This window comes from Lepisosteus platostomus, chromosome 7, assembly GCF_059453375.1.
Source record: "Lepisosteus platostomus isolate fLepPlt1 chromosome 7, fLepPlt1.hap1, whole genome shotgun sequence".
NCBI lineage: Eukaryota > Metazoa > Chordata > Actinopteri > Semionotiformes > Lepisosteidae > Lepisosteus > Lepisosteus platostomus.
Genome location: NC_142617.1, coordinates 50143 through 111090, shown reverse-complemented (window position 1 = coordinate 111090; position 60948 = coordinate 50143). Strand labels below are relative to the sequence as shown.

The 60948-nt window shown below is 35.2% G+C and overlaps 1 long non-coding RNA gene across 3 annotated transcripts; it reads left to right on the top strand.

Moving 5' to 3' along the window:
* Positions 1–458: 458 nt before the first annotated feature.
* On the top strand, positions 459–50339 carry LOC148657695 (uncharacterized). 3 transcript variants are annotated; one of them, XR_015939962.1, is made up of 5 exons: positions 459–1562; positions 3097–3162; positions 3885–3925; positions 32316–38677; positions 39164–50339. It is a non-coding gene; the product is annotated as an uncharacterized LOC148657695 (long non-coding RNA). The 3 variants fall into 3 exon arrangements; XR_015939963.1 differs by having other exon boundaries at positions 32316–40324; positions 40447–50339; XR_015939961.1 differs by having other exon boundaries at positions 32316–50339.
* Positions 50340–60948: the final 10609 nt, after the last annotated feature.

Below are 60948 nucleotides of genomic sequence, written 5' to 3'. Positions count from 1 at the left end.
ACAAAGTTATTAAGTGTTGTCTTGTGGAGAGAAAGCAGGCAAGAGAAACTTTTCCTTCTTACGTAGATCCCTGGCTAGCACTGTGAGCTGAAGAATTGGGTGTGTTTTCAACTAAAGATGCAGACTAGGCAGTTTAAAACATTTGCTGCTGGAGCTGGAAAAAGGAGAAGTTTTCTGTTTTTCTTTTCATCATGAAAAGAAGCCAGTGTTTGCAGTGAAAACTAAGCGTGCAATATAAGCATCAGATTTACTTTGGACGACTCTACACATTCCTATTCATCATTACATTAGGCAACGCAATTCCATTTCTTCTTGATGGGTAGGAAAAGTGGGCAGCCTGCCAGGTGTATGTTGCCATGACTCCCAACAACCCTCCCCCCCTGAAGGTGATGTATTTTTGAGCAGGCTGAGCTTAGGTTCTGAACTAGACAATAGATGCCTTCGCAATGTCAGCAGAATGGTTTATGGGAATACACTCCGCTTGTTGGCAGGGAATCATGTGACCGTACTGCTGAGATTTTGTAATGGTGCCAAGAGAGAGAGAGAAAGAGAGAGAGACTTGGAAAGCAATGCTTGTGAAAGACTTTAATTTTTTTCCTTGCATTGCTTAGAAAATGGCGGATCATACAGCGCTGACTTTACCCCGACTCAGCAAGCAACTGAGCTCTGAAACACCACTTCGCCTTTTATTCTGGCTTTTTTGGCAAGGCACCAGGATTCTGCCCCTTTTCACGCCTGACAAGTCCTGCTGCTTATCTACAAGTAAAAGAGGAAGGTTAGAAAGAATATTGTCTAAGACAAAAAAGTAAATAAAAACAGCAATCTGGGTATTCTTGCTCTTGTTAATCTATAACTTGATTCCATACAGTCTTCTGCCGAGCTGAAGAACAAAAGTTTGCAAGTGTCTCATGGCACAGGCATTCCTGTTGGGCAACTAGGGCGACTGAAGTGAACATGAGCTCATCGCAGCAAACTGAAGTAAACTGGCACCCTGCCTTGCTCACCCCCTTGCTTCAGCAGAGTTGCTGCTCCTCACATATGACAAAATCAGAGAAGTCTTGGTAAAGTTCGCCCGCTTCTCCCAACACCTCTACGGTGCATGCAGTTGTGATGAGGACTGGTGCAGCTTTGCGCAGTGATTTGTGCTCAGAATTTTGACTAGATATTTTTTTGCTAAGAAAAAAAGGGGTAATCAAACTGGTTCCATCCTGGGATTCACTGGAGCCTACAGCAAAGCAAATCAAAGTGGCTGTGAGCGACTATAACCTTGAAACTGAAGTTTTTCAATATATGTTAATATATGTTTTAAATAACCAAAAACAAATAACAAAGAACCATAGCAAAAAATACTGTGTGGGCCAAAAACACAGTCGGGGGCAACTGAAACAGCGCAGAAATCGACATGAGCCTGACTTTTCGCATTTTTCTCCCTCCCAACACAGTTTTTTTTCATTTGAGCTTCAAGCAGAACTTTTTTAAAAAAAAAAACACCTTTTTGTTGGCATTGATTATAACTTTCAAAATATGTCTCACAAGGGCTGAAAATGTTTCAGTGATTCCAGGTATATATCCTGCTTTATTTTTATTATCCTTAAATAGTAATAATTAATTACATTACATAATAACTGTTCACGTCTTTATAAATTATGTTCCTTAAGTTTCTTGTCTAAACATTTGCTGCAGTATTGATAATAACCTTGCCATGTTTGCTAAATGGAGAAAATTAACTTGTTGCTTCTGTAAGTGAAGAGATTTTTATTTGTCTTGTGTGGAGTAACAAATCCTTTCTTATGCAATCGTGTCAAATTTTTAACTTATGTGACTCTAGAGTTTTATTACAGTTTTCTTCAATCACATTACATAGAAAACTAAAGTTTGTTGTATATATATTTTTATTAATGTGTATATTTTATGGTTCAAACATATTAGTCTGGTATCTAATCCTTTTCCTTATAAGCAATTGAATGAAAGACAAAACAGTAATTTTGCATCTAATACAATCAAACGTACATTGTTAAATCATGGTTAATCGGTTCCCTTTGGAAATAATATTAGTTCCTAGTTCTTGATTAAATTAAAATGAGGCTGAAATAAGTTACTCTATGATCTGCATTTAAACATGATCTTTATAAATCTCCAATTTGGTTATTTTTTTTCTCTTTTAAGAGGTAATATTTTAAATCAAACTGATTGATTTAATTTTATTTTTTTCTTATTTAAACTTTTAGGCCATACCAGGTCAATGTCTTTATTGTTGAAATGAGCTTTATGTCTCTCATAACTTTCATATGATGTTGCATTGCAATTTCTTTGCATTCTTCCTTTATTACTTTGGAAGTATAAGGGACAGAAGATAAGACCTCTGACCTAATTTTCTTTTATTTTAATAGAATAATTAGAGTTTATCAGTGCTTCATAAATTAAGTTTTTCTCTTTTCTGCCATTTAGGAACAGAGATTAAAATCAAATTATGTGTTACTTTATTTTAATTTAATAAATATGATTTTCCAACATGAAGTAATAATTCTTGTCACACTTTAGTTCAATAATGATGTTCCTACAGCTGATACGGTGTTGTAAAAGTGTTTTACAGAAAATATCTTCCCGAAAATATCTTTTACTAGTTGAGTTGATATTTTATGTAGCAAGTTTACCTCTCCAAAGAACTGTATTAGTAACTATGAAATGAGATGTTAAAACATTGAAATATCACAGTAAAAAAGTTAGTTTCGAAATCATGTATCTTAGAACCACTGAAAAACAAATATTACTGTATGTAAAACTAAATAATAAAACTTTTCTGTAAAGTGTATGCAAGTCTATTAATAGCATAGTGAAATAATGTAGAAATGTAACTAAAGAAATAACTTTTTTTATTGTGTGCAAGTGGATTATGTACATGTAGCTTTATTTAGCAAACCTGAAAACCTACTGTACAGTATTTTTTGTAGTTTTAAACCAAAAGCAAGAAGACATTTTTTCTTAGATAGAATTGACCATAATTATGCAATTTTGTACACATTTTATAGAATTCAAAAGTAAATGATCATTGTTTGAAGTGTTATTTCCTCAAAGATTTAAATTTTATTGTTTCAGTAAGAATAAAAAAAACAGTATGAAACACAGATGGCCCAACAATACCAAGGAAACTCAGGAATAAAGGTAAATCTCCTCACAGTCTGAGAACATTTTGTAACACTTCATGTCATGTTTTGTGAAAAGAGAATGTCTTAGTTGCAATATTCCGTGACTTCCTATATTGTTCTGAAAATGTACAGTACATCATGACCAATTTGGGTCAAATCACATTAATCTCAAAATACTACAACATTAAGAGACAAGTGGATAAGCATCAAAGAAAGTGATTTTTTAAAGAGAGTTAGTCATAGGTTTTTTTTCATTTGAAAGGAAATACTTTCCATATGTAACAACAAAAAAATGCATGTGAACCAAATGAATTAATTTGAAATGTTTATTGTTGTAGAATGCAGTGAAGAATGATACTGTATATAGTTATTTTAATTTCCTTAAAACTGAGAAAAGACTTCCTGTCTAAAGTTTTTCTTTGTGTATTTTACATACATTTTAATATATAATTTAAGTTAATTTTTTTTAATTGCAATGTTACTTTTTGATATAGATTCAGTAGATGGTGAGAAAAAACAGGACAGAAAAATATTTCAAGGTATCAGAGCTATAACAGTAAAACTAACCATTAAAAATGTGCTGAAACATTCACTGTTTTAAATTTCATACAAATAAAGAAAATGATAGAAACAGTCATTAAGTTTAGAAGGTCTCTTTAGTATTTAAATGAGATGCCTGTTAGCTTTTAAAGTGTCATTTAAACTATTTTAAATGATTCTTCCTGTGTTTCTTTTTAGTTAAGGGCTTGGAAAGCTGCATATAAAAAATGCATCACAAAGTAAGTGTATATTAATTTATATTCCAAGATTTTACATTTCCAGAAAGTTAGGCCACAGCAGTTCATAAGCAACATGCTCTTTTCAACAGTTACATTGTTATTTACACAGAATAAAAATATATTATTTCACTGTGAAAAGATGGCTCCTAAGAAAAGTGTATTCTTCTGTTGCTCTTTCAAATTGCTTCATAAAAGTTGCTTGTCGAAGAGTTTTAAACACCTTGTGCGGAAAACGCATGCTGTTTACAGAGACTCTTTTAAGTTACCTTTTTAGACTGCTGTATTTAAGTTAGTATAAAATGTTTTGTCCTTAAATATTTAAAAAACTATTTTTTCTGTTAGCAGTAGGACATGCCTTAAGTAACTAGATTGACAAATCATTGGTTAAGAAAGATATGCATATTGTAAAAATATAAATATATTGGACGTTTTTACACTGTAGTACACTGTCATTTATCATATGGTGAGAGAAGAAGGATGTTTCTACTTCTCCTAGTTATGATCAATTTCAAATGGTTAAGGCACACTGTAACTGGTAAGACCTTTACAAACAAGTTTGAAAGTGGTTGGCAGGTACGGTATATAAATCGACTGTGATTTTAAATTATTTACTTTTGTCTTTTATGTCTTTAGTAAATGAAAATAGATTTTATACAAGAAATATACGGTATGATGCTACAGATAATTTATGTAGTTTTAATGCATCCTTTAAAGAGTTTTACATTTGAAGAAACATCAACATTTTCACAGAAACATAATGAAGCCAAACGGATAGTCTTTTTCTGACTGCTTAATTACTTTTTATTCTTATTCCTTAATGTGAGGTTTATCTTAAGAGTGCTCTCCTGTTCTCACAATTATGTATTTTTTCCAAAATTAGTCACACCTTTTTTCCTTTGTTTTTGTTCATTCTGTCTTTAAGATGAGCCACTTGTCATAAACCCGTAGATCCGATCTTGTGGTGATTTGAGCTGCACAAGCTCGCTTCTATGGGTCTTTGTCAAGTGGCATGGCAAAACCCATTACTACAAAAGTTGAATACATGAATTTACTATTGCTCTCTGATTTGTTTAGTTATTTCCTTGCTATTGTTCTTGAATTTTTTTGTCCATCCTATAGTATTGCTTGCTCTGTGTAAATTTCAATACACAAAAGCATGTTTTCTCTGGTAATGGCAAATGTTACCAATGGATATCCATGCAACTTAGAAAGAACTAAGGAAACTAAGGAAAAAGTATGTGTTGGTGCACATTAAGCTGCATACAGTACGTTGATTCTACAGCAGGAGCAAAGGCAGAAACAAAGAAACTTCATAGATCATTTTTCATAGCAGTGTTTTTATGTGTTAGAATTAATGTTTTCAGAATTACTCTTGCTGTGTCATAATTATAATGTACTTTGACAGGGAGACTTAAATAGAACTCTGTTGAAGTCTGACCTCTTGTGCTCAGTCATTCTCCCACTAACTCACACTTTGGGTTTAATAAATGTTCTTGTTTTTTTATGTAAATAAAAACTATTTAAAGACTCTTTGCCAAGCTACAGTAAATAAGAACAAATATTAGTACAGTAACTCAGCACTTATGCTATATTTTTCTCATTCCCGAACAAATAAACTAAAGTATTTTTTATAAAAAACCTTTGGAAGTCACTACTACAACTACTAACAACAGTACAGTTATTGAAACCCACACATCTCTAGATTCATTTCTTTCTAATAACATATTAAAGAAAAACATTGGGTTTCTTGATAAAAGCCAAACTATTAAGATATTGCACCAATAATTTTATGTGAATGTGTTCCAACCCATCTTAATTTGGATTCTGCGATTCTGAAGCTGTGAAATTAATATTCTGCTTAAAACTTTTTAAACTAAAAACCTAACTCATCTGTTCATCACTATTTACTTGCTTATTATTCAAAAGTAATAACAAACCAGTTTTGCAACAGTTGGATTATTGTGTGTAATGCTACTGTACTGTATGTGAAGTACTGTAGAGCTATCATAATGTTGATAACATTAGAGATTGAACATATGATAACTGTTTTGCAGTGCCACATACTGTATGATCGCTTTAATCTCCTTGGATATGCTTCTACTTATAATGTTATTTTCATTTTATTTTAGGATTTATTTTTATTCCAGTCAATAAATTGTTATGTAGTAATACATTTTTTATATATCTATAAAAGCTGACATTTAATATAAATGTCATAATTCCTATTAAAAAACATGTTTGGAAAATACTGGCTCTAACTAGTGTGTATGAAATAAAATTAACCAGGTTAACAATATCTTGTTGTTCTGATTTTATTATCATTTTGCATATAATTTGCAATCTTAGTTCTTTGTTTTAATCTAAAACTGTACTAGTAAAGGTCTACAGACTTAATACAGAATTACCACAATCTAAGACATCTAAGAACAGAAGAAAGTAAATATATAGATAAACAAAATATAACTGCCACAGTAAAATGTCATGTTGGAAATAATCTTAAATTTGGCAGAATAAACTCAACTGTTATGAAAAGATAAATAGATGTACTATATGTTATTGTTATTTTGTCATCTAAAACAAACATAGTCCATCCATTTATTGCCTGGCTGATTCTATAAACAGTACTTTTTAGATCTTTATATATTTTATCGAAAATGCTTAAAATGTTAATGCATATTGATGCTCCTTTGTTCATTATTCTACACCTCAAAGTAAATAGACATATTGCAAAGATTTTTATTTGCTTAGTATTTATTTGCTGTTATTTCTGCAATCTCTGTGTTTTCTGTGTCCAAGTAAAATAATGTACATTTTTTAAAAATAAAAACAGGAAAAGAAGGGTAGTCTTAAACCTCATTTTAAGACTAAACAGTAATGTGTAGTTTTTTCATTTTTCAGTTATTCTGGCATTTCTTTTCTCATTTTTGGTGCATATCAATGTTTATGAACGAACATTTGGATTTGTTTTTTCATTTTGCATAGATTTCATTTGGATGTGTTAGAACCTTAAATCACTAGTTCAAGAATAAATCAAATTCTTGTTGAATAAATCTTGACATTTAATATTAATCACAACACTGATTAACATGATTATATATCATAATTTATTTCAGTGTTTAGATATTTTTATGCTATTTTCAATGTTCAGTGTATTATCAAATGCTACAGGATCCACATTTTTGCATATATTCTGAAATATTAGACCTGAGAAGAGCTCAGATCTCAAAGAAGACCATGTTTTCAGTTACTGGAAAGCATATAAAGTTAGATTCAGTAAAACCTATTACAGTATATTCTACTTTGTCTCTGTTTCTTTGGTTGCTTTTTTTTCCTCAGTAAATATTCTAATTTTTTTAGGACTCACACTCCTATTAAGAGATGAAAACAGAAAATGCGGTCAATATGAAATGCCCACTGATTTAGAAGCATTTCAGGCAAGAGAGACAGTTGTTGCTTTGCCAATGGAAGACTTGAAGATATTGTCTCACTTCAGAAAACTGTGTGCATCCGAGTTGAGGTAGTAGGTTGTATGGTTTAGAATTACATCGTGGGAGTTAACTATACAACCTTCTAGCTTTCCTTGGAGTACACTCAAGCCATCGAGGAACACATCTCTGTTTTATATTAGATGTTATTTTATATGTGTATGTTTCTGTATTTATGCATGCATGTTTAGTTTATTTTTTTAAATTATACAGAATAGGAGTTCACAATCTTGGTTGTTAGAAAAAGCAAATTTTTGGACAAACTGTAGAAGATAAAGAAAACGTATATGACCAGATGTTCAAAATGGTCCCTAGATGGGAGTTTTAGTTTCCTTGGATTTAATAGGAGAACAAGAACCACAAACACTTATCCTGAAGGACTCCAGTGTCTCAGCTGCGGTTAGATGCAATTGATTCTTCAAGCTTTTTCTGATTTTCTGATTTGGAGAGTGAATTTTAATTATTTATTAACAAAGTAATAACTGAAACCTTTGTCCACTTTTGTCAGGTAACAAGTCTAAATAAAGCATAAATGAAACAGTTTTGCAAAATATATACATACTTTTAAAGTAAAAATTGGAAAGTAACATTTAAACAAACAGAAAGCCATCTCACTGGAGACTTGTTGATTATATGAGCAAACAGACGTTTTGGCAAATGTATTACTCAGACCAGGTTTACTACTCAATATTACTGGATTTCTGATTAAATGTTTGATGCAATGAATGATTTTAGAACTTACTCTCTTAGGTGAAAGATTTTATTCGGCAGCACATTTCTGCAAAAAGGCAATATTTTCTGATATGAATAATTCCCCAAATTATATACTGTGATAGGATTACACTGATTTATTTCATTCACATTGGAAATCAGGTCATTCTCTTGCTTATTTTATTAGTAAGAAATAGATTGTTTTCAACAAATTCAAAATTGGATAGAAAGGTTATGCAACTACATTCCCCCCCTGTTAACCACCATTATCTTTCTTTAATCCAGAGGAAATGACTTCGGTCTTCAACATTGATTTTCTCCTTGCACATTCCAGTTCAAGACTTCTGTAGGGAATGCCAAAAGGGACAGCATATTGTTAGAATTGGGGGGTTATGAATATGGTGAATAACTGTAATTGACTGAGCAGATCAATCAATAAGTAAAATGAATAATCATAACCCCCACTTGCAAGATTTCTCCAAGAATAAACCCAACCTATTGCTATAGTTAGAAGCACCAGAATTCTTTGTTCTCTTGCACAGCTTTGGTGAAAAGAGTAATAATTCAGGCACAATTGGTTAAACTAATGTTTATTAACACTGACAATACACACACTACACACAAATGTTACAATGTACATGTTTATCTATGTACAGCATGTACAGACAAGGCATCCCTGAGGCCTGACGCCCTAACCACCTAAAACATCCCAGACTCTTACCAAGTATTCAACTCTTAATGCCTACCAAAGCCAGAATAAGAGAAATACTGCCTTTTAACCTAAATAGAATACAACCTATAGTTAAATCTCTCGCTGCAAATCCAAACGCCACAAAGGAAATGGAAACCTATCTCTCTATTTGAAAAACATACCCACTCAGCATGAAATGCTGTCCTAACCAAGATATTCTTCACTCAGGAAATCCAAGTTCCCTAAAAACACAGAATGGCAAGCTCTTAGCAAGGTTCTTTTGTGTGATCTCAAACATGGACCTCTTACTTCACACACTTTTTAATTTCTTTCCTATTGTCTCCTTCTCTCTTGTGGTCTTTTTTACCCCTTTCTCCCTCTTGATCTAATCTTATATTGTGTCTTTCTTGAATGTTGATTAACACTTAATCATTTACCCAGAACTTTATTAATTAAGGTAAACTTTATGATTGTTTTGATCACAGAACTTGGAGACCCCAACATCTCAGCAAACATCCCCTCTGCTTAGAAGCTGGAAATGTTTAGACTGGCAGGTGTAACACACTTGATCTAGACTCTCAGAAATAGTTACTATTCATCTATAATTGTAACACAGTATTAATCACAATTTTATGCAACATTTAGAAAATGTATAAATATTAACAGAGTAACATCTGACATGAAGAATACAAATATTTATCTTGACAAACTGTACAGGACACAAGTATAATAAAATAATACAGAAAGCATAGAAGACTTCTTTTAAAGAGTTTAATGCTTTTATAATTTTCAGAAGGATATTTTTTAAGGAGTTTATCATTTAAAGAATGAAGATAGAAAAGATTATTTTCAGTACTTAAAATCTGGATATTTTCTTCTTAAATGTTACAGAATACTATGAAATGTGTTTTTTTATTCATAGCTATCATTGTATTTTGGGGTTCAAACCATTTGGTTGGGAGTGTTTGTCCTGAGTGTTCCACACTTAAATCACCAATGAAAGGTCAGTCGTCTGTTAGTTTTCTCACTGATGCTAAAATGTACATATATTTTACTCTATTTGTAGTAATAACATGGTATTCTTAAATTTTAATGCTGAAATTGTCATGATTATTTCACTTTCACGCTGCTCATTAAACTTCCTTTTCATTGACATTCACAATTTCCCTGCTGACAGTCTGTAAGCACTGAAGCTGCTTACAGATAAATACTGTTGCTTTCCTTTTGGATAGTGGGATGGTCCTCATATAATGGGCTCAACTATTACTTCTGAGCTCACTCGCTGTGGAGCTTGACGATGGTTGATAAAGAGAACTACTCTTTCAGAGACCCCTGGCAAAGCTCACCTTTGCTATTTCCTTAGCTGTGCTATACGTTGAATTAAGATTTATCTGAGCAGTTTTGGAACATATTTGGGAAGCTGGTGGGAAATGGTCTTGTCTCTATGCCTAAGCAATAAAAGCAAGATTCAGTGTTTACAATAATTGTATTGCTATGCTGCATTTGTATTGATTTTTGGTTTATAATATGCACAATCTTGTTCTGTTGCTTTATCATCTTAAAATCCTAAAGCTGTTTGAATAGAAAATCCTAGACAAAAGCTATTGAGATTGCAGGTCATAATTTGTTTTTGTGGCCTTAGCCATCACACTGCAAGGAGTGCGTACATTTCATTTCAATGGCCTTTTATCTCAGTTTCTTTTTTAGTCACACAATTAGTCAAGTTCTTTTCATACAATTACTGATCTATGGTTTATGGGGAGTTTCACTTTCGGAATACCCTTCATTAATTACAATTTATTTTTGATTGACATACTGTATCAACTGTATTTGGCAATTTATGAACCTTAAAATAAAAGATCAATATAGAGCAATATAGTATATTGCTTTTAACAATAAGATGTGTGAGACTTTTTCCTTTGCAATGCTTACTGATTATGTCTGTGGAGATTTTCGGTCTTGAAATTCATATTTTAAATGTAAAATGTCTGTCATAAAAGTGTTATTTAAACAGAAAAAATGAAGTTTGTCAGTTTTTGTGCCTGATTTTTAAAACCATAGAAAATGTTTTAGTCAGTCTAAACACTTCTAATCTCCTAGATTTAAAACACTTCATACTTTTAATTTTAGCAGTCAGAACTTCTGGGTTTGATGATATGCGCGCGAGAAAGGAATTTAGTATTCTGAGATATGCCTTACAGCTGGTTTTTAATAGGAAGATGATGTGTAAGCTTACACTCATCTTGGCTTCACTTTAGATCTTGTTCTTTAACAAGCTGATTCTATAGCTCTGATATAAACAAGAGGTGGCAGTGGCAACTCCCAGTGGTGCTCAAAACCCTATCAAAGAAGAACACTGTCAGGCTTCAGCAATCATGTCAGCTGCAATCTGGACTTTTAAAGAAGTTTTCAATGTTTTTATGGTTTAAAATCTTCGAAGCAGATAGTTGTAATTGCCTTTTCCTGCCGACATGGTAATAGGCTGTTCATAATGTGTACAGTATACTTCATTCAGGACTCAAGTTGTAAATTTAAAATAATGCATATTTCTGGAGCTCTTTGAAAGCACCTTAATCCCCTCCAATTGTTTTAACATGATATACTGTACAGATAAATATTGACCTCTCTAGACAGTTAAAAGGTTATAATTTATGTTTAAGCCAATGTTTACCTACAGTATGTAAACACAACTATAAATACCATTGTACAACAAATTGTTTTAAATGGAGAAAGCATCTCTTTTACTTATACATTAGTATATCTTAAATGTTAGTATCAACTGTTTTTTTGTGTAAGTTGTGTTTGCACTGGGATTGCCGAGCATACCAGAAAATACTTGTATTCACAACTTTACTAGGCCTGACAAAAATGTATCATATGCACCACTAGTTGCAATGTACCTGATAAACTTAAGTCATATAAACCGTCCTGCAAGAACTATTATGCAGTTTATATGTTTAGTGTGAACCCTTAAGGAGGACACAGAATAAGCATTTTTGGATCACTGTGGCATTCAGTAAAGTAGATGATATAGTAGAGATCATTATTAAAATGTAAGTCTTCTATATCAGTGGTTTTCAAATGTTTTGGACCAAGTACCACCCCTAATCCAAACAAAGCATCCAAGTACCACCTACAAGTCATCATCTCATAGGAACCCCAGAAATTCTCAATGACTAACATGAGTGTGCGTGCACACACACTCACACATATAATAAATATTATAATATAAACTTTGATATAGCGCCTTTAAATGTGGCTTCTCAAACCGTTTTACAGAAAAAAACAGTAACAACAACAAATAAAAATAATAAAAAAGCACCATTTCAGTGAGAGGGGTGAGCCTGTTTAGTAGAGCAAAGCAGATGTGAATTAATTTTTCGAGCCTTGATACAATTCACAACAGAGTCTAACAGATTTTAAATCGTCAGGCATTTTCTTGATTGCAAAGCTCTCGCGGTGAATGTTGCAATGCGTCCATTAATTTCTGGAGCAACCTCTTTAATTCGTGCAACTACACCGCTGTCGGCTTGTCATCGCTCTAGCACCGTCTGTACAAACTCCGACACATTTAATCCAGTCGATGCCATTCTCTTCGAAAAATTAATTCAGAAGCTGAAATATGTGCTCTCCTGTAGTTGCTGTTGGTAGCGGCTTACATAACAGAAAGTCCTCATGGGACATACCCTCAAACTCGTATCTAACGTAAACAAGTGAATTGGCCAAATTGACTACAGACTCAGCTAATTGCAGTGAAAAACATCTGCTCATCTTAACGCGCTCTATCAGCGTACTTTTGATAGAATTTCAATAATTCTACGAGTGACTGTCTTTCAGGGGGGCAGCAGGTCGAGCTGTTTAGCAGCTTTTTCTCCACACATAATACGTGTCAGCTCTTTTGCCAACGGTAAATAAGGTTCTTCAAAAATAGTGTGGAGCTTACCTGCTTTAGCAATCCGCAAGCTTGCATTTTTCCCCGTTTCCGTTTTTATTTCCGTATTTATTTTAAGTTTTTATTTCATGCGCATGGGAGCGAAACGCAGAGACACTCTGTGTATTTTTCTCAAATTAACTTAGAACTGTTCTTAAATATTTTTTGTTATCTATCATGCTTTCCTGTGCTCACAAGATTACAAGCGTTAGTAGCACGTATTTCTATGCATTCCTGTGTTTACAACATTGGCATTGTTCCAAAATCACGCACATTCTCCTACCTCCCTATTTGCTGGAGAAAGTTTTTTTTAAATACAATTGGTCACTTCGTCCATAGCGCGCATTCCTATAGAGAGGTATAAAATTACAGAGTATCTCTTGTGTCCACTGACGTATTAGCGCGCACTGTATCGCAGTACATAGGCTGCGTATTCGACGCGTATTAAAATCGAAAATATGAAAACCGTCCCGATTTTTCAGCACACACAACACAGTTCTATGGATCATATGGCGTACCAGCTGGCGGCGCTCCGCGTACCACTGCTGGTACGCGTACCACAGTTTGAGAACCACTGTTCTATATCTTTTATAAACAATGTTCAGAATTCATTATGTACTACTGCTTTCAATGTTATATTCTAATAATGCACAAAATAGCTCAGTGGAAAAGCTTTCTTTATATCTGTATTCTATGGTTATACTTGATGACACTTGTTGTCTGCAATTCATCATATTTTCGTCATGATCTTATTCATTCTCTCTTCACTTGCCTAGAATCCAATCAGCCTACTCGGAATCTAGTTTGGACAATTAACCTCCTACCCCTGGGAAATAATTTCACAATGTAACTACTGTATGTTTCAGTAATTTTATTATTCAATCATCCTTGGTTTGGCCTTTACCAAGAGACGTCTTCACCTGTGTTTTTTGCCAAATTAATGTCAATCCTTATATATAAGGGGCCTTCTATTGGGTAGTTCATTTTTTGAGTAAAGTATAGTAGTTGACGCCACTTTCAGGTATAGTCACGTGTCCCCTCTCAGGGAACCTCTTCAGTGTATCTTGGAAACAATTAAGCACACAATTAAAACAAAACTGCTTTTGTTTTAACACACAGGGTTCTCTGGAGTTCAAAATGACCAAAGGTAGATAAAAAAGCCATAAATATTGAAATCCATTCACAGAACAATTAAACACAGAGCAATTAAATTATATTGAAACAATATAGGCAGTGGTTAATAAGGGCATTCTGTCACAGAAGTGCTTGCTCTGAATTGGAGCCAGCCTTATATTGTTGAAACTCCTCCCACCTTTTTAATAAAACCACAGTCGGCATGTCTGTTATGTTTTGTGGAAATAAAATATTTAAGACTTTAAAATAACCATTTAGTCTCGAATTAACCTTTTAGGTGAGTGTAGGAAATCAAAACAGCCATCAAAAACAAAATGAAAGCCATACGTTCCTTTTTAAGCTACTAGTTAGACTTCTTAAAGGGCCTCTCTATCAAAACATGTAAAATAAGCTTCTCACCGGTTTTTCAAAATGGGTCCCTGAGACTCTTGTCAAACATATGTCTCTCTGAGACTTCAAAACTAAGGGTTTCTACTTCTCCCTCTGGTGAAGTTGCACCCACAAGATCTGGTGTCTGGGGAGCAACAAACAATTTGAAACCTTTACTTCCTGCTTTTTGGACTATCGCCTGACCAATTGTAATTCAACAGCTTGTCAGGTGACTGAGGACAGCAGGTCACTTCCCACAGCTTTCTGGGATATGCAATTCAGAAAAGTGCTTCTGCCCTGTCTGAATCTGGTGTACTACCACATTATATAGAGAAGATTTCAAAATAGTTTAAAGAAAAAAATGAAATATATGTTTTAACAAAAAGTGTCTGTATTAAGAATTTTAATATTACCAGTTATAATGTTAAAATAAATACATTTTATCCTCAATATACACAGACGTTCTGGCCATATGCTCTGAAACTTTTGTACTGTTGTACAGTACATCCTTGATTATTTTTTCTTTGATGTAATTTGTCAGATTTTCTCCCTTTATGTCCATGTTCAAATTCTTCTGTACATACTTCCTTACCTCCAATTGGTTTGTCTTCAACTCATTACATTTGTTAATGTGGTCTCTGCCAAACATTTATGGTCGCACCAGGTCCTCTTCCACATTTGGCTTCGGATGAAAATGTATGCATTTACTTCAATCAGTGGTATCCTACAAATCGGCAGTGTAATTCTTATTCTTCTAGGCCTGATAATTTTTTTGGAGTGAATTTCAGCTGTATCCTTGAATATCATGTTCCAGTGAGAATCACCAAGTCCACAGTGACCATAACCCTTCCTCTTCGTCATCGACTCTTGGTGCTTTGGGCTTCAGTGTGTTCAGTGTTATTTCTATTTCTTTGATCACCGTACTATCTTGGTCCCATAATGGAAAATTCGTGTTTGAAGCTAATGGGTCATGTGGTGGTTTAGTGCTTAATTCCTCCTTTAACAACCTGGTTCAATATATGTCTTGATCAGAGTAATAAGAGTAATAAGTCTTCGTCACTCTTATATATGAAACAGAGATTGGCAAGCTCCAAAAATTTGGTTTTTCTTAACGCTCTTAATGATACCAACTATAAGGCAATGCATTTTTGGTAATTGTTTAATTGGATATTTATTTAATTATAAAACATTTGTAATGTGTCCTTCAGATGAATGGTGCTGATTAAGTGTGATACTGGGCTGAAATGCAAATTCTAAATATTTAATGTACTCTAATTACAGTCCCTTTAGGATCTTTGCTAAGATAGTCTGAGTACGTACTATTGCTTCTTTGTACATATTTGTCTTTATAAAGATAAATAAAATAGGTATTGCTTTTTCATAATCTATTCCTTATAAAAATGTAGTGTTTGTAGTCGTGCTTCAGTGTTCATTTAAACGTTATTGTCTTTAAATTTCCCTTTCATTAAATTCATTGTGCATCACTGTGAATCACACGTGGAGGTCCTGGTCAGCACGTTGGGTGTGGATTAAAGCAGAGTGACTGTTGTGATAAACAAACCTAATAGCACTTGACTACATACAGAGAAACCTGCACTTATAGAATAGATAGATAGAATAGCAATATTGTGGTAGGGTGCATTGCAATGACTGGAAAAAAAAACATAGTCGCATGCTTTAATATCATTTAAACATCTGATATTTATTGCAAAAAAACCTATTATTAACCTTACTGTCAATCGAAATATCAAATGACCTGATAAAGACATTTGTTTGTTTGAATTACTACTATTTGTACAGTACATAACCCATCCTTAAATGTAACCAAAGCAACCTGTTACATTCTAGGACTGATTCTAGGAATGATATACAGTATACCGACAGGCTAAAAATACGGAATCTTTTTAATATAACACTTAGAATAGTCAATATACTATTTAGAATAGTCAATCTAACTTGACCTGGCAGATACTTCCAGAACTGCAGAGCCTGAACATAAACAGCAAATGTCCTTTCATTTTAAGTAAGAACACAGAGAAAGTGGGGAAAAAAACTCTACAAAGCCAGCGACAGGATACAAGTAACCAGCCAACCTCACTAACGGGCTGCAGCTGCACGGGAGGAGTGGTGAAATACATACAGCAGACCATCTAGAGGCTGACTGGGCTATGCATCAACACTGCTAAGATTATATTAATGCTTATCTTGAATGAGGGAGTTTAAACTCACTACGCAATACTTTGGAAGGTACAGTATGTCATTTTTCATGCTTAAACATATTTTGATCTACTTTTCATGTTTTCTACCATATTGTTCATCTGTGTGTAAATATTTAATCAAATTAATTAGACCTGAGTTGCATTTTTTTAGTGTATCAGTAATATACTTTGTTTTCTAAAACTTTTTGAATCTTGCAGTATTTTCAAAATCTTACAGGTTTTTACTTTACTTACAACCGAATGGATAATAACATAAAAGGGTTAGCTTGAATTTCACAGTCTTGCTATTATATGTAACTGACAGCTTAATGTCTAATTAATTAAATTAAATAATGCACGTTTCAATTGTATGTGTAATTGACTGTCTCAAAATCCAAACTTATCAATTTCCTTTAAAAAAGCCTAAATTCATAGAGAAGCTACAGTACCTTCCAATTTCTATCAGTAATATAGTGACCTATAAAAGTATTGAGAGATTAATATGAATCATAAATACAATATAATATACATTCTAATTTTGGGTAATTCCATACTACATACTGTTCATATCATCATATCAAAACAAAACATACTTTTTAACCCAGAGCATAAGTGTTGGGACAATTTAGTAAATTTAGGTTTGTGAAAGCTAGTATTTGTTTAAATAATGTACTGTATCTATTTGAGGCAATGTCTGCAAAGTCTATGATCCACTGACTTTCCCAAACTCTTTGGGTAATCATGTTTCTGAGCCTTTACTATTGCCAGTTGGAATTACTGGTGAGTTTTTAGGTGTTCTGACATTTTTTTTTACGCTTGTGCAGTATAATGCAAATGTGATTGGGTTTAAATCTGGAGCTTGACTAGGCCATTCTTCAAGATTTTTCACTGTATCTTTTAGAATTCATGCTGTTGTTTCCATTATTAGACAATTTACATTGTTAATACAGGAGAGTGAGCCAGTTCAAGAAAAAACAATGAATGAGTCAATACATTACTTCCACTGTTCTTCACAAATCAGGTGGTACTCTTCCTTATTATACAGTATGCACTTTCTTTTTTTTTCTCCACCCTTTAAGCTTTCTTTGAGTTTAGTGGAATTTGTCTCTGGTGTAGAACTCTACTAGTTGATCTTTGTACTTTTGAGATCATTCTAATCTTGCATTTCTTTTTTGGTGCTGATGAGGGATTTTCATCTTGCAATTGCAGCGTCTATAATTCTGTTGTCTTAGTCTTCTGAGAAATGGATTTTGATACCTTCATCCCTGTGCTCAGGAGGTGCTGTAGTTGATCATTTAACTGACAGTTTAAGGGTTAGGGTTTTTCTGGGTTTTCTTTGACAGCTCTGATAATGTTTCTTTCATGAAGTGAATATGTTTCTCTTCATAATCCCAGCCTTAAATTATTGCTAACGATACAGTACCTGTTTTTTTCTTTTTCTGTATATCCCAAAGTGGTGATTTTTATTTGCTTAATTTCTTTGCTATGGTTCTCCTTGATGTTTTTTTTTCCTTCAGCGTATTTTCTCTTTGACTTTTTACTAAAGATCACAAACACTAAAATCAAAACAAGACAGGGTGATAGAATGTTTTATGAGTGCCTAATCATCCCGAAACAAACACCTGGCCAACAAGACACACCTGTGAGACAATTGTTCCAATAACTTTTTTCATTCAAAATTAAAAAGGTTCCACACAAGAACTGAATGGACTTTATTAAAAGTAAAATACTTGAGTCATACTTATAGGTCATGTTTTTCAAATGAAAAATTACTCCTAGAGCTCATAGTAAAATTCAAAGTTTAGACTTCACTGTCCCAATACTTTTAGAGAGCATTGTATCTCTATATAGTCCAACTTTATAGGAAATTAAAGGATATGGGTCTATAGAGTAAAAGCTTCATTACTTATAATGGCACTCACTTGAACTGTATTTTCATGATAAATAAATCAAAAACGTATTGTACAAGATGGGCCAATCTCAGCAAGTGAGTGATATTGGGAGTTCCCTGGCTACAAGCCACAGTTTACAAAAACCTTAAATATACAGTATAAATATTATAGACCAAAGGGGATCAGAGATTTTCCCTATATACCTGGGTCATGCTGACTAGATGTCTGTGCTGGTTTTGTTGTGCTTCATTTTTAAATCAGTTCATTACTGATAAACACTTGGACTACCACATTGAGGGACACAGGAGGATTCAGCTGCATCAATATAGAATCATTCTGCATTTTTTAGCAACATTAAACATTTGAAGAAAAGGAACCATGAATTCTTCTCCATGACAGCCAAAGAGTCAGAGAGCAAATGTGACCTTTTCATTTCCCCAAAATGGAGTTTCAAATTGTATCAAAGTATATCAAATTAAGAGCTCTTATGTGGTAATCTGTGTCAATGGAACAGTTTCTTTAGTTTCAGAACCGTAAATCTTTGTGTTGTTTCAAAGAGGTAGCTGTTCATGTACACAATTATCTCCTGCTGCCCATTAGGCCTAGTAAATCCCCAAAGCAATTCAAGGTATATCTCACTAATGATGGAGTGGCCCAGTGAGAACCCAGGTTAGTCCCCTTATTACCTTTCAGTACTTTACAGTGTTGCTGGCCAGTCAAAGTGAAAAATGTGCCCTTTATGTGTGAAAAAATTTAACAAATGAACAAAAGCCCCATCTTGTAAAACAGCAAAGGATTTATTTCTACAGCAGTACACCACGTATGAAATACTTGACCTTACTTGTTGTTACTCCTTCATTTCACTAATGTGAAAATGGTTGTCAGTACAAATATCAACACAAAATCAAAACCTTGCAAAAATATATAAAACCAAATGCCTTACCTTATTTCTTTCAGACAAGCCTTACTATTTCCAAAGAAGTAGACATACTGGAGAATCAGTGGAAAAAAATATGGGTCTTGTCTTGTGCTGGTTTTTGAAAAATTGACTTTTGAAGAAAGAAAATTAAGACCAAAAACTGTTTCAGACTTGAAACCCAAGGTGTTAACACCAGTTTAAGTGTTGAAGTGGACCTCTTCCCAAGATAGATAGATACTTTATTGATCTATCTATATTGCAGTGCAACAGCAGCTTAACACAGACAACACAGCCACAGTGTAATGAATGAGATGCAGGATATTTAAGGGCACAACCATTCAAAGTAGAAATGGCCCCTGGAGACCTGGATACATTTCAAGCAGCAAGGCTTAAGGAGATTATGGATATCTATGAAACAATAAACAAAAACAATAATATTTATACTTTGCACCATTTGTTTTAGGAACAAGTAAAGGCTTATTCCATGCTAAAAAGAGAAGAAAAGAAACATGTTTCAGCTGTGGAGCGTTCTTCGGGTGTGAAGACTTCTTCACAACAACATTCTTAATGTTGATAACTTAATGTTGATAATTCTTAATTTAGTAACTTATTTGATTTAAGTTTGTGTTAATCATTTGGAGGTCTTCACAAAAATCCTTGAGAAAATAAAAGCTCTTAATTGCACTTGATGATTTGCTCACTTATCCTAGCAGTCTTTGCTGTGTATTTCCAAAATATGTACTGTGCCCATGTTGGCAACATGCTAGCCAAACTCCAGAAAATCATGTTGGTTTTGGTGCTCTTTTTTTCAAATGTTCACTATGCTTCATTAAACAGAACCTTTTCTTTACTCTTTCTTTATTTGTGAATCTTGTTTCTGATTATGCTAACAGCAAACCCGACCATCTCCCTTTATTCCCCCCCTCCCCTTCTTGTTGCTCCTGTCTTCAGTACGGAAACCCCAATGAGTAACCCACTTGTTGTTGGGTCACCAGCACTCTTGCTTGTTTGTAGTTGTTACCTGATGTTTTCATTTCTGCTTTCTTATTTCATGGTGTAACATCAGCCATATCACAATTAGTTCACAGCATCAACCATCATGGCTTGTGCTCTAGTTGCTGCCATCTGGAGGTCACATTTTGGCCTCAGCACTTGTATGTCTGCTATTTGTGGCCCCAGTTAGGTCTATAACCAAGCCAGTGTTCTAAATTGAATGCATCCTGTACTAAAACATAATCTTGTACTTCATTTCTGTTTGATTTTACATATTCCTTAAAGATCCATAGTCCCACATAACCTTATGCAGAACAGGGTCTATGTTCTTAAATCAACTGGCATTGTGCACCGACACCCTCCTGTCACTTGCACGCTCAGGACACATACGAACAGCACTAAATACCTCCGATCATACCATATCTCCTTCTGTTACTTATGCACAATCTGTAAATTGTATTGTACATTGCAATTGTGTAATTTATTGTATCTTAATCTTAATCTAATTCCTATAAACATCTGTCCTTCCACTTTACTTTATGAGCTTGCGGATAAAACCATTTAGTTGCTGACAACACCGCTGTATGCTGTACGTTTTTTGCATTGATAAATAAACCTTGATTGATTGAACCAAGCCAAATTTAAATATTTCAAGTTTCAGTGGGACCTTAGTATTTTAATTTGCTGCTTTTAGAACTAAAATGGTGGGACCTTTTTACTGAAATTTGTTTTAAAATAAAATTGTATTGTAATTGTAACATGTGACTTAGTTTTAATGTGTTTTTTATGAAAATATGTGCTGTCTTTTCAATTGTTTAAAGTATTTACAATACAACACCTTTTCTGAAAATAAAATAAGTAAAAATGATAATCAGAAAACAACTAAATTGACTAGGTTCTTAAGGCATCCTGTAATGTGCCCCAGGTTGTCTTGTTTGGTGTGTTATTGGTTTAACACTATATCACTATATATAACAAATTAGAACACATGCACATGCCAAACATAAACAATGGAAAATATAGGGCCTGGGCATATGGACTTTGTGCAAGTTCCTTTTTTGCCATTCAGAGTAATAAGGGCAAAAACAGTCAATTTCTGCTGTTGCCTGAGTTTATTTAAAGAGCTTTTCTTTCACCTCTGAACCCAAATGGTTTCTCCAGATGTACTGAACTGAACAATGTTAATAATCTTGCTGCTTCAGCAGAACCCAATCCAGCTGGCAGGCACTGGGGCTGCAAGTCATTGGTTACAGCTGTGTTTCGATTTATGTGATGGTTGAAAAAATAAATTACCAGATTAGATGTGGAGAAAGAGGACTCTTTGTTTAACCATGCTGAAGCCTTGTGAGTGGGATTCTGAAAGCATTTATGATACTGTTTTCTCTGAGCTCTGTAAGGTTAGCTGGAGAAGAGAAGAAAGACATCCAGTATTCAAATCAATCATAATTACATGATGTAAATTCATATCTTTGGATTTGAAAACTGGCCTAGATTTAAAATGTTTCAAGGATTTTCTTAAATTTTTATATTAGTTCTTTTCCAAAACATTATGTTTTTAAGCATTAGTTTCAGAACAGAATATTTATCATTAGTTAAAGCTTTGGTGCCACGTAATATGTTAAACTAGTCTTCTGTTTATTTCCTATTTTGTGTTATCGATTCTACTGTACACTACACGCATTTTAAACACTTCATAATGTTGAGTTTTAATAAGAAAATAAAGGTCATAATCTGTGAATTAGTTACAAGTGGAGAAAACTCATTTAGTTATAAAGTTTATGGCGTCTTAAAGGACTATAGGACATGCAACAAAAATGTAGAACAAGTCTTTTGGAGTCAAAATAAGTCTTTTGGAAAAAACTTCTTAGATATATCATGCTGGGATTATCTATCCCAGCTGTGATAATATTAGGCATTAGTGAGTAAGTTTCAGATTTTTATACTTTTCCATTGACTTTTTATTATGTTTTTCCTTGGATCATGCAGGTTTAAAGACTCCATCAATGGATGTTGAACAAAAGTGGGACTAGAACTCACAGAAACATTTTGTGACAAAACAAATACTAGTTCCAGGGAAAAAAGACATTTATTCCATTATGAACCAACGAGGAAATGAAAGGGAAAGTAGCACAACTAGAGTCTCTAGAGTCTCCATTTTTTCATAGATTAATGGTAATTGTACTCAGACATTTCTGTGGATAATTATACAATAAAGTGATCAGCTTTAGGTCTAATAAATAACCATAATATATACACTGCAGACAGAGGTGTCATTGATCTGTCTGGAGCTGGCGCACTGCTTGCTGCGTCAGGCAGTTTCTCCGATCAATAAAACTACTGGTATGCCCTTTGACCCTTGAAAGAAATCAATAACATCGATTGGAAATGTAGGGGCTGGGGCAGGATCTTCAGCTTCGGCTTTCACCTTGCATATCACAACAGGAGAGTTATTAATACTTTTTGTGATTCTGTCTTTGTGATTCTACCATTAACCCTTTGGCTGGAATGGATTCACAAATATTTTGTTGCTGGGGAACTGAGCAATTCCATATCATTTGTAAGTATGTATTGTAAATGTGTGATTTGTTTTGGAAGGAGATATTGCATTCTTGTCTACAGCAATGATACACAGTATAATACTTATGTATATACTAATGTTATAAGCCTGAGTATTAATATAATTAATTTTGTTGTAACCAAATATTTCAGAGAAAAAAGTTGACAAAAACATTGACTTCAGAATCTGTTGAATCTGTAAAGTGACTCATGAAAATATTGATAAATTAAGTAAATCTTGCTGCCTTAATACATGCATGTTTATACTTTTGATCTCTCAAGCTGCTATCAACTTAATTAAATAGTGAGAGAGTTCTGTGCCAAAGTTCTGAAATGAGAGAAATAAGGTTGATTATGTTTTCGGGTGGCTATACAATTGCTTTATCCCTCAGGTTGGTGTCTGAATTTACTAACCCAAGGTATGTCTGAGGTCAGTGATGGCATGGTAATGATGACCAAATCCTACAAAATGAAAGCTTTATTCCTTTTGTCCATGGGTAACAAATTATTTAATTCAGAAACACAAGCAAGGTTGGAAGAGAATAACATGCTGTATTTTATTATTAGACTCATTCTTGTTGCAAGAGTGATACAGTGAGCGTATTTGATGTAGTTTCTATACATTTCTCTAATGAAACAATTAACTATCATATAAAAAAAACAATCTGAAAAGGCAAATGTACTTGTTTTAGTTGTAATAAGAAATATATAAAAATAAATTCCAATTTACCTTGCAGTGTACACATTTAAATTTCCTATTCATGTATGCACCAGAATTCAGAAACATTGCCTATCATCTCTTTTAAGTGTTATATAAATTAAATTCATGTTTTGAATTTGTCCATGATTCACCTGATAGAGAAAAAAGAGACTGTAAAAAAATGTAATCCAGTTATTGCATGGTCTATTCATTATGAATGTTAATGACATTGAAGTGAATGTAAAAAAATATTTTCCTAGTCGTTGAGTTACAAACTCAGCATTTATCAAATGCTGAGAGTATTGCAGAGGCAAAGTGTGAGCAAACAAATTTCAGAGAGCCACATAAATGTCCTTTACCTTGAACTTTCTTCCATCGGAGAAGATCAACTCTCCAAAGGGTACTTCAGAACAGAGTTTTAGAGAGGCAGTCAGACAACACAGCCAGTCAATAGAAGATTAAATTCATGTCTCTTTCCTGCAGGCACTGTGCAAAGAAAGTTACTGCTATCTGAAAAATCAAATCAAAGTTCCTTGATTTTTTCATTTAAACATTTATTACATTGATTTAAATTGGTTTGGTATAAGGAGCAATCTTTTGCAAGCTTCTTGCATGCTGACGATGCTAAGTTATGGAATGCATATCACTTGCTTATTAAAGTGGAGAGAAAAAATGTTTATTTTCTATAATGAAACTATTTAGTGGGAGTAATTTATTGGAAATAAAGTTGGCACACAGTAACCTGATTAATCTGGATTTGCAGGAGCAAAGATACAAAATAAGGTATCATTATCAATTAAAATGTATAAATGCATGTAAGATAAATGGCTGATGGCCACTAAGTAAATGTGGCTTATTTCTTTTAAAAATGAGGTTTCATTGACATTGTGTTTCAAGTGTCTAATATATTTACAAAATTTGATGTTGGTTTTACTTTATATAGTTTCCACATCAAAATAAGGTTTGAAGTGCTTGTTATTATAATATTTTTATTTCATACCACTTTGAAAGTAGAAGTTTGAGATTGGAGATCAATTAATATGCTCACATTGATAGTATCACAACTGGAGATGTCATGACACATAAAATGTGGCTGAAGTAATTAAATGTGAGATAAATGGAAAGTGTGCATTTTTTCGAAAACTGAGTGGTTTGTCAAAAAGTAAAACTGCTGATTTAGTGTCCTTTCTGATCCTAAGGGTCATCAACGGGAAGGTCACATTTAATGTGTGACATCAGGCTGCTCTTTCTGGCTCTGCCTTGGAAAGAGTTAATGTTTGGAGGATGTGAAGCTGCCCAGTGTTTCAGACTCTGTGACAGCAGTAACAGATCTGATTGATCACATTTACTAGTTTAAAGCTCCTATTGATTACATTTGGTTTGTGATCCCCAAGGTCTTAAAGAGACCCCAGATACAGGAATAAATGCACTTGAACCTGGTCACTCATGAGTGATATTTACATACAATTTTTTTCTTTTAATGCTTTATTAATGGGAGATTATTTCAGAATGTGTCTGAATATGAAAAAAAATAGAATTCGCTATGTGGTTTCTGAGCAGGGAAAAATGCTATTGGAAACAAGATGCTTCAGATATACTGTATCAGTAAGTAGTGTGCTATGAGCACTCAATCATTGATTAAAATGGTAGACCTTCTTTTGTCTGAAAGCAAGGGAGGGGTTGTAACACTAATATATCCAGGGCAATGTGGGTTACTGTGCAGAAATCAAGCTTGTGGCAGAGCAGAGAGGCTGGAACAGTGAAAGGATGGACTGAGCTCAGACAGAAAAAAAATCCACTACCAGACCAATATTTGTGACTCAAGGAGAAATACATCTTTCCTCATGATATGGGTGGCAATAAGTAATTTGGTTTATGGACTTATATAGATGGTGCATGCAGTTTCTTTGAGAGGAAAAAATACTAAATTTTAATGTGATTTGATTCTTAAAATAATGCATATTCACTGCATTTGTCACTTACAGTATATATTTATTTGTGTATTGCAGATAATTTGGCTGATTGCCTGGAGTTATTTTTTATAGTAAAGATGATTTACTGCAGATGTTGTGCTATAGACACAAAGTGACGGCTTTTAATTTGTTTCTGGTGATAAAGGGGATTCGGTGGTGAGAGTGAATGGTGTTCTTTGTTTCTGCTTTGCTTCTGCATGTTTTGTCCCAGTTGAATCTGCAGTGCTGTATTGCCCTTGGTAATGGCACAGGGCTTCTCACTCAGCATTGCCCTCCACATGTGCCTCATAGATGGGGCTAAATTCACTCCTGAGGCAAACTTCTGCTGTTTTCACAAATGCACATTTGTGAGCTGCATGCTTTCAAAATACAGAAACACAAAAAGCAAGATGACACAATGTTAAAGAGTGAATAATCAAAATTACGTTTGAAATATTCATTTGACTTCATACAGTATAAATATCCATTTGTTTTGATTTGTAATTATTGTTTTCAGCATAGTTATACCGTGTGACAGTTGTACTTTAAGAAAATATACAGCAGACTCTCAGGGGTTAACTTGTTGCCTTTTCAGACTCTACAAAAAGATATGACTGTTGTGCAAAAATTCTAAATGTACTAATGCAGCTAACAATAATCTTGTTCTAAAAAAAAACTTTAATTCATATGTTTTATATACAGGTTATGGACAAAAGATTGTATATTCTCCTGGATCTTGCACTGTTTTGTTTGTGTCTACATGTTTAAACATCTTGTAAAGCTGCACGAGCACGAGTGAATTTGTGTTTCTCAGTCTGTGTCCCACATTCTAGCACAGTGGAGCTCTGCTGACAGCCTGCATATGTCTCCCAGTCTGGTTCCACAGCTGCCTTTGGAGGACCGTCATATTGATTAGTGCATGGAGGGGGTGGGTAGGGGGACAGGACAGGGAAAGAAAGCAAAGGGGGGTTATAGGCTTCTGGGTACTAGCTCAGTGCAGTGCTGCCGCTTTTCTCTCCTGTGCTAATGGACACAGCATCACGCAAATTGGGAAAGAGAGGGGAGGGGAGGGAAAGAGTGAGTTGAAAGACGAAGAGACTTGTTGTGGGAAGATGGAGGAATGAGAGAAAACCCTGCTTGTATTGTGCTGTTGTTGGCGATGTGTCTGACCTACAAAAAAAAGGGGGCTGGAGTGGCAGCGGTATGTAAATCTGCAGTCCAGGCCGGCGTGGGAGTGGGTGATGGATGCTGTGAGTGAGTTAATGATGAGTGCAGTGGAAATGCCAGCCTCCAACTCCCCCTCTGCCAGCCACACTCTGAGTCAGCATCCGTCGCTTCTTGCCCCCCTTTTTTGTTTGAAAGATGGACGGTAACGCTTCCCTCAGTGAAAAGCCAGAGGTATGTCTGAAGCAGAAATAGCACCTGACAGGTTCTTATTCTCTGGAGAATCAGCTGTTTACTCCCTAAGAAGGATGAATCTTTATGTGTGGTAGAAGGAGAAGGGGGAGGAGGGGAGGGCAGGTGATCTTAAACATGTCCATATTTTTGCCAATGCAAGGAAATTTAATTTCATTACAATTTAACTTCCTCTTTTGTATGGATTTTTGGGATTCTTTGTCTTTTTTGAGACAGTCATAGAGTTTGATATTGTAAAAATAAACCTTGATGTAATTAATTTCTGAGTGGAACGCTCTCTGTTCTCTACTTGTTCCCTGGCTGCATGAGCTCTTACAGCCAGAATGACAACTTACTCTTGTACCGTGCAGCGCATGCCACCAACAGGGTGGAAAAAGGCTCTCCAAGATGCTCCAAGATAAAAGCTGTAATTAAGTGAGCTATGTTTCTTTATTTTTCCTCTCCAGATCTTATATGTTTTCACTAGTTTTGTATTGCAAACCTGAGACAGAAATGGATTCTGTGCCTTTTATTGTTTTCGTAAAGATGAAGCACTGCATTGGAAGGAACATTTCAGATCTCCCTTCACAGTAAGTGAGGAGAGAGGGCCAGCGCCTTCAATGGTCAGCGCATTTCACTGGGACCTGGGAGATGAGAAATGTGGACTGTCGATCTGCAGTTGCAATAAGGACAAAGAGGAAGGACTGTGTATCTGAATGGGGGTTTTCCCTGCGAACACAAAGGGTAGTTATTGCTGAACAAGAGGTATATGCTAGTTGCTAGATCCTTGCTTCTTCGAAGGAAAAAGAAAAGTCTGAAAATTCGTAATGAGTTGGCTTCTTTGTGCTTTTCCCATTTTTCTTTATTTATTTTAAAGTGTCTTGTGGCTACGCTTTGTCTTGTTTCTTTCTAATGATTATATTTTTTTGCACTCATAATGTACTGCTTTTAGACTGTTTCCTAGGATTTGCAGTGAGCTCTCTGTGTGCAGGGATAAGTTATCTGCAGTAAAGGGAAGAAGGAGATGGGAGATTTTTCTGAGACAGAAGGAAAGTGTTAGAGATAAAACAGACAGCGTATGGCCCTTGCAGCCACCTCAGCCAGAGAGACCTAATAGTTGCTCATTTTGTAATTCTACAGGAGTGGAGTTCCTCACAGGAATATGGGAACATGAGGACTGCTCAGTTTACCGGGTTAATCTCTGTACTCGAATGGATATTGCTGTACTTCTCCTATTCCCTGAGACCCTAACTTGTGAGCTCTTTCAATTAAAATCACGGGTTAGGCTCTTGGGACCTGGGCGGAGGGCACAAGCGGCTCTGGACATCAGCCATGTTTTAAGAGTGGTGTTTGGACAGGACAGCTGCAACTCATAAGAAAGAAAATGAAAGAAAATCAGGAGACAGGTTTATCAATACAGTTACCAACACCATTCCATGCAAAACAGGCAAATGTAATTTCACAATTTCAATGTCATGTTATTAGGAATTTTCTTGATGCCTTATGTGCTTGCTGATTAATAATTGTGAGACATTACTCGCAATTTAACCATGTATTTGCCAGTGTGACTTTTGGATTGATTTGTAACTACAAAAAATACATTTTATAAGTATTTCAGTTTTTAAGTGTATCAAAATTGCAATTTAAAAGACATCTAATGAAAGTCAGATTTCAAGTTGTTTAATTCCATTAAATTTTATTTTAAGTCAGTGTAAGTGCAGTATAACAAACAGTGATGCAATAACAAAGTCACATACGTGATTGAAAGCAAGAACTAACACTAAGGTCTAATAAAATAAAACTTTTCTAATGCAAGATTTATTTTAATAAAACTTTAGTTGACTTGTCTGTGACAATTATGGCACTTATAATCAACATTTTTTCTACCTTTAAACACAAGTTAATGATGGCTAATGAAGCTTACCATAACATTTTTGTTAAACAAGGCACATATATTTTTGTACTTTAAGATGTTTCATTTTTCTCTGTTGTCTTAAAAGTAGACATTCTTATTTAACTAAACCACACCAAAAGTATCCTGCCTATATATTTCAGTTCTGTATAGATTATTATTTTAAGATGTTTAAGAGAAAACATTGGTTGATATTAAAAAGATTAAATCTTCTATATTGTACTACCTCAATAAGATTTAATACATTAATGTGATTATCTGAATATAAAAATATTTTAACATCTTAGCTTCTACACTGAGCCCCCATGTTTTGGGATGTGTTGCTTTCTTGTGTGGGTTTACCTTAAATTGCTTCATTTCTCCTTAACAAAGAAAAAGCCTTTAGCCACATTAAATATTCTAACCCTACACCAAATCACAAACTGCACCATTTACTCAGAGTAACTGGGATTTGCAATTCAATTTTCCCATGGAGACAATAAGCATTAGCCAAAAACAATGGTTACAGTAGTTTTGTAAGCAAAATGTCCTCCTTCCTAAAATTTTCACCATTTTATTTTTTAACCATAAAATGACATGTACAATAGAGTTTAAGTATATTTTTACAATCCTAAAAACTCTAACATTTCAAATACTATTTAGACATATCATAGTACAAAGTAGTTTCTGCAGTCTCACATTATTCCAGAATTGTTTCTTTGATTTTGATCACTAATCCTGGGCAGAACAACACAGATTTTCATTTTGTCATGCCCATTCATGAGTACTTTACACTATAGCATAACAAGGAAACTTTAAATGCCAATTCACACAAGGAACTTCAATCTAAAATAAATGAATGTCAAAGTCCTTATATTAGAAGGGACAATTTTAAGTTTGATTATAACAATTATATACTGTATATGTTTATAGAAACCTCTGAGCTAGGAAAGCAGTACTCTGTTCCATGACTTTGAAGTGTGGTTCATCAATAAATCTATTCAATCAAATCTGAATATAAAACAAAAACTAAATAAAACCCTGACAAAAGAATTATGAAGTAATTTACTGAAACAATTAAAAGCAGACTTTGTCACACGGCGCCTGCATCACCTTACCTTGTCATAAACTCATTCCAGCTGCTTGCGAAAGAAAGATTGTAGTTTCAGATCAGAGTAATTAAATCCAGATTTGAATGTCATACACATAGGCAATGTTTCTATTTCTAATCGTATTTGGAATTTCAATAAAAAGTAAAGGATGTTTTTCTTAAAATACAAGCTTTATGTTGTAAAAGGATAAATATAATAGTTAGAACACAGAAGGCAGGGGTTCAAATGTTTGTGAGCCCTGAAAGGAGACGTTTCAAGTTTGACCATGATACAGAGAGAAAATTTATGTTTATATAAAAAGAAAATGAAAGATAACATTTCTTATTAAAGAAGAGAATCAATACAATTGCTAAAACCCTGGGGTGACCTCTCTTCAACAGTGATAAATTCTAGTTACCCCCCAAAAAAACATCTTTATGAGAGTGTTTGCAATACAGTGAACAAATTCTGCCTAGGTAATAACTTCAATATAATGACAAGGACTTATGAACAGAACGTACATATGGCTAAATAAAGCTAAGTATAAGAAGGGAAACAGATACAGTTTTCTCAGCTTTTGTCATTTTGCATTTCTTTCCTCTGTCATTGCCCTTGCAGTAGATCTTTGGCTTGTTCCACCCAGAAGTATGTGAAGTATGGGAGGTTCCCTCCGCTAAGCCATTACAAAACAAATATGTTTTGCAATTTACTACAAACTACAGAATACCAGAGTTGGCTGAAACTGATGAATAGTGTGCTTTGTGACTTAGATGTTTTTATCTTTTAGAAAGTTGTTTATGTATTTGACAGACTATGCCTTGACAGCATGGGCACTTACAGTTGAACCTCAGAAGAACAAGGTTGACTAGCTTGTTCAGGGCAGAGAACCAGAGGTTAGAAGCAGGACATTGCTTCACCTGGTAACAAGTCATTTTCTTTAACCACTTGAACATCTAGTTTTTCGTCTTTGGTACTGATCTACTATTATAGGTTACTGTATATTTGTAGTATAAAATTTGAAGTTATAGCAGTAGTATAGTATTTCAAATAACATTCAGTATAAACAACGTGTCTAATGATAATTGTTTATTAATTATTTTTATTTTGAAGAAGTATTGGTTTACTGTCGATCATAACATAAGTTTATTACACTTTAGCTACAGTTTTTTTTGTCTTTTGTTGTTGTGGTGTGTGATGATTTGAAAGCCACTGTTGCAGTTTTACAGTCTATTGAATCATTTTGTTTGTAACGCAGAAGTCTATTATCATCACACAATTTAATGTTTAGTACTAAAGACGACTGAGGCATTGTGGTAAGACACTTGGGGAACCACGTTATAGAATAAAAGGAAATATATATTAAGAGAATTACAGGTTCTGAGTTTTAGCATAGATTTCTTTAAAATCTGCACCTTTCAGGATAGAAAAAAATCCTCATTTTGTGTTTCCATGGCAACATACTCGTCTCAAGGTGGCATCATTTTGCACGAGCAGTTAAAATGAGAACATAGAAAGATAATATAAGAAATAAATGTATTTGTATTATTAGTACAGATCTGATTCTAACAATAATATTAATAACTGAAACTCTGAAGAGAACACTTATCTTTATAATATATCGCACCGTTTCATTGATTAAATGGTCAACTTTTTTCATTACTTCTTTTTTGGGGGATTTTTACTGTAATTACTGTACATAATGAAATATACATAACAAAAATCATAGTTGGCACCAAAGAATTTCATATTTCTCTTCATTGCGGAAAACAATTGTTGGCTCATAAAATCACATTTAAAATAAAATGAAAACAAATAACATATGATCTAAATGTAAATCCAAATTTGAATCACAGTTCTGTCCTGTTTTCTTTCTTTTTGAAGTCACAGTCTGTTTTAAGGCATTAGCTCTTTTTGAAGGTTGCAACCTTGCAATTTTTATTTTACCTTACTGATAAAAAGACTAATTATTCTGCAGTACCAAAAATTCTGCAGATTTTTGGTACTGCAGAATACATTTTATTTTCAATACAAGGTACTTAAACTTTACACAGACAATATTTAGAATTATTTGCATTTTGTTAAAGCTCACAGTCATGTAGAGATATATATATTTTTAATTAGCATGAAGCAAACAAGTATTTTTTGGCTTTGGCAATTCTGTGCTTTATTTTTTAATACAAAATATGCTGTAATGTTTAAAATATTTGAATTTTGATACCTGTTATAAAAGAACATAAATCAATTTTTTGGTGAAAAAGTCAATATTGCAAACTTTTAATTTTTAAACAATATATAAACTAAAGCAATCTTTGAAGTTTAAATATTCCTCTGTAAAAAAAGTTTTGTCTGAAGATCAGTGAGAATGTTATTCTAACATTTAAGAAATAAAGTAAAGGTTTATTCTATGTCGAAAAAAGAAGAAAAGTCTGACACACCTGAAGAAGGCCCCACAGCTGAAATGTGTTTTTTTTTCTCTTTTCAGCGTGGAGTAAAGCTTTACTTGTTCCATTGCAGCCAACGCATGCTGACACAGCTCCCCACTTGAACTATTCTAACATTTAGGAATGGAAGACATTTACAAAGAGAAATCATTAGGCTGATCTAGCTTAGTTCCTAGTACACAATAAAGCCAAGAATTTTACTAAGCCATTTCTTAAGACAGTGTATAAACTTGAGTAACTTTCTAGACTCCCATATCCCTTTTGAAACAAAGTGCTTCTTATTCTCAGTTTTATGTACATTTTCTATTAGTACTTTACTATTGATAATCATTGACTTCAGGAGGGCCCACGCTGATCACTCCCCACTGTATATCAACAGCTCCCCTGCCCATTCTTACCACTTTCTACAGAGCACCTTGACCAGCTGTATCACTGTTTGGTTTGGGAATTGCAACACTTCAGACTGGAAGACCCTACAATGAATTATGGAAACAGCTGTAAAGACCATTGGAGCCTCCCTCCCTTCTATCTGTGTCACCTATCACAAATGCTGCTTATACAGGGCCCCCAGTAAAGTAGATGATCCCTCCCACAAACTTTGCCCTATCATCTGGGAAAAGATATCGCAGTGTACGGGCTAGCTCCACCAGACTCTGTAACAGCTTCTTCCTGCAGGCTGGCAGGCTTCTCAACACCCTGGAATCTACTTGCACCCACTCCAACTCCAGAAACAGGGTTTAAATCCCTCCAGTGTGTTCTGCACTTTGCACCATGTGTTCCTGTCCTGTCCAGTCTGTATTTGCACTGTGGAACAGGAGGAACGATATTTCGTTCCACTGTATGCTTGTATATGCCTGGAATGTCAAATAAACGTTAACTTGAACTTGAACTTGACCCTATTCATTCCTTTCGGGATTTTAAATACCTAAATCAAGTTCACTAATAGTCTTCTATGTTCAAAGTTAGAAAACTCCAGCTATTTTAACCTGTCAGAGAAGGACATTCTTTTAATCCTTCACTGGATAAGGGCATGGTCAACATGCATTTAGAAAAGGAGCAATTTGCCTATGAATTTGGTAGAGTTCCTTAACCAAGCAGCAGCATTTAATAGAGTGTAAAAAGTCTGTTGTGGGAAGCTGCTATTTGGCTCAAACCTGGACCACGGTGTGACCTTGAGCCAAGATAGCTGCTGTGTAGATTCATTGGAGGCAGTTGTTGAATTGCACACAAGTGTAGGGCACTCTAGATAAGTGAAAGGAACTGTTGGGAGAGGCTCCTACGGTTTTAGCCATAACTCTGGAATAACTAGTAGTAGTCCAGAGTGAGAGAATCAGTATGTGTCTAGGTCCAAGCTGGGTTTTTTTAAGAATCTATCAAAATAGCTACTGCTATGTCAGTGTTGTCAGTGCTCTGTATGGAGAAACATTCCAGGACATATGGGATCAGCTGGGATTGTAAAAGGGAGTAAAAGAGAGAATGATTCTGCCAGTAGAAGTAAAGCTTTTTATGACACAGCAGGATTCAGTGAGCTGTGTTGTGATTTGAGTAAATATAGCACAGGATGTTGTATTGAGGGGCTGGACAGATGCACCTTCTAAATGTGTTTGATTAAAGAGAGAGTTGTAGGCACCATGGAGCAAATAGTAATGAATATTCCGTGCCTGATAGTAGCCCTAGATTAATGGATTGCCTGAGAGAGTCAGTTATCAAAATGTGTGATTCATTTGGTAAATTAGGAAAAACATTCCACACATAGATTACTGTCTAAATATAGTAGAGAGGAGATAGCAGGAGTAAAAGAGTCTTGTATGACAGTGAAAGAACCATGAAGATGACAGTTAGATCCGGTGAGTGGAGGGATCCAAGAGGTGTTACTTGAAAAAGAACCATCAAAAGGCCTGTAATCCTGCAGGGTGCCAGTACAATACTCAATTGTGTCACCACTAAAACATTCCAAGGAGGTCACTGGACAATACTAGAATGTGTCACATGTCCTGAGCTACAGTAGGATGAGAATTTGCATTTTTATGTTAGTATTAAATATACTAGCATAGTCTATGTTTAGATTTACAAAATACAAAATTAAGAAAAGAAGATCCCCATCATACTCCACTGATTATCTCTATTGTTTTATATCTATTAATTAGTTCTCAATCCCAAAAGTGACTTACCTTGAATGTCTATAGCCAATATGAGAATTAATCTTCAAATAAAAAACAATTACTTTATCCTGCATTGTGAAAACTTAAATCTGGAAAATATTAGGATGTATTTACATTCCTTAGTGTTGTTGCTGGTTTTTGTAAAAAGTTGTTGGATCCCATAGAATCCTAATCCTCAACCTTGGAGCATGGTACCAGTTTCATCCTTGATTGTCATTTATTTCTCCAAATGTTTCCTTCAATTTTCTAAGAAGCTTTCCTTTATTATCTCTAAGATGTGCTTGAAGATATTAAATCACAATTGCATAATTACATACAGTACAGCATACATTTTAGGATCTTTGTTGGTCTTATTCTCATTTAAAAAACAAACAAAGAAACATAAGAAATGAAGTGAAGCTGAAATAAGATTTCCAGATACCTACAACACCCTAATAGTCAAAGATATTATTAATACCAATGGCTAAATCCATTTATCTTTACACACAAGCTTTGCACACTTTTTTCTATATTTTAATTTGTAGTTTTATCCCAAGTCTAGTAATCAATCCAAAACCTGGAAAATCCACCTTACACCGCACATTAGGACTGTGTAAGAATTTCCAGTAAAAGACTAAGTTTGCAGTAAAGTTAATCTAAACAGTCTGTGTCCCAGATGTACTGTACTAAGAAAGGAGAGCTACAGCACAACGATAATGCAATCTGTGTTTGGGTTGCATGAAGTAAGGATAGTTTTATCCTTTGTTGTAAAAGAACATGTTCAGCATTTTGTGTTGACAACTGTCTGAATTGATAGCAGGAGGCGAATTGTGAGAAGTCTGACATGTTTAGGCAATTAAATCGTTGCATCCTGTGTGTCTCTGAGGAGAAATTAAAGTATTCTGGAGCAACATTCCAATCCTCCTTACCAGGACTGTATTTGGGTTGTGAACTAACCTGGAAATCTTGAGTGTAATGTTAGTAATAACGTTTAATCACATGCCACTTGCACATCTCTGGAATACGTCAATTTCTTGTTTCTGTACAAATACTGCTTTACACAAAGGGTTATGGGAGTCTGGAACAAGTTATCAAGACATGTTATTGAAAATGATACCAAGGCTTTTTTTTAAGATATGGCTAGAGGTGATCCTTGGAATAATTAGCTACTAGCAACAAAACGGGCCAGATAGGCGAAATGGGCTCCTCTGTTCATATAGACAGAATGGACTAGATGTATTAGCAGCATGTATAGTATACAAATTTCCCAGATCCATTTGGCACAGTTTTATGACTTGTAAAACAAGTGCAATCCTTCAGTGCATTGAGCCTCAATCTTTTGCTATATTCATAAACCAATTGTAACAGAATTTTGAAAGTGGGTGGGTCTTATTGTATTGCTCATACAAATTAGAAAGATAAGTGTCAAACAAGATTAATAAAGATGTATTGCATGAAATAAAATGAAAATGTAGAACACCGATTGACGTTCCATTCTTAAAGCTCTATTTGTGAGCAATTCTTTTTGTCTGAAAAACATTATTTTTTTTTGCTCTCTACCAATAATATTTTTTCAGTTTGAGATATATACTTGAGCCAATGTGTCTCATATTATCTAACAGCTTAATATCTTGTTTAGTTCTCAAAACAGTCATAAGTCATAAGGAAATGAACAACAAATTTATTCTCAAAATAATAGATTTCACATTGAGTTTGCACTGTATCTTAATATTGCAAAATTTGACATGGTACATGAGGTACAGTATAATAAAAGAAGTAAAAGATAAAATAAAAGTTTTGCCCACTATCCCATTATTAAACATATTCTTGTGGAATCATAAAAGATCAATTAACCCCTTTGTTTTTAATGAAAAGCCTGAATAAATTTAAAACAGTAAAAATCCAGTTATCTTGTTCATAACATGAAAATTATATTACCACCCTTTCCTGTTTACTTACTCCCCTACAGCAATTTTGTTTACTAAACCTTATTTCTGCAAGATTATTCACAAATGAAACATACTTGAGAAACACAAAATTATGGTAGTTTTTTAATTATCATGCTTTTACTCTTTTTTTAAATCGAACAATGTATTGCTTCAGATAATCACACCATGGCTGAGCCGCAAAGCCTGCAGCAACAGCAGTGGCAGCACAATGCTGTGTGCATACCAAGCAGGAGAGACACTAGCAGCTTATCGAGTTCCTCTCTGATAGACACTGTTGGCCCAGACGCATACATTAAAAGCTGTCTGCTGCTGAAGTGAGGCTGCCTAATGTGATGGAAATGAAAAATCCTCACAACTCCTGACGCAGCCTGTTCTTCAGATTTAATTCATTTAAATGGAAAATTTGTAAATGCCCTATATACAATTGATTTGGAATTTATACTAAGTGCTAACAGAGTATGAACAGAATAATGCTTCAAATAAGTAATATTATGTTATTTAAGATGTACAGTACCTTCTCCTTAGTGGGGGTAATTTGCTTTTTTTTTTAGTTGAGACTATTAAACAACTTTTAAAAAGTCATTTTAATACCATTTTATACCATTTATACTGAATTCTCATGTTTTATAAAGTGTTAGTATGCTTGTACAATATAAATGTGATATACTGGCACTCTAAAATGTAGTTCCTCTAGGCTTCCTTTGGTATACTTGTATGCTTTGTTTTGCATCATCTTTCAATCATGTAAACACACTGCTCAACCTTGTCATCCAAGGAAGAGCACTTTATAGTTCTGATTTTCTCCCATTTTCCTCTGTATCCTTATATCAGCTGATTGTATACAGTACCTCTATTTATCCTATCTTTCATCCCATTCTTCTTCTGTACCATACCCAAGAATGCTGGCTTGATGACCTTACTAAGAATCATCTGGCCATTTTTAAATACTACTAAAATAGTTTGGCCCAGAACTTGGTCATTGTGTTAGGGTGTTTGTCTAAATTTGTGCCTTGTTCATAATCTTTTATTAAGCTATGTCAGAAAATAAAGGATTCATTAGCCATGAAACTCTTGTTATTCCCTGACTTTATTAATATTTATTATTTTCTTACTTAGCAAGCTGGCTATCACCTATGAGAATGCATAACTTTACCCACCTCAGATTTGACTACTACAGGCAATTTATTTGTAAAGGTTATTTATGCATATTTAAAGTCTAGCTGAGAGGTTATACTAGTTGGAAAAGTTAAATTTTAAAAAGCTAGTAAAGTGAATATTAAGACCACATAAGGACTAATCTCAAAATAAATGGAGTATCTCACTTTGCTGTTTATACTATCTTCAGTATGTGACTCAAAACATCTCTAAAAAGGCTCACAGCCAATGTGAGAAACAAACATCAGTGCATCTTCCTTAGGCGTTAAACATACCTTCTGGTGAACCTCAATCCATTGTATAGTGATGCAGACTAACTCTTGCCTGAATGGTATACAAACACTAAAGTCCTTGTGCAAACATGTAACAACATGGTGTGTCAGCGCACTGTTAGTGCTTGCAGAAAAGAAAGAGCAAAATTGTTTACATTTCAGAAAACAGACAAAAAATCTATTTGTAAGCCCGCCCTACCTAAACTTCCACCATTCTGTACATAATCATATTGAAATCAAATATTCTGTAGAATATACAGTACTATTGTGTACTTGGTGTGATATTGATACGTGCAGTCAACTTTGTCCTGATATTTTCTGGAAAATTCCCTAATAATGTTTGATCATTAATGTTTTTAAAAAGATAGCAAAAATACAATTTAATAATATGCCATCACTTCTGAATTCTGCATTAAAGAACCAACCATCAGGTATTGGGTACTGAAGCTCCTTAGACTGCAGTTAGGGGAAGGAAATATATATTTTATATTGTTGGAGCTGTTTACATTTCCTCATTAGACCCTCAAGGCAGTGATAGCCTATCTTATTTATTTGTTTAGAGAGTAGGCTCACCTGTTGAATGCTATACCTTATTAAAGCACACAAATCACTCTTGTAAAGATTTATGTTCTCTTCTGAAATGGATTAGGATAGCAAATGTTAGAGATGAAGGGTAGAAAGCCAGATGTAAGGTGATGAGATGTAAGAATGTCCCCCAGTTCAGTTGAAAGAAGTAGCTGTTTATATTTGTTTTTTGTGTCTTCTGTGTGTTTGTAGTCTGTTTATTAAATCTTTGTCTTTCAAGTTATCCTGTTTATTTGTTTGCCATCAAATTGTTTTCAGAAGCTGAAAACCACAAGACCTTTCTGGGTGCTCCCTGACCAAGGTGGGTGCGTTGTTAAACTTTAAGAATTTAAATTTTAAATCAGGGTGGTGTCAGCACTGAGCATTTTGACATGAATTTTTAAATTCTTTAACTTCTATTACCACTACAACTCTAATCATATAATAAATATACTATATATACAAACACTTTGGCATACTAAAGGATAGGGTGCCATTAAGCAGACATACATATACAGTTCTATGGTAACAAATAGCTCTCTTTATTTAATACAATATGAGTACAGTACATTACACAAAAGCAATAGCCTAAAGCTTCTTTCAGAGCTCTAACTGCATGTCTCTGAAACCCTCTGTATGAGTAACCAGGTGCCTAAACTGCTTACTGACAACAAAAAAAGGTTTCATCCAAATTCTTTTACTTCAAAAAAAATCACAAACCTTTTCATGGGCTTGCCTATTAATTGCTTCCTTGTTCCCTTCTCCCTCTGGTGCATCAAATAACAGAGGCTCTATTCTCTTCCTATAGACCAGAGTTTGACAGTCAGCTGGAAGCCTCAACTTCTTGGTTTTAGCTGTTACACAACCAATTGTCTTTCTCCAACTGATGAGGTGACTAAGGGCAGCAGATCATTCTCCACTGTGTACATCCTTTGTACTTTCATCTTTTGTCATCCGTCACTGCACCTCTCCTTTGAAAGTGAATGTCTTTCATGATCATCTTAGGTTTTCAAAGTTTTTTGGTTGTGCACCCCCCATTGAAACTATAACTGACTCTGCTCAACCCTGTTACTTTCCTTGTTTATTACAGATGCACTAGTGCAGTAAACATGGAATCACCCTCTACTTCTACTATTATAGTATCTTACCTGTTAATTTAATGGGTGGGCCAGTATTTTGGAATTAAGGTTAGTGAATTCAGGTTTAATAGAAGACAATTTCACCCTTAAATTGCTCTCGGCATCCAGCCTTGGCAATGTTTTGTCTCACTGCTGTCAGTGTTGAGAAACCAGTTATAAAAATCCTTGAAATGATCCAGTGAGCCTTAATGAAGTCAACTATTTTCACTTTTTTTTGACACCGTATGGTCAGAAAAAAGGATCATATGCAATTTGCTTAGCTGCATTTTTGCCAGTCATACAATTTATCATGTCTTTCGCAACTGGTAGCATTATTTTTTAGCCACTCTATAGCTAACAAGGTAAGATGCCTCTAATCTGTCCTCACAAGATCTGATGCCTGTTGAACTGCATTAGCCATTTGTTTTTTCAAAGTTCTTCCAGTTTACATTTGAAAAATGCAAATGGTTTATTTTTAAATTGGTATATTTAGTCTCTAGGTGGCGACATGCATTTGAGGGATTAAGGAAACTCTTAGCTAAGACCTTGCTACACACCACACATTATAGCTTTGGAAATTTGGGTTCACCAATTCAACTAAATCCCAGCTCAATATAGCTTTTATCATACTTGCATTTTTTATTTGTCTGATTGTCACTCACCCATTTGTACTGTTTTTACAATTAGTCCCTGATTTTTTCACATTTTCTCACAGACTTTCCATTTCTCTCTGTTCTAATTAGACAACAATCTCTTAAGAACTGTGTCAATACACCAACACTCTACATCTTTTCAGCCATTACAGATTAATTTTTGTGCACCCCAGGAGCTCAGCCTCAGAACCTCTAATGGTAAGCACATCAGTTTGCACCCACCATTTTACGGCAAAAGAAACACACATACTGTACAGTATTGTACCTGAAATGTAGTGGTTAAAAATGTTGTTAATGACTCGTTTATTATTTGCTCTCAGATCTAAAAGGATACAGACTTTGATCCAACATGCTTCTGTGGGAGTCTTCATCACCAATTAAAAAAAAATGTGACCAAGATAAGACTTGTTTTTTTAGATGTGATTTTTTTTAAGTGGCATACTTATGGATTTTTCCTCCTGTTATATTTCCTGCAATCTTTAAAATAATAAATTCTAGCCCATGAAAAAGAAAGTTCTATTAGGAAGTCTGGTCAGGATACTAAATTGTGTGTTGTGTTTCTGATATTAAACTGGAATAGAATCAGCACACTGTATGTCATTAAGCGATTTTTTGAAAATACAAGTTGGGTTGTTTCTGTAATTGATTTCTTACAGGGCATCACTGTAGCGTGGTGGTTAGTGCTGGTCACAGCTTTTGTGTTTTAGGCTCAGTTTTGGGCTGGAGAGAATTCTGTTTTGAGTTTGCATTTGTGCTGATGGATTGTCATGTTTTGAAGGACTATGTATTACATGATGTTTGTTAAATATTTTTGAAATACCAATGAAACTCTGAATCTGAAAAGAGCTGAATAAATATTACATTTCTAATTAAGATAAATAAAGATTATGTCCTTAGCATATTCTTTAAATTATAACCAGTATTATAACCAAAAAAGAGGGTACTTTAATACTAACTGTAGAGATACAATTAATTTTCTGTATTTTGTTCCACTATAGTAAGTTGTCAAATTGCCATTAAGCATTGTTGTAAAGCACATCTGGTACTCAAGGGTGGGTTTTATCATTTCCTTATAATGACTGATAAGGTAGCAGGCAAAAGAGAAATGGGGTGAAACAGAGGAGAAAGAGAGAGGTGGCTGATGTCTGGCTTTTCAGACACTGCGGCAAGACTCCAGACAGTCACCTTAATATTATCAATGACACTGGTTTATAAATCACAAGACAAGAGCAACTAAGGCTGTCAGCTTGACATTTTTAAGAAGAGTGATAGGACTTAAAAGGAATAGAAATCAATTTTTATTTAAATGTACAAAAGAAAATCTTACTAATGCTTACTTTATTTACTTAAACCACCCAAACAAATATAGAGTAAAATGTTATTCATTTTATAATTAGAACTAATGAAATAATTGAAATTATTTTTTCAGAGGTAAAACTGAATTACTGTATGTTGCACTGAAAAAAGCAAGCATTTCTAGTTCCCATAAAATTACATTCTTTATATTACAACATATGTTTCTTCTAGAACTAGTACGCAGAATTAGTTGTATTTTGACGATGTTTGTAAATAAGACCTCCTAAAATTATATTTGCTTCTTTTTAACATATTGAAGTCAGTTTAAAACCTTACAGTAATACAATCATATTGTATTGGAAAAATACAGACAAAATTGTTTTTTGAGTGCTGTGGTGTATGTAAATTCTCATGTTTTATTTATTTGCTGTTTGAGTAGGTAAATCAAGCAAAGGTAATCAAAAAATCAACTTCAGTAATGCTGTAAAAAATTTGAAATTTGAAAGTCTAATCATGTTGTAAAAAGCTGTTGTAAAAAATTCTAAAAATTCTAAAAGTTAGAATTGTCATAATGTGCTGTTCACTTTACATTATGAAAGTCTTGGATAATCTCTGGATATTACAACTTTAAAAGAGATTTAGTTTCAGGTCTTGTTTGCACCTAAATACAGTAATCATGTTTATTTAAGGTACCTTGTTGCTTAGTAGAAATGGTTTTTAGCCCGAATAAATTCAGTGTCATATTATATGCAATACATCTATTTTTAGTCTACTTGTCCCCCCAAAGATCACTTTGATGTGTATAGGCATTAAAATATTTTCATTTTACATAGTGACTTCAGTCAAAGTACTACATACAACTACAAAAAATGCAGACTGTGCAATTCAGACTAAGAGGACATATTTAGAGATCAGTAAAGCTTCAAAAACAGTACTGTCGAAGCTTTGTGAAATTTTGTTAGAGAAATATTGTGAAAAGAATATGTTTATTACAATTATTTTAAAATATTCTATTAATGAATTTTAACAACCAAGTAACCTCACAAAGTAGTCAGTGCTATTCATCAAGTCCCTCTAAGAGACTAGTGAATTTTGAAATACCTCTTAATTTGTCCCAGAGTGTCTGCATCGGCATTAAGGCTTAGGAGCCCATCTGTCTCTGGCTGTGTTTAGGCACAGTGGAATGGTGGAACAGGTCATTTGTACCGTATCTGGGGAGAAGTGTTTCTATTCGCTCACCCCAGCACTCCCAGGGTTACAGTCTACCTCCCTGCACTCTGCAGCAGAGCTTTCCAAATGTTGCTATGACAACACCAGATCTGGCTGCTAGCTCTGTCGAGTTATTGAACTGCGACTGGCTTTTGCTTTAGCAGATAATTAGGCTCTGTCTTGCAGGTTCATTTTCCAGTGACTTGAACTTGAATATGACCTACAGCTGGCCTCAAATTTACTGCTGGTGGCAAAGCTGTTAACCCATTACCCACCAGCACAGGTGCCAGCACCTTACGATGTTTTTAGTGTACACTTTCTCCTAATGAGCTAAAAAGTAATGCAGTTTCCATATTTGGTGTATGATTTAGCTATTGAGCTTCAAAGCACAAGAGGAATCTACATTAATGTAATTAGGAATACAGTAGACATATGCATTTACTGGAAGGAGAAGCCTAGGGAAATCCTAAAGCAAGGTACTTGGGGAGCAAAGACAAATGAAAAACCAAAGGAAAAAGAAAACAAAGGATTAGGTAATCAAGTGCTTAAACCTATGTGCTGAGTATTCAGCAAACAAAACATGAGATAGAAGCTACCACATTAGCAGGCAATTATGATGTTATTGGGATTATATAAACATGGCTAACTGAAAATAAATGAGATGATACAAAATTAATGGATAAAGAAATTTCTGGAAAGACAGAAAAGACTGAAGAAAGGGAGGTGTAGCAGCATATATACACATTATGACAAGAGTGTTTGTACTCGGGAACTAAAGCAAGTCTCTAAATCTACGGCATATAGGTCAGACTTGTTAAAACATTCTAAAGATTTTGCACAAATAGGGGGTTACAAAATAGAGAATAACATAAATAAATTATACTATCATAAATAAACTATCATAACCCCTGAATTGTAAAAATATAACCGAGTGTCAAAAATATAATCAAGTTGTTGGTATAATTAAGACACCAGAGTTTTTTGTTCTCTGGTACAGCTTTCATGAAAAAAGTAATAAATCAGCCACAATAGATTAAACAAACATTTATTAGTAATGGCACAACAGAACTAAACAACATACAACATAAACATATATTATACAAGTTACAATATTTCTAAACAAGTTGTCTTGAAGGCCTTGAAGGTTGAGGTCCTGAACAAACCAAGAATTAAATTATTATAATAATGCCTAACCAGTCCAAAAATAGTGATAAACCTGCCTTCTGCAACAAAAAAAGAATATACTGTAACTTAGAATTAAATCTCTCTACATATAAATCCAGAGGCTACAAAGTAAGTGGGAAACCTACCTCCCTTTTGCAAAAATACATCCACTAGGAGTGGTCATTTTTAATCTAGATTCTTTATACAAGAAACCGGAGTTTCCTAAAAACAACAGAACGGCAAGCTCTCATAACAAGATTCAAATATTAAACTCAAATCCGTTTTTAAAGGCATGGCACTCTCTCCTCTCTTCATCTGTCTTGCTGTCTTTTCTCCCATCCTTGTGCTTCTGTCCTTCCTCTACTGTTGATGACTCTTAATCTTTTACTCAGAACTTAATTAACCAAGTTAAACCAGATGAGTTCTTTGATCAGTGTGTGTCTGAGACCCAAGTAGACACTTCAGATTCTTTCTTGATTTGAAGCTCTTGAGAAATAGAAATGTTGACCCTAGCTAGATGTTTGACTATTGTCCCCAAATTCATAAAGACACCTTAATAGTCTCTTCCAATATAGTCAGACAATATAACAATTGTCACGCCCGACATCCCTCCCTAGAGGGCGTTCCACTACTCCTGTTATTGTTTCTGTGATTAAGCTTCCCAGGTGTACCTTTTCAGGTTTATTATTTAAAGACCAGCTCCTCCAGTCATCTAGGCTCATCATTAGGATAAGGATGTCGCGAGGCCCACCTAGCACCAGGAAACCCTACGTCCATCTCCTGAGTGCATAGGCCTCATCCCCGACACCTCCCGCTTCCTGAGCCCAGGGTCTGGAGGATCTCGCCCCGTCACCCTTGGACCTCCATGTTTTGTCTCTCAGTGTGTTCCCCCCTCCAGAGGATTTTAACCTTGTCGCGTCCCAGGATGGATTTCTCGCTGATGGACTCTCGGACTGTGCCCTGACCTGCCTTTGGACCCGTTTGGATTTGGATGCCATTCTTTGTCTTCCCTGTTCACTGTCTCACGGACTGTCACTATTATTTTGTGCACCATTAAATCCCTGTGTGTTCCCTTTTACCATGCCTCCTGTTTTCTCCAGCTCTTACCGCATCACATAGGGTCTACCATAAGATCTGACACAGATCTCAGTCTGTGTTCGTGACAACAATATAGTTAGAAGAGGGATATGCTATAAAACACCAAATGCAGATATTGGGTATGACTCAAAACTATAATTAAATTTTTAATGAACACTGGGGAAAAAAGCTTATAGGAATGTCATGAGAAGAAACCGAAATGATATACGCAGATAATGACTTTTTTACTTCGTTTCTCAGAGCACCTACAAATTAAAATACTTACATTGATCTAAACATTAACAATCAAGACAAAGTGAGGCAAACAGAGGGGAAAGAACCATTAACGAACTGTAATCACAGTAGTGTACCTTAAAGTATACTTTGAAATTGTCCAGATTGAGTTGATAAAAAAATACAATTTCATTAAAGCAGACTTTAAAGGAACAAGACAGATCTTCAGAGAAGTAAAATGGGAAAAGGTAGATATGGAATCAGTGGATAATGGTTGACTGCAGTTTCAGCAGATTTTGATTCAAAGAACAAAACTGCTTTATCCTGAGAACGGGTAATTCAAAAGCTAAAATTTAGTATCCCACATTGTTTGAGAAGTCTATTTGGAAAATTGTAAGGCAAAAGGCACATTATAAAATTAAAATAAAGAAGACTCAGGATACAGGATACAGTTATAGGAAAGTACAGGTAAAAATGGATATAAGTAAAAATATCCATTAAAAATTAAAATAATTAGAAATGGAAAGGAATATTTTCCAAAAAAAGTCAAACATTTTGAACAATGAAAGGGAAATAGCTGATGCACTAAATGAGTATTTTATACAGATGTTCAGTAAGGAAAAAAAAATCCAAAACATAAATAAAGTGCCTCTGTAGTGGAGAATGTGTAATGTAGTGCACATCCATAAGAACAGTGATAAAATGGATTGATGTAATTATAGACAAATAAGCTTGACTTTACCTGGTAATGCAGTAACTTCTGTTTCTCTTCTCAGAGGATCCCAAAATGTTTTACATGCAGAAGGACGATTCTTTGAATTCTGAGCAGCAGCACCACCTGGATGACAGGTTGCAGTCATTACTATATAATGGTTCAGAATGGTTCCAGATGAGAGTACACCATTCTGCCCATCCAGCTTATCAGATGGAAAAATGAAAAATTGTTGCGCAGGTTGAATTAAAGGATAACTAAAGGTACACCATCTTGTTCAAACAGAGTTGAATTTAAATAGGCATTAACACACCTACTTTTACCAACCTTGTTATGGGATCTTTAATGTCCAAATAGTCGGGATCTTGTTGTCTCATCTAAAAGAAGGATCAAGGTATTAATACATTTAGGTATGAGGTCTTATTTACTTTGTTCTTTGGTTTCTGTCTGTAACTCTTCAGATTTTTTGGATTCTCTCTCTTTCTATTCTAGTGTCAAGAGGAACCGCCAGGGGTCTGAGCATTTGACGCAATGATTCAATATTTACTTAAACACCTCTTTGTTCAAACCAGCAGCAAAGTTTAACAGCTTACAGGTGTTCTCTATCTTTCGAATCTAATCATGCAAGCAGAACCCAGAAAAAATACTTTTGTCCCAACTCTAAAACTTTAAGGAAAGTCATTATAAACAATAAATCCCTCACAGCTCATTTCACAATATTTCACCAACAAAACCCATACATCTTTACAGAAAACCTCATATCAACTGAAAATAGACAACTGGAGTGTCACAAAACATTCTTTTTAGAACTGAACTACACCAAGGCAATTGATCACAATAATACTGTAACGGATACGGCCATCGGGGTGTGTAAGAGCCGGCTTACAAGAGCGGTGACGTCGCCGCCCTTCCCTGTAATAGCAGGACCACAGCTACTGGACTGGGAGAGATCTCTCTTTAGCTCACCGGGCTGGGTCCCTGTTGAGTGATGCCGGAGTCCTGGGTTCGAGCCCCCGACGGTGTGGGGCCGACCCAATGCGGCAAGGACGCCCACCTGAACCCCCGTTGCGTTACAATACTATTTATCTGATGATGTATTTTAGTAAACAAAGTGCGTTGATAAGTAATCAATAACCCAGCAATACATGACCTCAGAAGCAAAAACTAGCAAAAAAACATAATATCCCATGTTTTTACCTTGTTCGGGGCATCCATAGGACCATAAATATATCCTGAATTTTCAAAGTGACCGCCTAGAAAAAGCTGGTCTAAATGGTGGAAACTATTGTCATTCATTGTATTTTCAGCCTTTCAGAGGCCTTGGGGGGATGAGAGCCTCTGACTGTATTCTAGCTGTAATCTAGCTGTCATGTATTGACACAGAAGGTGGTAGTCAATCAGATTTTTATCAGTGGTCCACATTTCACACCTGCAGGCTACTGTGAGTTTTTATTTCACTGCCTTACAGCAGAAAAAGACCATCTAGTAGTGCCTAGAGGCTTTTTATAGCAATTGCAATAACAATAGCTTTCACACATTTTTATTGACCTTCAATAATTTTTATACATTTTCTGGGAATTTGAGAAATTTCATTCCACGTCCAGTCATCATAAAAAAAAAAATCCTAATTGACCAATCTGTCCCAAATTTCAATCCAAGCTAGTAGACACAAGGATAAAGGCCTACAAGGCCTTTCTGGTAGGCCCAAAACCTGAAAATGTGATCTTTGAAGACAGAAATAAAAAAACTGCTATTTTTTTGTTTTCTTTTTCTATACATTGTATTTTACCTACTGTCCAAGGGGATAGCTTCAATGTAAGACTTGAACCAGGCCTCTGCTGTGTTCTACTGCAGAGGTATAACAAAATGTTTAAGGGGGGGAGTTTCAGGCGGAAATTGGCTATTGGAGGACAGGATCAACAAAAGGTAAAAAGGTAGGTCAGTCCCTTTTCAGGTCATAAAGGCCCATGGGGAATGGGGGGCAATGTGGTCAGCATTACACTCCAGAAGGCCTATTACCCCCAGGAGGATTCACTCCTAGTAATAATAATAATATAATAATAAACTTTATTTTATATAGCGCCTTTAAAGGTGGCTTCTCAAAGCGCTTTACAGGATGACAAGAACAATAAATAAGAAGACTACAACAATAAATAAGAAGATTTCACAAGATAGGACACAATTATAATTATAACGATACAACAATAACAATAGAGGAGACCGTGGAAGATGGTATTAAGAAGAGCAGAGGGGTGAAGAATGGAACCAGTTAAGTAAAGGCTTTTCTGAAGAAGAAGGTTTTGTGTCTGGATTTGAAGGTGTTTAGAGAAGGTGACTCTCTAATATCCTTGGGCAAAGAGTTCCAGAGCTTGGGGGCATAGCAGGAGAAGGCCCTGTCGCCCATACAATGTAGACGGGCTTGGGGGACAGTAAGGAGGGCAGAATTTGAAGAGCGGAGGTTGCGAGGTGAGGAGTAGGGCGATAAAAGTTCAGACAGGTATTGAGGTGCCAAGACATGTAAAGCCTTATAGGTGAGCATGAGGATTTTAAAGTCTACGCGGAATGTGACCGGAAGCCAGTGCAAGGACTCCCGGATAGGAGTAATGTGAACACTTGCACTAGACCTGGTCAGGATTCTGGCTGCTGAACTTTGGACATACTGCAGCTTGTTCAGAGTAGATTTAGATACCCCAGGGAGTAGAGCATTGCAGTAGTCCATTCGAGAGAATACAAATATGTTGATCAGCTTTTCAGCCACAGTTAATGATAGCATAGGGGCGTAGTCTTGCGATATCTCTAAGGTGGAAAAAAAGATGTTTTGACAGAATGCTGTACATGTGGGTCTAATATTAAGCCAGAATCGAATATAACCCCAAAGTTTTTCAATTTTGATTGAAGCTCAAGTACAGAGCCATCTACAGACAGGGTTACAGGAGTGGCTTTACGAAGTTGATGGGGGGTACCAATAAGCATGACTTCAGTCTTGTCACAGTTAAGATGAAGGAAGTAGTACTTACTTGGAAAGCAGGCTGAGTGGACCTGGGAGGAGGAATTAGAGTTACAGTACATCACTTTCCCGTACCTGGGAGTGAACCTAGGACCTTCTGGTCAGGAGCTAGACGCCCTTGGCATCTGAGCTACCACAGCTCCAACAAAAGTTTAAATATTTTATTAAAAAAGCTCTGTATATCCTTGCCCCTAGTATATGTATGCAGAGTAACATTCATTGTTTGCTTTACCATATCAGGAAACTATTCTTTTTTAAATGAATGTAGGTGTTTTACTTTTTTTTGATGATTCACTGTTCTTTGTCACTTATCATTTCAGACGAATGTCAGGTATGGACTAATGATAACATATAAATTGTATTAATTTTTGTTTTTTAAATAAGTCTTTTCACATTCTTTCTTCTGAAAGATGTAATATATATAATTACACAAAATAAATTATTAAAACATTAAAATTATGAAATATGAAATTATACCAATGAAAAATGTTTATTTTCAAATTCAATAAATTCCATTCTTCTGTTTTTTTTAGGTGTCTTGATGTCCACTTTCATTCTCACAGTTGGTAAGGTAAATTACAAAAGCAAGTATGAGATGTTTATTTTACAATACATACAGTGAAGAGAAAACTTGCAGTCTCCATTTTTGGAATCTCAGCATGGGATGAAATAAGAATATATTGTTTTATTCTTATACAAAAGACATAGAGATTTAGCTCAAATTGTGCAATTTCTAGGTTTTATAACTTTAACATAAAAGTAGCCAATTCATTATGATCCTGTTAATCATATGGTAAATTGAAATACACTGCCTTTTCTGTGATGAAAGTAAACACTGAAGCCCTGATACTGTATATCTGAAATGTCACTAAAATATTAATGACTTAAAAATACATTTAAAATTGGGATAACATCAAATAATAAATGAAATGTCAAAATATGGTGCAATGACCAATAAACAATGAGTCTGTGTACATTTAATTTAACCCTTAACTATAAGCAAGAAACAAAAGAGAAATCATAATGATTCAATTAAGATTTCTTTAATTCTTTGTCATTGAATGAAGTATCATTTTACTTTTTCATTCTAAAATTAAAATTATACTTCTTTAAAATTTTGACTAATGTGTTGCCAATGGATTTTGTTTAATATAACCCTACATATCATTCTCTTCTTCCACCGGATCTTAAGTATGAGCACACTACACACTACCTGTAAGAAGCAGGTCCACACTTCAGCTTCCATCCTAATACAATAAATTCCTGCTGAGTGGATTAGTATTTAAATGTAATGTTTGTGATTATGTGTGCTTGATGAACAGAGTCAGAAGGCCTTTGCAGTGTGAATGAATAAGGAGGTAAGGGGCTGGGGATAAGTAGTTATACAAGAATCCTAGCTTTTTTTGTGTAATTAAACTAGTTTAACATATCTCTGTAGAGTATTTATTTCCATTTTTTTGTAATGTCCTTTATTTTAATAAATAAAAAATAATAAATAACATTTTCACAATTGATGCTTTTGTTTTCAACTGAATGACTTTGTATATATTTGTGTACTACAGGTATAATTTAGATATTGCCAGGATCATTTATTTAAATGAAGTTGATTTACTATTATTAGACATTAACACCGCATGTTAAAACACAGTACAGTAAACACAGTACTATTAAATAACAAGTGTGACAAGTGTGTAACAGGTAATGTCCTATAAATGTTATTGATGTCTCAACAGAATACAACCATACATAAAACAGTTATTATGTGCAGTATAGACTGGATCTATGTATATTCTTCTAGTATGAAATTTTTTTTAAAAATCAGTTTCTTCTGGTTACAGATGAGTTTCCATTTTTGATTAAATCCTTGTATCAAAAATATAATGCAAGTCCCCTCAAAACATATTCTCACTGTGTGAGCGAAAGCCACTATACTTTCCTCTTGGTCAGAGGCCAAGTGAGTTTATTATGAAGGTTTTATTATGAATGGCAAATTTGAATCTCTATCCATTCTGGTTGGAGCCTAATCTGTCCTAAATGTTATATTATCAATCAAATTGTGTCTTTCCTACGTGCTAATTTTTAATTTCATTTTAACTTTTAAATTTTTCTAGAGGTCAAAGAGAATAAAATCTCATTCTTTTACGAGTAACTACCAAGCAAGAAAGGCAACAGCAACAATTGCATAATCACGTTAAGAAAAGATTTTAACATTTAAACACAGTTAGGCATCTTCCCGACACCGACTAAAAAACCTGAACCTTTACTAGGCTTCACAAGAGAAGACTATGAGGTGAATGGATACAAGTATTTAAAATTCCCAAAGGGATTAACAAAGTAAACCCACTTCCTTAGATTTCCTTAGAATTCACACTGAAACGTGAATCAGCAAAACTACATGGAAGTGTAGTTAAACTCAGATAGAACAAGAGACTTCTTTATGCGAGTCAGGTACAAATTAGCCAACCTTCGTAATGAAGCTGAGATCCTGACTGTTTTTAAAGATGGATGAAACCCTTGGATGAACCAGCCACTGTACTAACTACTAAAGTGCATGAAAGGGCCAGATGACCTCTTATCATTTGTGCTCTAAGAACTACTATTAAAATATTTCTCATTTAATCTTAGTTTTCTGTTGAATTTGGCAAGTGTAACCTAGGACAGTGGTTTAAACTCAATTTTATAAGTTACCTCCAGACCAAGAGGAAAAATCACAGAATAATCTTTTACAGTCTTTGATGTAAATAAGTTGGACTTTGTAAGAACAGATGGAAAGGCAGAGTACAGTGGCTACTGGGGACTATTAAATCTGTATGGGAGGCAGATGAGGAGACAATAAAAAAGCAATATTTTTACGACGTCTGACAAAGTTTTCTCTTATAAGATATTAAACCTTCCTTCGTCTAATTTGCAGTACTGCTTCTCTTCCTTCTTTGTTATAAGTCAAAATCTAAGGTTAAAGTCTCTATTATAAATAAAGACCATTTGGTCTTTTTACTTCAGTCTTTCAAAGTAGACTGAATATTGTTCAGACATCAAAGTCTCATTCTTAATTGCTGGATAGGAGGTTGCTAGATAAATCTGAAATTCTGAAATCTTGAAATTTTAAATCTCTTGATATATAAAATGTACAGGATCTTAAAATAAAATTTAACAAATAAGAAAGCAAATATTTTGATACACCACAAAAATGAATAATTGAAAAGATTGAAATGACCTAACTCAGAACTTGCAGTCCTGCTATAGATGGTGAACACAGAAACAAAGTGGGAAGTGCATGTTTCTCCAGCACTGTCGCCTGGGGAAGAATTCTTGGAGTGAAATTCAGAGAATGCAGATATAATCCATCTCCTTGTCAAAGACCCTGCATTACTTGGAGGCCACCAGACACTGTCTGAGCACTAGCCATGGGTAGTGAATACTAATATGCTCATTCAGGTTTATTTCAGCCTGTGGTAGGGAAATTGGTGAAGAAACAAAGGACAAATTGAACATATATATATATAAACAATGCAAGTTCTTATCTAGCAATCCCTTTCAGAAATGCTGATAATAATAAGCAGTATTATTCACAAATCTGAAATCCAATTTAATTACTCAGAAGGTATTAATGAGGGATATTATTACATAAATAAGGGCATAAAATGAGGTTTAATGGCATGAGATTTTTTTTTTGTCAGGCAGTAGATAAAAATGTAGTAATGACACATACACACACTTACATAGGACAAAGACTTACAAATAACACAGATCCATATCACTTCAACATACTTGGAACCTACTTTACCCGGTGATCCATCCCTCTGAAGGCAGACCTAATGACTTCACTAGGAAGGGTCTTACTATATTGTCCCAGATAAGAAATTTGCTTTCTAGGCAGGTAAAAATCATGACATATTACACAATACATGTAACACAACATGAACCCATTAACACAAAGGAAACATGCATGTATGATGAGAAAGAAAATACATATGCATGAATAAAGTAAAATATGCAGTACAGTCAGTTGTCCAAATTGAGCAGGTTAATAGCTGTGGGGAAAAAAAGAAGACTTCGTTCTATTACATTTAAATCTAAATTGAATCTAAGTCTAAATCGACACCCGGTTGGAAGGAAGTAAAATTCATTGTTCAAGAGGTATTCATAACAGTCCATGATTGCACTGGCCTTCTACATTATTTTCTTCACATAGATGTCTGGAAGCTGTAGTTTCTGTGCACCAATAATTTTGCTGGGTACCTTCACAATCTCACTCAGTCTGTTTTTATTGCATGTATTAAAAGATTAAAAGATCAGAGTTTTATTTGGAAAAACTATTGCTGTGGGCTCTACTTAAAAATGGCAACCATGTTTTCCTCAAAGGTTAGTTTTATAATCAACAATTGCCAAGATGTTTGAGACTGTTGACAATTTCAATTTCTTGATCCTCAATGACTGTTGGTTCTACAGCTGGTAATTGCTTACTATAATTGATGACCATATCTTTGGTTTTTGACACATTAAGCTTGTTATGACCCCAACTGTCTAGGGGTAAAGGGGTGTAACATTTAGGATAATTCTTTTTGAAGCAGGGGGGTTCTGGTGAGGGACTAGGAAGTGTGATAACAAGGGTAAGGAACTAGAGTGGTGCCAAAGGAAAGAAAATAACAAACAAAATGGAGCTGGCTAAGACAGTGAGGGAAAACTAATCTGACTACAAAAGAAAACCCGAAACACACGGTCTTCGGCGTCTTCAACACCCTAGCTAACCTGCACTGACTACCCAAAACCATACAAGACAAATGGCACTCACCCATACTAACCTAGTGTACTAATACAAAATCAACTAAGTGTGTAAAGTGTACCCAACAACCTAAACTAACCTTATATACAAAAGTTCATACAAAAACACAAGTGAACCAGGAATACAAATAAGGGAAAACAAGAGTAATCAACGGGAGCAGGGTACAAAAGAACACAAAAGTTGAACATGTAACACTGGGGCAAGGTAATGACAAAACAATGACAAACTCCATAGATGGACATGGTGTAAAGGCACATTCATACAACCCATTTCGATGCCTTGAACCAATACACTCGAACCACAGAAAGATTGATCAGACAAAAGCAGTGCGTTCACAATAATAAACGACTGGGCTGTACCTGTATCTCTTAATATTTGAATTGGTTTCTGATCTTTTCATTTACCTGTTAGTGAAACAAATCCCTTCATAAGAAATAGTTCATAAGAAGGGTCAGGAGTATTTTCAATAATCGAAGGAACAGGAACATGGGAAACACCATTGCTAAGCCCTACACTCTTAGTTTTCTGCTGCTGCTGCTTACGTTTTAGGGCCAAACAATCTGCAATTATACGACCTCTCTTGTGACAATAAAAACATTCACGCTCCTCTTTAAGACGTGAGGAACTAGTTTTTACTGGGGGAGACTGAGACTGGGAACTTTGAGTAGACAAAGTCATCTCCACACGCGCAGACATGAAAACGTTCTTATGAGTGAGCACGAACTCATCTGCCAAAACAGCGGCTTGCGATAAATTAGTTACTTTTTGCTCATTCAAATACACAACAATGCGTTCAGGCAAACAGTTCTTAAATTCTTCTACAAGCATTAAATCATGAGTTAAAGTCACTCACTTTACTGGCTACAACCCATTTATCAAAGAGAGTGCCCTTCTCTCTCGCAAATTCAACAAATGTCTGGTCTGACACTTTACGATGATTTCGGAAGCGTTGTCTATAAGCCTCAGGAACTAATTCGTATGCCCGTACGATAGCAGCTTTCACAGTATTGTAATTCAAACTTTCTTCTAAAGAAAGTGTAGAACAAACTTCCTGAGCTTTGCCCACTAATCTACACTGCAAAAGCAGTGACCAAACCTCCTTAGGCCAACGAAGTGATGTGGCAATTCGCTCTAATGCACCAAAGTACGAATCCACTTCCGTCTGCCTAAACAGAGGAACTAAAGCAATGTGCTTACTTACATCAAAGGTGGTAGAGAGTGGATCTTGCAAAGGAGACACACTAGAGGCCTTGGAGCGGGTCAGCTGCGCAGCAGGAGCATTCCTTTTTGCTTCTAGTTCAAGCCTACAGAGCTTAACCTCTTTCTCCGCCTCGATCTCCATCTTACGAATTGCAAGGCGCAAGTCAAATTCTGCCTGGCGTACTTGGGCTTTTTCCTGCGCCTCCATGTGCAAGTGGGCCAAACGAACTTTCAGACGAGTATCGCTTTTTGACCCGGTGGAGACTGGAGAGAACGGTTCAAAGGGAGGCAAGGTGGCCTTGACCTCAGCCTCCACTAAGTCTTCAGCCACTCCCTGCACCTCGTCCTGTTCTTCCACCACCATAGCAGGTTTAGCACCAGCCCCAGGAGAACTGGCGTCCTTGCTCGCTAATGCAATGACCTCTAACTCCACCAACCTATCCATCACAGCTCTCTTGATGTCCCTTTTAAGAGCTTGCGTCGAAACCTGAATCTGGAAGTGATCAGCAATTTGGCGCAATTCGTCCTTACTACACCTATCCAGCTGCTCAAAGGAAGGTTCCTCCACAAACTTTCGCAAATCAAAAGTAGCCATAACTACAGTACCTTTCCAAAACACAATCCACAAATCAAAATCCTTTACCAACACCAAAATTCTACAACACAAAAAAAAATCCTTTAGGATGGGTATTTGATATCCCAGACGAGCCCCCAATAATGTTACGACCCCAAGTGTCTAGGGGTAAAGGGGTGTAACATTTAGGATAATTCTTTTGGAAGCAGGGGGATTCTGGTGAGGGACTAGGAAGCGTGATAACAAGGGTAAGGAACTAGAGTGATGCCAAAGGAAACAAAAATAACAAACAAAATGGAGCTGGCTAAGACAGTGAGGGAAAGCTAATCTGACCACAAAAGAAAACCCGAAACACACGGTCTTCGGCGTCTTAAACACCCTAGCTAACCTGCACTGACTACCCAAAACCATACAAGACAAATGGCACTCACCCGTACTAACCTAGTGTACTAATACAAAATCAACTAAGTGTGTAAAGTGTACCCAACAACCTAAACTAACCTTATATACAAAAGTTCACACAAAAACACAAGTGAACCAGGAATACAAATAAGGGAAAACAAGAGTAATCAACAGGAGCAGGGTACAAAAGAACACAAAAGTTGAACATGTAACACTGGGGCAAGGTAATGACAAAACAAGGATGAACACACAAACAAATGAAAGTACAAAGAAACTAACGTAAAACCAACAAAACAACAAAGCCGAAGCTATATGAAAATACACAAACAAAAAGCAAAACAAACCAACAAACGAAGCCGAAGCAATAACCAGGAGCGAAGCGATAACCAAAACCAAACGGGACCGAAGTCAAACGAAAGGCCTCTCCATATTATATAGTGAGTAAAATGTGTTCTGATTGGCTAAGGGCTGATTGATGATGACATCATATTGAAACAGTGGTGTGATGGTTGGCCAATGGGGAAGGGAGAACAATCAAGGGTCAGCAGTGTGGAACATAGAAAAAACACACACAGAGCACACACTGGGACGTAACAAAGCTAAAGGAAGGAGTTGGTACACCAATCAACAAAGTAATCTACTACGGGCACATGAGCTGATACCGGGGGTGCAGGCATGCTGCTGATCCTGAGCTTCCCCCTCTGTGTTTATTTGTTTGTTTCTGTTAGTAAAAACACATGGTTTTGTGTTCTGTATAATTCAAGTGTGAAGATGGAACAGTCATGGTAATGGGCATCCTGATCTCATTTGAGTAAATTTTGCAATTCTTGGAGACAATGGAGTTGGGGGGATTTCAACATTTACCTGTGTGGACATATTTCCGGAACCTTCTACTCTCTGCAATATTACAGGCATCTTCTCCGGGAAGCTACCTTATCTTGGCTGGGCATTTCTCAAGAAAAAAGGAAAAGAGGAAAGTGAAAATATAGAAGGGAACCAAAACAAAGAAATGGGGTTCAAGAGAAGGTGTTATGTACAGACTGCACAGATATGGTACCAAACACCTACTTCTGGTAAAAACATTGTCACATGTTCGATCCCTGAATAACAAAAGCTTGTTGAACATGTTAAGTTTATTCCATGCTGAAAAGAAAAGAGACTCAATGTTTTGGCTGTGGAGCCTTGACACCTGAAGAAGCATTGAATAAACCTTTACTCGTTCCTTTCCAGTCTACGAATACTGGCGCAGCTACAGTACCTACTTAAACTTGATGAACTAACACAAAGAGCTAAAACTGAACTGGCACACTGTCCATGGTGTATACTGCCTTATCCACAACCCTGTATTGGATAAAGCGGTTAAAAAATGAATGGATGTTATTTAATAAAATAATGTTAGACACTAAAAAGATTCTAACTTTATTATATACAGTAGATTACAACACTGGAAAGATAGTATAGTAGCTAGTATAATAGCTATAGAATGGATGTTTGCTGAGATGTGGGGGATCTACTGTAGTTAATTAATTTTGGGTTAATGATTTAATGACTGAGCAGTACAGAAACAAGCCATATAAGACACAGAGGAGGAAGAAGAGGATGTGAAAAGAGGAAAAAAAGAAGGTCAGACCACAAGAGAAGAGTCAGGAGGATTTGGACCTTGAAGCTTGAGCCAAGAGAGAGCCTATACTTCATAATCATCCAAACAAAACCAAAGTATTTGAATCTTGCTAGAGACAGCTTGGTATTCTGTTTTTAGCAAACGTTTATCCAGGGTTTCCTGGGTAAAAGATACTGCCCTTCCTTGTTCTGCCCCATTACCTGCACCTGTTCCTTATTTCAGTTCCTCTTTAAAAGCCAGACGCAGATGTCACTCGAGGCTCTTCATTGAATACCGCTTTGTGAGAGCCGGGTACCTGCTGTGTCTGGCTCTGTTATGGTTTTAACCTTCTGTTCCAGATTCCCCCCCCCCCCCCCCCCCGCCGGTCCCGACCCGGTTCATGGTTTTAATCCCCTGGATGGATCTCCTGGACTTTAGCTTCTGTCTTGGATTACCCATTTGGATTTTATCATGGATTGTTCACCCTGGACTCACTCCCCCTGGCCACCTGCACCCCCTGGACATGCCCCCTGTCTCCATACCCTCTCCTGCATGACTTTTTCCCCAGTGTTTCCTCACAATTCCGGATCGTGTCGTCTGCATAGGGCCCAGAAAGAACTGTTCATGACAGATACCTCTGTTAGAGATGTCTTTCTTGTGGGTCCATTTTTAGAATAGGGAGATAGACTCCTATTTATTTTGTGGCATCCAGGTTTGCAGAGAGAGATTGAACTGCAGCTTTATTACATTTATTAAGAAGGCAGATTATCTCTTATTGTGGCTTCTATGGACATTATTTAAGTGTTCAATATCTAGTAGCAGTCTGGTGTTTTCTGGGTGATTAGGATGTTAGGCCTCTGAAACACGATCTGTACATATTATAAATATAGTAACTTATGTGTTGTTTGTTTTTTGGGTGTAGAATAGTGTTTATCTTGTCACTGTTAATAAACATTTGTTTTATCAAGTGTGCCTGGTTTATTACTCTTTTCATCAAAGTTGTACCAGAGAATAAAGAATTCACATGCTGCTTTTATACCAGCCACTTATATATTTAATATATAGGAATGAATTTAGAGCTGAATCCCTTAAAAGAGGAGAATATTAGCTATGTATGCAGCTAGTGGCTTGGGAGGTAAAAGAACGTAGTTAGATATCACTTCATTAAAACTATTAGAATAAAAAATACACTCCCAAAGTATGCATATTTTCCAATTTTTATAATTTTTATATATCATGAATATATACAGATTGTAATTGTAACTGATTATCATAATGTTTACACTGCTTTCAGAATGTTATTCAATTCATCAAAATCGCATTGTAATCAATTGCTACATTAATTTTCATAAACATTAGCAATAAAAAAATGCATTTGGCTTCAAGTTCGTGAATCATGCATTGGTCTACCTGAATTGCATATGAGAAACCTACCTAGAATAAAGTTTTAATATTTGGTTAGCAAAAACAATATATCTTTTGATCTAAAATACATTTTGCTATGGAAAATATCTGTAGCATTGTAGGGTATAATACTGTACATGATAACCTCTTTAGATTCATCAGTGTTAGTAAGATTATAACAATACTGTTATGTTTTGTCTTTAGTTTTTCATCAAAATGTGCAGTTGACAATATTTGTACTAATAAACAATTATTAATTGCTAGTCCAGGCCCATAGGTGGAAAGAATAAGGGCATGGCGACGTAATTGTCCTAAGAGTCCGATTAGCGGTGAAGATGACAAAGGTCATTATGTAATTGGGTGATAACAATGTAGCAATGGGAAGCAGAAATGAAAATGGCAGGTAGCTGAGATGCACAAGGGAAGCAGTCAAATCTGGGCTGGTGACAAGAGGGGATAATAGATAGTTAGAAAGTGGCAATATTGCAAACAGAAACCAGAAGGCTTTGAACAGGAAAACCTGAAACAAAGAGCGAGCGAGCGAGCGAGCACGCACGCACGCACGCACGCACTTGTTAGTCAACTCAATGTCAAAGCTCTGAGGAATGGTTCCTCAGGGTTTACATACTGTAGTGTGTGAGGTTTTTAACAAAGTTGATTAGCCCAGCCTGATCTCATTTGAGATGGCCCTGGTGAGCTCCTTGCACGTGTGGAATGCGCCATGGGGTGCTGATGCAGGAACACTGGAGCTCATCAGGGCATCACAGGTATTTATATCAATGTAGAAGTAGTCTGATCCTGATTTCCCTGTATTTTTACCTAAGTAAGGAAATCATGAAATTGTGCACTTTCAGCATCATTTCAATTTCCATCTCCAGAGTCATTACATTCCAACTAAGGTTAGTTTTTCACTTTAAGATCTGAAACAATTTATTGTGCTATTGGATGTAGTACATGGTGGCCTAAAGCTTTTCATAACTTTCAGGAATACAGGTGACTCTTATCCTTATAGTCTACAGTATATTCAGAAGGGGGTTTGAGTGTATGTATTTGATGCTTTAAGATGCATTAAAATCAAAGACAGGTACTGGTCTTTGCTTGTTTCTAAAGAATGTACTTGCATGAAGTGTACTGCTAATCCAATCTGATTATGGATATATCAGTCAAGAGGCTTGCTGGTAATGTTTCTAAAGCTAACTGAATGACTGTTCAGTTCAGCCAATGCCTTCTTATGTTTAACACCTTGAACTAAGAAGCATCTATAACCAAACATTGTTATACTCAACAAATAACCAACTGATGTCTTCACTTCTTACTCTTACAAATTCTCATTTATTATTTTTATTATTAGTTTTATAGACGCAACAGAATATTAATATAAACATGGCTTGGATGTAAATCATCTGTGGCACACTTGAAGGAGGTGAATTGTTTGTGTGAGATCTTGTTCAGTTCATTCTCAGTTCTGTGAATTATTTTTTTATTTTTTTCAGATTAAACTCACCTGGACAGAAGATGTTCCACTGTTTCCAAGTTGTCACACAAATATGTTGTGTGATTTGTTGCCTTGCTGAGATGATTTCTGCTGTACAATATCCATAGCTGTGTATTTCTTAGTAACTGACCTGACACTCCAATTTGCACAATGAACTGAACCCAAATCAAACTGAACACAGAAATCTTATCACTATCACATACTGTATGTTATCTGCAATCCTTTTTTCTTGGGATGTATTGGAAACGTATACTGTAGATCAAATTATTTGCTTTCCTCAGTTGTTGCACAAAACATTAGATACAAAACAACTTAATTTATTAATTTATTTTATTCATTTTCCTGCAAAGCTGTATTTGTGTTTATTAAAATGCTCAGAGGTCATGTTTTAATAATGTGAGAAAGTGTGGAAACATTTAATCAGCCACAGAATGAACCAAAGGGCATGAGCTCCACAGGAACCCTTTCTGTGCACTTGCACAATGAAGAGATCCCATTTCATAAAGTTTCCCATAGCACAGAACATTACATATTATACCTTCTCCACCTGGAACTAGAATTAGAACAGAGGTAAACATACAATTGCAATGACAAAGAATGTATGTAGCTTCTTGGAAAAATAATTTATAGTCTATCATTACCAGATTGGAACCTCATGTCCTGTT